The sequence below is a fragment of the Canis lupus genome, chromosome 21, assembly GCF_003254725.2.
Source record: "Canis lupus dingo isolate Sandy chromosome 21, ASM325472v2, whole genome shotgun sequence".
Classification (NCBI taxonomy): Eukaryota; Metazoa; Chordata; class Mammalia; order Carnivora; family Canidae; genus Canis; species Canis lupus.
Genome location: NC_064263.1, coordinates 30755319 through 30827407, shown reverse-complemented (window position 1 = coordinate 30827407; position 72089 = coordinate 30755319). Strand labels below are relative to the sequence as shown.

At 37.4% G+C, this 72089-nt stretch overlaps 3 protein-coding genes and 1 pseudogene across 3 annotated transcripts; 1 reads left to right on the top strand and 3 right to left on the bottom strand.

Moving 5' to 3' along the window:
* The first annotated feature begins 18283 nt into the window (after positions 1 to 18283).
* LOC112667943 (olfactory receptor 2D2-like) lies at positions 18284 to 19231 on the top strand (annotated as a pseudogene).
* Positions 19232 to 21518: 2287 nt separating this feature from the next.
* Positions 21519 to 22857, bottom strand: LOC112667947 (olfactory receptor 10A4-like). The gene is given in 4 exon segments (XM_049098964.1): positions 21519 to 22049; positions 22051 to 22209; positions 22211 to 22407; positions 22851 to 22857. Coding segments are annotated over 4 exon segments (894 nt in total).
* Positions 22858 to 32684: 9827 nt separating this feature from the next.
* Positions 32685 to 33638, bottom strand: LOC112667946 (olfactory receptor 10A2-like). The gene has a single exon (XM_025460006.3). It carries the CDS (start codon positions 33636 to 33638, stop codon positions 32685 to 32687), a length of 954 nt encoding a protein of 317 aa, XP_025315791.2.
* A 19657-nt stretch (positions 33639 to 53295) lies between these two features.
* On the bottom strand, positions 53296 to 54249 carry LOC112667940 (olfactory receptor 10A2). The gene has a single exon (XM_025459999.3). The coding sequence runs from the start codon at positions 54247 to 54249 to the stop codon at positions 53296 to 53298; it is 954 nt and encodes a 317-aa protein (XP_025315784.2).
* Between the last annotated feature and the right edge of the window lie 17840 nt (positions 54250 to 72089).

Genomic DNA, 72089 nt, shown 5'->3' with positions numbered 1-72089 from the left:
GTTCTTGGCCGAGTAGTGCTAGAAAGTTCCAGGGGAGTTGAGGGATTTACAGTATATAGAACCAGAGGGTACCCCTCCTTGTTTTCTGTTCTTGTTTTTTTTTTCTTTGTTTCTTTCTTTTTTCCAGTACAACTCGTTTTTAGCCACTCTGCACTGAGCAAAATGACTAGAAAGAACTTACCACAAAAGAAAGAATCAGAAACAGTACTGTCTGCCACAGAGTTACAGAATTTGAGGACAAAAGTGTGTACATTTAAACATCTGTGTATGTGTGTGATGACATTTTGCAAAAAGTTAAAATTGGTGGAATGATGATGGCTCTGTGGGTGTTCACTTCAGTATTATTTCAAATTTATTATATGTATTTGAAAACAAATGAAAACAAAAATATAACTAAAACAAAAACAACAAAAAAAAAGAAATGTTAAACTTTACTGTAAGGGGCCAGATGGTCAATACTTTAGGTTTTGTGGGTCATGGGATCTCAATTTAATGCTTAAAGGTTCTATCATTAGAACAAGAAGAATGACAAGTGTAAATAAGTGGGCATGCCTGCGTTCCAATAAAACTTTTCATAAGAACAGGATGGGGGCTAAATCTGCTCAACCTCTGGTTTAGATCATTTTATGGTTTTCATTATAGCAAACCTTCTGGAAATAATCCTATATGAGCATGGCTCTTTTGGACTGTAAGCCTCACAATTATTCTGCATAATAAAAAAATCCTAGTTACAAAAAAAAAGAATTTGGATTACAATTCAATGTCAGAAAACCAATTGAAAAGCATTACAAAGCTACTGGTGGCTCTGTAAAAAAGCATAAAGGAATCAAGAGACTTCATGACTGCAGAATTTAGAATTTAGAATCAGGCCAAAATTAAAAATAAATTAAATGAGATGCAATCCAAACTGGAGGTCCTAACGATGAGGGTTAATGAGGGAGAAGAAAGAGTGAGCGACATAGAAGACAAGTTGATGGCAAGGAAGGAAGCTGAGGCAAAAAGAGAAGAGAGAACAATTAAAAGACCATTAGGAAATGTTAAGGGAAATAAATGATAGCCTCAGTAGGAAAAATCTATGTTTAATTGGGGTTCCAGAGGACGCCGAATGAGACAGAGGACCAGAAAGTGTATTTGAACAAATCATAGCTGAGAATTTCCCTAACTTGGGGAGGGAAACTGGCATTCAGATCCAGGAGATAGAGAGGTCCCCCCCTAAAATCAATAAAAACCATTCAACACCTCAACATTTAGTAGTGAAACTTGCAAATTCCAAAGATAAAGAGAAAATCCTTAAAGCAGCAAGAGACAAGAGATCCCTAACCTTGATAGGGAGAAATATGAGATTAACAGCAGACCTCTACACAGAGACTTGGAAGGTCAGAAAGGGCTGGCAGGATATATTCAGAGTCCTAAATGAGAAGAACATGCAGCCAAGAATATCTATCCAGCAAAGCTCTCATTCAGAATAGAAGGAGAGATAAAGAGCTTCCAAGATAGGCAGAAACTGAAAGAATATGTGTCCACCAAACGAGCTCTGCAAGAAATATTAAGGGGGACTCTGTAAAAGAAAGAGGAAGCCCAGGGAAATAGTCCACAAAAAACAGGACCTGAATAGGTATTACTATGACACTAAATTCATATATTTCAATAGTAACTCTGAAAATGAATGGGCTTAATGACCCCATCAAAAGGCACAGGGTATCAGACTGGATAAAAAGCAAGACCCATCTATTTGCTGTCTACAAGAGACTCATTTGAGACTAAGGACACCTAAAGAGTGAAAACAAAAGGTTGGAAAACCATGTACCATTCAAATGGTCCTGGAAAGAAAGCAGGGGTAGCCATGCTTATATCAGATAAATTATAGTTTATCCCAAGGACTGTAGTAAGAGATGAAGAGGGTCACTCTATCATACTTAAAGGATCTATCCAACAAGAGGACCTAACAATCATGAATATTTATGCCACGAATGTGGGAGCTGCCAAGTATATCAATCAATTAATAACCAAAATTGAGACATACTAAGATAATAATACACTTATACTGGGAGACTTCTACAGGATGCTTTCTGCAGATGACAGATCTTCTAATCACAACATCTCCAAAGAATCAAGAGCTTTAAATGATACACTGCACTAGATGGATGTCACAGATATTTACAGAACTTTATATCAAAATGAAACTGAATGCATTCTTCTCAAGTGCACATGGAACTTTCTACAGAATAGACCACATAAAGGGTCAGAAATCAGGTCTTAACAGATACCAAAAGATTGGGATTGTCCTCTGCATATTCTTAGACCATAATGCTTTGAAACTAGAGCTAAATTACAAGAAGAAGTTTGGAAGAAATTCAAACACGTGGAGGTTAAAGACCATCCTGCTTTAGAATGAAGGGTCAACCAGGAAATTAGAGAAGAATTAAAAAGATTCATGGAAACTAATGAGAATGAAGATAAAACCTTCAAAATCTTTGGGATACAGCAAAAGCAGTCCTGAGAGGGAAATACATCACAATACAAGCATCCCTCAAAAGATTGGAAAGAACTCAAATACACAAGCTCACCTTGCACCTAAAGGAAGTGGAGAAAGGACAGCAAATAGATCCTACACTCAGCAAAAGAAGAGAGTTAATAAAGATTTGAGCAGAACTCAATGAAATAGAGACCAGAAGAACTGTATAACAGATCAACAAAACCAGGAGTTGGTTCTTTGAAAGAATTAAGAAGATAGATAAACCATTAGGCAGCCTTATTAAAAAGAAGAGAGAAAATACTCAATTAATAAAATCATGAATGAAAAAGGAGATATCACCACCAATACCAAGGAAATACAAACGATTTTAAAAATGATCAGCTATATTCCAATAAATTAAGCAATCTAGAAGAAATGGACTCATTTCTGGGAAACCACAAACTACCAATACTGGAACAGGAAGAAATAGAAAACCTGAACAGGCTGATACCCCGGGAGAAAATTGAAGCAGTCATCAAAACTTCCCAAGACACAAAAGTCCAGGGCCAGATGGCCTCCCAGGGGAATTCTATCAAATGTTTAAAGAAACAACACTATTCTACCAAAGCTGTTCCAACAGACAGAAAGGGATGGAGTACTTCCAAACTCCTTCTATGAAGCCAGCATCACCTTAATTCCAAAACCAAAGACCCCACCAAAAAGGAGAATTATAAATCAATATCCCTCATAAACATGGATGCAAAAATTCTCAACAAGATACTAGCCAATAGGATACAACAATACATTAAGAAGATTATTCACCATGACTAAGTGGGATTTATCCCCGGGATGCAAGACTGGTTCAACATTCATAAAGCAATCAATGGGATAGATCATATCAGCAAGAGAAAAAACAAGAACCATAGGATACTCTCAATAGATGCAGATAAAGCATTTGACAAAATGCAGCATTCATTCCTTATCAAAACTTTCAGAGTGTAGGGATAGAGGGAACTTTCCTCAGCATCTTAAAAGCCATCTACTAAAAGCCCACAGCAAGTATCATTCTTAATGGGGAAACACTGGGAGCCTTTCCCCTAAGATCAGGAACAAGACAGGGATGTCCACTCTCACCACTGCTATTCAACATAGTACTGGAAGTCCTAGCCACAGCAATCAGACAACAAAAAGACATTAAAGGCATTCAAATTGGCAAAGAAGAAGTCAAACTCTCCCTCTTCGCCGATGACATGATACTCTACATAGAAAACCCAAAAGACTCCACCCCAAGATTGCTAGAACTCATACAGCAATTTGGTAGCATGGCAGGATACAAAATCAATGCCCAGAAATCAGTGGCATTTCTATACACTAACAATGAGACTGAAGAAAGAGAAATTAAGGAGTCAATCCCATTTACAATTGCACCCAAAAGCATGAGATACCTAGGAATAAACCTAACCAAAGAGGTAAAGGATCTATACCCTAAAAACTATAGAACACTTCTGAAAGAAACTGAGGAAGACACAAAGAGATGGAAAAATATTCCATGCTCATGGATTGGAAGAATTAATATTGTGAAAATGTCAATGCCACCCAGGGCAATTTACACGTTTAATGCAATCCCTATCAAAATACCATGGACTTTCTTCAGAGAGTTAGAACAAATTATTTTAAAATTTGTGTGGAATCAGAAAAGACCCCGAATAGCCAGGGGAAATTTAAAAAGGAAAACCGTAGCTGGGGGCATCACAATGCCAGATTTCAGGTTGTACTACAAAGTTGTGATCATCAAGACAGTGTGGAACTGGCACAAAAACAGACACATAGATCAATGGAACAGATTAGAGAATCCAGAAGTGGACCCTCATGTCTATGACCAACTACTATTCGACAAAGCTGGAAATACTATTCACTGGATAAAGGACAGTTTCTTCAATAAATGGTTTTGGGAAAATTGGACAGCCACATGCTGGAGAATGAAACTAGACCATTCCCTGACACCATACACAAAGATAAACTCAAAATGGATGAAAGATCTAAATGTGAGACAAGATTCCATCAAAATCCTAGAAGAGAACAGGGGCAACACCCTTTTGGAACTTGGCCGCAGTAACTTCTTGCAAGATACATCCACGAAGGCAAATGAAACAAAAGCAAAAATGAACTATTGGAACTTCATCAAGATAAAAAGCTTCTGCACAGCAAAAGAAACAGTCAATAAAACTAAAAGACAACCTAGAGAATGGGAGAAGATATTTGCAAATGACCTATCAGATAAAGGGCTAGTATCCAAGATCTATAAAGAATTTATTAAACTCAACAGCAAAGAAACAATCCAATCATGAAATGGGCAAAAGACATGAACAGAAATTTCACAGAGGAAGACATAGACATGGCAGCAAGCACATGAGAAAATGCTCCGCATCACTGGCCATCAGGGAAATACAAATCAAAACCACAATGAGATACCACCTCACACCAGTGAGAATGGGGAAAATTAACAAGGCAGGATCAACAAATGTTGGAGAGGATGTGGAGAAAGGGGAACCCTCTTGCGCTGTTGGTGGGAATGTGAACTGGTGCAGCCACTCTGGAAGACTCTGTAGAGTTTCTTCAAAGAATTAAAAATAGATCTGCCCTGCTGGGGGATTTACCCCAAAGATACAGATGCAATGAAACGTCAGGACATCTGCACCCCGATGTTTATAGCAGCAATGGCCACAATAGCCAAACTGTGGAAGGAGCCTCGGTGTCCATTGAAAGATGAATGGATAAAGAATATGTGATTTATTTATACAATGAATATTACTAAGCCATTGGAAATGACAAATACCCACCATTTGCTTCAACGTGGATGGAACTGGAGGGTATTATGCTGAGTGAAGTAAGTCAATTGGAGAAGGAAAAACATTATATGGTCTCATTCATTTGGGGAATATAAAAAAGTAGTGAAAGGGAATAAAGGGGAAAGTAGAGAATGAGTGGGAAATATCAGTGAGGGTGAGAGAACATGAGAGACTCCTACTTCTGGGAAACGAACAAGGAGTGGTGGAAGGGAAAGTGGGTGGATGGTTGGGGTGACTGGGTGATGGACACTGAGGGGGGCACTTGATGGGATGAGCACGGGTGATATGTTATATGTTGACAAATTGAACTCCAATAAAAAAATATACAGTAAATAAATAAATAAATAAATAAATTTACATTCCTCAGTATATATCTTGCATGATTAGTGATTTTAAAGCCCTCCTCTTGTTTATTTATGCATTTATTTGCATGAGCTACACCCATATATTATTCCCAATGACTTCATAACCATTCTAGTTTATGTGATGTTTATTTTCATCAAAAAATGATTTTAAGTTTGTGCATATATTTTTACTCTACATAAATGATACTGTGTTATATGCCTCTTTGTTTACCTTTTTCACTTAACTCAGTCATTAAGGTCATTTGCAATGCCAGGTGTTCATCTAATCCTTGTCCTTACTGCTGTGCAATATCCTTGGTGCACATCCCTGGCATTTCCATTTCTCCCTTCTCCCAGTGAAGGATATCCAAATCACACAACACCTTGCCAACACAAATAACTGAACCACACACATTACAGGAATATGCCATATGACTGTGGGCTCTCTCTATTTAAAATAATTCTTATATCATAGAAATGCACAGGCATAAGGTGACCTAGTAATATCAGATACCTTCCCAGGATGGCTGTACTTCTCTACATTTTACCAAATGTAAATGAGTATTCCTCTCTTTTCTACTTTTTGCCAACACTTTACACTATCTGACTCTCTAATATCTGTATGCTTAACAGAGGTAAATAGATATCTCTGTTGTTTCAATTTGTATTCAATACGAATGAATTTCAGTATCACCTTCTATTCTTATAGGCCTTTAATGTTAATTTTCGTGAATTCCCTTCTATATACTCTGTGGTTTCTTTTTTCTATTGGAGGTTTCTTTCTTTTCTTATTTCTAGTGTAATGAATGCTTGATATTAAGGTCTTATTTCTTATTTCTTTCACATATTGCAAATATCTCCTCCATTTTCTCCTCTTTTTTACTTTGTTCATAATGTTCTTCATTGAAGACAAGTCTCAATTTTTGAGGAAATCAAATTCATCAATTTTTTCATTATGGTCTGTGCTTTGGAGGTTCCTTGCTCTAGGTCAGAAAGATGTTACCTTATGTTTTCGTGCATAATGTCACTGTTTTATTTTAAATTTTAGTTATTTAATCCATTTAGAGTCTACCTTCTGTGTCATATTAGGTAGAAATCCCGTTTTATTTTTCTCTAGATAGTAAGTTAGTATTTAGCAACATTTTACTACACTATTTGTCCTCTTCCCAAGGATTATTGGAATTACCTTTGTTGGACATTAAATTTCACATAAGTCTATCTATGAACTCTCAATTCTGTTCCATTTATTAGTCTTTTGTTGTTGTTGTTTTTCCCCAGAACCATCTGGTTTTTATTTTCGAGGCTTGGCAATATTGCCAATAGAAGAGGTTATTCTGTATGTTAGTAAATTGAACACCAATAAAAAATAAATAAAAAAAAAAAGAAAAGGTAGAGGTTCTATTTCTAACTGTGGTTTTAATTTGCAATTCCCGAAATGCCTGGTGATGTGCAGCATCCTTTCCTGTTCCTGTCAGCCATTTGTTTATCTTCCTTGGAGATATACCTTTTCAAGTCCTTTGTTCATTTTTCAATTGTGTTGTTCATCTTTTTTGCTTTTGAGTTGCAGTTCTTATATATTCTGGATACTAGATCCTTCTCAGATATATGATTTGCAAATATTTTCCCCCATTCTGTGAGATGTCACTTCAACTTCATGAGGAAACTAAGGTAAACACAAACATGGTTTCAGTAGTCTTTCTCTTGATTAAACATTCAATTGGTTACTGTAAACTTCTATTTTCCAAAAACATGATAAAGTTAGTACTGACAGTATTTGTCATGTTTTTTGTATTTCTTTGGAGGGAGGGCCACTTGCAGTTCCCTACTTTAGCATTTTCCCTCTTATATAGAATTTTTGATATGGTTTGACTATGTTGGTAATTATAATAAAGAAATATTTGGTATTGTGTTAAAACTATCATATTTATATTTTGGGTTTTTTATTTCATTGATTTCTACCTTTGATCTTTATTATTTACCTGTTTGTGCCTCTGGATTAGCTCTGCTTTTTCACGCTCCTGTACCCAGAAGTTTGAATTAAATGCCTAGCTTCAGTTTTTCAAAACTTTATCTCCCTCTTTTTTTTAAATTTATTTTTTATTGGTGTTCAATTTACTAACATGCAGAATAACCCCCAGTGCCCGTCACCCATTCACTCCCACCCCCCGCCCTCCTCCCCTTCTACCACCTCTAGTTCGTTTCCCAGAGTTAGCAGTCTTTACGTTCTGTCTCCCTTTCTGATATTTCCCACACATTTCTTCTCCCTTCCCTTATATTCCCTTTCACTATTATTTATATTCCCCAAATGAATGAGAACATACAATGTTTGTCCTTCTCTGACTGACTTACTTCACTCAGCATAATACCCTCCAGTTCCATCCACGTTGAAGCAAATGGTGGGTATTTGTCATTTCTAATAGCTGAGTAATATTCCATTGTATACATAAACCACATCTTCTTCATCCATTCATCTTTCGTTGGACACCGAGGCTCCTTCCACAGTTTGGCTATCGTGGCCATTGCTGCTATAAACATCGGGGTGTAGGTGTCCCGGCGTTTCATTGCATTTGTATCTTTGGGGTAAATCCCCAACAGTGCAATTGCTGGGTCGTAGGGCAGGTCTATTTTTAACTCTTTGAGGAACCTCCACACAGTTTTCCAGAGTGGCTGCACCAGTTCACATTCCCACCAACAGTGTAAGAGGGTTCCCTTTTCTCTGCATCCTCTCCAACATTTGTTGTTTCCTGCCTTGTTAATTTGCCCCATTCTCACTGGTGTGAGGTGGTATCTCATTGTGGTTTTGATTTGTATTTCCCTGATGGCAAGTGATTTCAGGTTGTACTACAAAGCTGTGGTCATCAAGACAGTGTGGTACTGGCACAAAAACAGACACATAGATCAGTGGAACAGAATAGAGAATCCAGAAGTGGACCCTGAACTTTATGGGCAACTAATATTCGATAAAGGAGGAAAGACTATCCATTGGAAGAAAGACAGTCTCTTCAATAAATGGTGCTGGGAAAATTGGACATCCACATGCAGAAGAATGAAACTAGACCACTCTCTTTCACCATACACAAAGATAAACTCAAAATGGATGAAAGATCTAAATGTGAGACAAGATTCCATCAAAATCCTAGAGAAGAACTCAGGCAACACCCTTTTTGAACTCGGCCATAGTAACTTCTTGCAAGATACATCCACGAAGGCAAAAGAAACAAAAGCAAAAATGAACTATTGGGACTTCATCAAGATAAGAAGCTTTTGCACAGCAAAGGATACAGTTAACAAAACTAAAAGACAACCTACAGAATGGGAGAAGATATTTGCAAATGACATATCAGATAAAGGGCTAGTTTCCAAGATCTATAAAGAACTTATTAAACTCAACATCAAAGAAACAATCCAATCATGAAATGGGCAAAAGACATGAACAGAAATTTCACAGAGGAAGACATAGACATGGCCAACATGCATATCTCCCTCTTTTAATGAGGTATTACTGATATACAGAATGTGCACCAATCTACAGTATAACTCAACAAAATCTTATGTATGTATATATGTGTAACTATTATATAGATCAGAATGTAGAACCCTCACAGCCACCAAAAGGCTCTCAGTCAACTCCAAATCAAAATCTCTTAAAGGTAACCATTATTTGGAATTCTAAAATTATAAATTAATTTTGTCTGTACTTTAACTTCAAAGAAATGGAATCCAAAGGATATACTTCTTAGTGGCACCTGAGTGGCTCAGTGGGTTAAGCATCTGCCTTCTGCTCAGGGTCCTGGGATGTAATTCCACATAGGGCTCCCTGCTTAGCAGGGAGAATGCTTTTCCGTCTCCCTCTGCCCCTCCCCTACTTATGCAATCTCTCAAAAAATAAATAAATATAATCTTTTTAGAAAAAGAATATACTCCTTAATGTCTGGTTTCTTTTATAAAATATCTTTATATCTACCTGGTTGCAAATAGTATCATATTCTTTGAAGAATATTCAATGGTATGGCACTACATGACTGTATTCACAATTTTACCTTCTTTTTGTCGTGGAAATTTATATTGTTTCCACATCCACCTATTATGAGTAATACGACTGTTATAAAAATCCTTGTACATACTTCTGGTGGATATAAATACTCATATCCACAAGGCATGTATATCACAGAGGAGTGAAAAAACAGGATTGTAGGACGAAAACCATATATTTAAGGTAAGTTTTTAGATGCCTGCAAATGGAATTTTTGAATTGATTGTACCAAGTTAAGTTCCCATCAGCAATGAAAATTGTTACAAATCCTCAGACATTTTAATCCATACTTATTAGGCTTAGTGGTATTTCATGATGGTTTTAATTTATGTATTCTGGTGGCTAATTCTGTTGTGTAACTTTTTATATGCCTATTAGCTATTTGTATTCAATATGCAGTAAAGACATGTTCTAGGCATTTGCCCATTTTATTTATTTATTTTTAAAAATTTTATTTATTTATTCATAAGAGACACAGATAGAGAGGCAGAGACACAGGCAGAGGGAGAAGCAGGCTCCATGCAGGGAGCCCAACGTGGGACTCGATCCCAGGTCTCCAGGATCACACCCTGGGCTGAAGGCAGCGCTAAGCCGCTGAGCCCCCCGGCTGCCCCTTTACCCATTTTAAATCTGGAATTATCTGACCATTCCTACTTGTGGCAGTTCCTTATTTATTTTGGGCAGTAAGTTTACAATTTAGCATCAAGTTATTAAAATACTACGGGTATAAGGAGAGACAAAGAAAATAGCGTTAAATGTTAATGATTGAAGAATCTATTATTATCTAGGGCACATCATATTCACATTCTACAAATTATGAAGTTCTTAAAAATCATATGTAGAATATGTAATACAAGTGAGTTGTAACGTAGAACCTAGAAACCCAATACTTAATTCCAACAATACAACACCTTTCAAAAAAGAAGACAGGTAAGCAGAACTGATAATGGGGCCCATAAATGGAGATGTGAGTGCTAACTGTATGGTATTTTATGTTCTCCTTCTAATCATTTGGGAACCTCTGAAAAGAAACAGAGCTCAAGATCCACCCTAATGATTCAGAATTCTCCTGAGCACTTCACCCACTTCAGAGACTGCTCCAGTATCCTTCTGGTGACATCATTTAAAGGGAACTATTATTGCACAGTATGCCTTGATGTCAGTAACACCTTTGGAAGCAACAGGACAGCAGAGTTGTGGGGATTCCCCTTTCTGTCTTGTCTTTGATCTTGGCTTCAGAGATTTTACAGAATTCTTTGACTGAGATGACTTGTGACAAGATGCTCACATTCTTGCACTCTCCTCCACTCTGCCCACTAACATGCTAATGTGATCTTTTTTCCTTCCTCAGATGAGAAAATGGTGGTAAGATTATTAAAGGGATGGAAAGAGAAGGCACAAGGTGAACAAAGGTAATAACCTGGCATATATTGGGAGAGAACTAGGATTTGGCCTTTAAAATTCAACTAATTTTGTCCAAACAATCAGATCCTTACAGGTAAATCTCTCTCATAGATCTAGCCAAGGTGTTTTCCACAGTGGATCTTCCTTATCAAACCACAACTACAATGCCAAATTACTTGTCAAGAGGAACCATGGTCCTCACCTAGAGTGGACATAAGCAGAACTTCCATGGAATCTGTATTGATCCTCTGAGTGGTGACATTGATGCCTTTTGGGCTGGGCTTGAAAGTGGGTATGGAGGATAGCAACTAGGTGATTTTGAGCACAAAAGATCTTGAAATCAGAACTGAAATTTAGTATTTTCTCTTGATTCCTATGGATTCCCTCAGAATCTTCTTCCTAAAAGAAACATCAGATGAGAATGTGCATTGCTCCATGACCCTATCATCTTGTTTGATCATCATCTAATGCATTTTTAGAGAAATGAACTTAAAGTTGATGTTCAAGCTAGGGTAAGGGCAGAATGATGGGAGAGAAAGGTTGGCAGTGCACATGATTTCCTTTCAGAAGCTTCCTGACTCTGGGGGCAGGTTCACAGTCACTTGGGGGAACATTTTCTCCTCCACATTTGCATTAGAGAATAATATGGTTTTAAAAACAAATCAGGAGAGGCCAGGGGTGTAGTCTTCACTATTGTGCCAGAGTTGGTGAGAGCTCCTATCATCTGACAGATCACAAGTCACACTCATCTCTGATTCACATTGATCTCTCTGTCTTCGGTATTCTGGCTCAGGTCAAATCAGCTCAAAAACTGTGTATTGTACACTTATTCTGTCTCTGTTTATTCTATTTGCTGAATTAAATTTGAGTCAGATGCAGTTCTTGCCCTTGAAAATCTTACTGTCACGGAAAAATATAATAATTTCAATGTAATGTTATCAGCTATAATAAAATTAGGTACACAATGCTGAAGGTATACTAATGTATCTAGTCTCTAGATGTGTGCAAATGTGTTGACTTGTATATGTCTATACGTATTGGAGTGGATGGGAGTGGGGAATGGGAAACATGTGGGGTCAGGAAAGAAAGTGTTCCTGGCAATATATTTCCTAAATGGAATCTTTAAAAACCTGTAGTTATTAGTCAGTTGAAGGTATAGAAATCAGCAAAATCCTCAGCTGCCCTTCATTAAGTTAGCCACTGATTATAGGCATCACTTAAAACTTTGAAACAAGTGTTCAGTTTTATATTTTTTATTTCTTGTCATCAAAACATGCATTAATTTCTACTCTGGATAGGGTGTGAACTGTGGTAGGTTAGTAGCAAAGTCTCAAGGACTTGGGGATACTCTAAGAACTAACCAGGTAATACCTTCTGCTAGATGGATGGTAATTCCCAAAGTACCTAAATTAAAATAGAATGTGGTCTCAAAATTTATTTTTATGTCAGGTTTTGAGCAATAGACTATATTTTTCTTTAGAAACTATTCTTTTTTAGTTTGATTTAAGTAATTGTTAGGTCATATGGACTCACTTGACTCAGTACATTCATTAATTTTACTATTATTTGCCTTGAATCTATGATGTTCTTGGGACCACACTGATACTGAGGATGAAACATAACTATAGTTTAGTTTTTCCTTGAGATCCTTTGGTCTCAGTAGCTGGGTCTTTTTTCTATATCTCTAGTACCAAACACATGCTTGGCCAATGACATTTGATTCACAAATAAGCCAAGTGAATATTCAAAGTGTCATGAATGTTCAAGAAATTGATACTAAATCTAGTAATGGGCACATCTCTGAATAAAGGGATTTTTCCCAGCAAAAATCAGTGGAATATAAAAATACAATGTGTCCTAGCTATGTGAAAATGGCTGGAAAGGTGACCTGCGGTCAGATAAGAGAACCATCAATGATGGTTGGCCAGAGGTATGATTGATTATATTAATATTTTATTTAGTCATGCATTCTTTCATAATGAATTGGAACCTTTCATCACTTTAACTCATAGACCTATCAGGTGACTAAGATTCCATTATCAGATTACATAGAATGTGACAATGTCTTTTGGAGAAAAGTGGGCATTTCTTTAGCCTAGGAGTTCTTTTTTTCAGATTTTATTTATTTGAGAAAGAGAGAGAAAGAGCTAGTAAGAGAGCAGGGACAGGAAAGAGAGGATAAGCAGGCTCCCTGATCTGCATGGAGCCTGATGTGGGGCTGGATCTCATGACCCTGGATCATGACATGAGCTAAGGCAGACGCTTAACTGACTGAGCCATCGAGGTCCCCCTAGCCTAGGACTTCTTAAGTTGAACTTCAGAGTGCTCTTCAATTAAGTTGTGAATGCCACTTTTTTATTTCTTCTTTACTCTAACTGGAATTCAAAATATCCTTCTTGTTTGAATGTTGGTAGCCAAGCCAAACTATCATTAGCAGTATCTATGACTTTATCATATCACCAACAGAAATCACAGGCATTTTTATATCATATTGTAGTTGTTGAAGATATCTAAAAAAATATCCCTTAAGCTAATTAATTTTCCAATCAAGGTGGTTATTAGGCCTGCCACAACATTTTGAAATTTAATGTGTTAACAAAGAATCACATGTATCATTATACATAACTGCTTCCTAAAACTATTGTAATAAACTGTATGTTAGTATGACTGGTCTCCTTGGTAATCCTATACATTCTATATGCTGCATTTAAACCATTATTTTGAGGCAACTTTACCAAGCAGATAAAAGCTCAAATGCCTAAACTTTGCATAGGTCCTTAATCTTTAGACCTTAAATTTTGTCTCCCTTCTTTTTGAACGAAATTTTATTATTACTCTCAGAGTCTTGCAAATCTCTCTAGGCATAATGACAGTCTTCCATCCTCTACCCACTCAGTTTTATTGAGAAATGATTGACATACATCACTATATAAGTTCAAGGAATATAGCATGATGGCCTGATTTACATATATTATGATATGATTACCATTACCATAATAGGCTCAACTAATATCCATCTTCTCTTACAGAAACAAGAAAAAAAGGAAAAAACAAAAAAATTTTCCTTCTGATGAGAACTTAGAATGTACTCTCTTAACAACTTTCTAATATACTATAAAGCAGTCTTAGCTATAGCCATGTTCTATATTCTATCCCTAGTATATATCTATCTTATAACTGGAAGTTGTACCTTCTGGTCCCCTTCCGCCAAATTTCCTCCCCACACCCTCTGCCTCTGGTAACAAGTTTAATCACTTTTTTAAATTATTTTTTTGTTTTGTATTTGTTGTGTTTCAGGAAACATTTAAGTCTAATCCATTGGAAGTTAATTTTTATAGTGGTATAAAAGATGAGTCTGGTTTCAGTCTATTGCATGTGACTATCCAATTACGCCAACACCATTTATTGAACAGACCATCTTTCCTCCGTTGAGCATTCTTTGTTCCTTGTCCGATATTATTTGTCTCTATATGTTCGAATTTATTTATGCTTTCTCCATTCTGTTTCATTGGTTTATTTGTATTTATGCCAATTTGATGACTATAGCTTTATAATATAGCTAGAAACCAGGAAGTGTGATGCCTCCCACTTTGTTCTTTCTCAGATTTCTTTGGCTATTTGTGGTTTTTCATGGTTCGATATAAACTTTAGGAGTGTTTCATTTACTTTTGTAAAAATACCATTGGACTCTTGATAAGGATAGTTTTGAATCTATAGCCAGCGTTTGGTGGTATTGACATTCTAACAATGTTAAAATTCTTCTAAACATGAACATAAGATAGCTTTCCATTTCTTTGTGTCTTGGATTTCTTTCATCAATGTCTTGTAGTTTTCATCGTAGAGAACTTACATCTCCTTAAATTTATTCCAAAGTATTTATTGTTTTTGATGCTACTACAAATGGGATTGATTTGTGTTTTAGAAACTGTTATGATGGTGTATAGAAATGCTACTGATTTTGTATGTTGATTTTGGATCCTGCAACTGTACTGAATCCATTAACTAGATCTAACAGGTTTTCTTCTTTTGATTGAGTCTTTAGGATTTGCTATTTATAAAAACATATCACATGTAAATACAATTTACTTCTTCCTTTCCAGTTGTGATATATTTTATTTATTTTTCTTGCCTGATTACTCCAGTTAGGACTTCAAATAGTATGTTGACTAGCAGTGGTGAAAGTGGGCACTTTTGTCTTGTTCTTGATCCTAGAGGAATAGCGTTCAACTGTTCGCCGTTAACTATGACAATAATTGTGTGCTTATCACATATGGCCTTTATTTTTTTATAACTTTTTTCTTTCTTTTTTTTTAATTTATTTATTCATGATAGAGAGCGAGAGAGGCAGAGACACAGGAGGAGGGAGAAGCAGGCTCCATGCCGGGAGCCCGACGTGGGACTCAATTCCGGGACTCCAGGATTGCACCCTGGGCCAAAGGCAGGCGCCAAACTGCTGAGCCACCCAGAGATCCCCACATATGGCCTTTATACTGAGATATGTTCCTTCTATGCATGACATGTTGAATTTTTATCACAAATGGGTGATGAATTAGGTCAAATCTTTATTTTTTTCTGTGCCTATTGAGATGATCATATGATTCTTTTCTTTCATTCTATTTATGTGATGGGAGGTGTGCCACTGGCCAAGAACAGTTGGGTAGGACATCTATCTGTCTTAGTTCCATACCGAAGTGAGGTTGTAGGATGGGCTCCGTGGCTGCCTGGATTCTCTGGTCAGGCTTATTAGAGGATCAAGACAGGGTACTATATTTAGTAATAATATATGAAACTATTATTAAAATTAAATTATTCCTCTGGCAGGACAGCAAGACAGAACACAAAGCCTGTACAGCTCTTATTTAAGGACCCCAATCCATCCTTCAGAGGGTTCACTGAATTCCCTGGCCAAGTGACGTCATCAGTTTTGCTCTGCAGATGAGGGATGCTACAGTTGTGCTCTCTGCTCTAGTGCCACCATACATAGGGCCATTGGATGGGCTAGGCAGCTTTCAGTGTTCTCTGGTTAGGTTCTTTGGTTGCACAAGCTGAAGGCTGTATTCAGTGATGAGTAGAGCTACACAAGATTTGTTGTCTGAGCACAGTGAGAAAGCAGCTCTAAAGCTGGCAATCTCTTTGTTGTTTTGTCTTGACACACTCCAAGTTTCCTGACGGAACAGAGCCACTGGCTTTGCTCTGCAAACTTTCAGTTCTGTGCACCTGCTTCTTAGCTTGAATGTCCGTGGGATGCACTGCTTCTAGGAGCTGTCACCAGCCCTTCTAATCAGATGGGGCCAGGAGACACTCCTGATAGTAGGTGGAGCTACTATGCCTTAGCTTCCTTGCCTGGGTAGGAGGGAGTTGAGTCACTTCAGGCTACTCTCAATTTCCCAGGCAGGTTATCCAGTTGGGAGGGGCTGGGATTTACCTTCAGTCTAGGTTATGAATTATTGCCTCTGCCTGTATGTAGCACAGGAATGTTCCTCTGGTACTGGCTTTGCTCTGGGTGCAATCAGCTCTGCCCACTGACCTATCAGCTAGAGCTCTGCTGGGCTCTACTGCTTCCAGGAGTTGTCCTCAGCCCTCTGGTCAGATGGGGCCAGAAGACACTCTTCACAGCATGCAGGGTTGTGATTCGCCCCCCTGCCTGAGCCTGGGAAAACCAGTCTCTGAGGTCAGCAAAACTCCTTTGAAGATCTGAATCAAGCAACTCTGCACTCCATCTGTTCCCTGGCCAGAGTACATCTGAGCTAGTCCTGCAGATGAGCAAAGCTACAGGTTGGGATTAGTCTTGGGCACAGCAGGTATGAATTTGGTCTGCCAAGATCTATGTACTGATTGTTGCAAGCCTCTCTCCCTTCTCTATCGCAACCAGATTCCAGTGGTAGAGCCCCATTATTTCCCCTGCAGTCCCTATGGTATGGGATCAGAGCAGAGGCTCCTGCAAAGCACCCACAATGTTGGGGCAGTACAGATCATCTCCCCTGGGTTTTCTTTTCCTATTAGAGGAATAGGAGGCTCAGGGCAGACCTCACCACATGGTGTTGCTCTGGTCTGGGGGAAGGACAATGCATTCAACATGTAGCTACTTCTTTTACCTTTCTAATGCCATCTCTCTTGGTCTCTGTGGTGCAGGTTGCTTCTCAGTGATGTTTTATTCTGGAATAGTTGTTGGTTGTTCTTGTGAGGGAGAACAAAGTCAGAAACAACCAATGTTGCCTCCTTAGTGACATCAGAATCTGGTAGGCTTTTTAAGCAACTCTACTAAACCATATGATCAATTGTTTTTTTAATTTGACTTAGTTAATGATAATTGATCAAATACCTTCCCGTACCATGTTTATAAAGGGTCACAAAAAGGAAAAAGATATAGATTTCAAGAGTTTTTAATCTCTGGCAATAATAGACAAATAATGCAAGGCAGTGAGAGACGATGAGCTAGAGGCGGTGGATTAGTGCTGTGTAATCTGCACACAGAAAACTAGTCAAAGTATACTGAAGAACTGACATTTTTGCTGGAGAAAATAACCTGCCAATTCTCCAAGGCCCTTTTTGATTTCTTATATCTTAGTGACTGTCTTTTCATGGAAGAGACAACAGTCATATGCCCAAAGAATAGAAAAAAACTATGCCATTATAAAATGAGGAGATGTGGCAAAAGCAACATTAAGACTCAAGAGTTTTAGTTGATAATAAAGTGAAATAAATACCATGATTTATAGATTAATTGAATCTTTTTTATTATTAGATGTTTGGTATTTGGATTAAGGAAGATGATACTTTTGATCTACTCTACACTTACAGATGACACTAAAAATGAAGGCGCCATCTTAAAAGTATGAAGTTTTACAACACTGAAAATGCTCCAACTAAAGCAGCATATCATCTTTTATATAAAGGGGAATTTTGGAATGGTTGATAGTGATTGAGAGCAATTCAAAAGCCCTCCAAGGAATCCATGGATGGCTCAGTGGTTGAGTGCCTGCCTTCAGCCCAGGGCATGATCCTGGAGTCCAGGGATCGAGTCCCACATCGGACTCCTGCATGGAGCCTGCTTCTGCCTCTGTCTATGTCTCTGCCTCTCTCTCTTTGTCTCTCATTAATAAATGAATGAAATCTTAAAAAAGAAAGAAAGCCCTCCAAATCTGAGGTTCTATGGACCTATGTTTAACATGTTGACTTCTTCCACAAACAACAAAGTATGAGAGAAGCAAATCAGACGAAGGTGACAGAGTTCCTCCTCCTGGGACTCTCTGATGACCCCCACACTCAGAAGCTCCTATTTATTTTATTCCTGGGTGTCTACCTGGTTACTGTGCTTGCAAATCTGCTTCTCATGCGCCTTGTTCAGGCTGACTCTCGGCTTCACACACCCATGTATTTTTTCCTCTGCAACTTATCTTTGGCTGACCTCTGTTTTTCTACCAACATCGTTCCTCAGGCGCTGGTTCATCTGCTATCCAGGAAAAAGATAATTTCATTCACATGATGTGCAGCTCAGCTTTTACTCTTCCTCATTTTTGGGGGTACACAGTGTGCCTTTCTGGCGGTGATGTCCTATGATCGATATGTGGCCATCTGCAACCATTTGCATTACTCTAGAATCATGACTTGGAGGGTGTGTGTTCAGCTGGCTGCAGGATCATGGACCAGTGGCATTTTGGTGTCTGTGGTAGATTCCACTTTTATACTAAGGCTACCCTATCAGAGCAGCAATAGCATTGCTCATTTCTTTTGTGAGGCCCCTGCACTGTTGATGCTGGCATCCACAGACACCCACACTTCAGAGATGGCCATTTTCCTCATGGGTGTTGTGATTCTCCTCATACCTGTATCCCTAATTCTGGTATCCTATGGCCACATCATAGTGACTGTGTTCAGGATGAAGTCAGCCATTGGTAGGTGCAAGGAATTCTCTACCTGTGGTTCCCACCTCATGGTGGTCATCCTCTTTTACGGGTCAGCAATTTTCACTTACATGATACCAAAGTCTTCCAAAGAACAGGAAAAACTGGTGTCTGTGTTCTATGCAATGATGACACCCATGCTCAATCCCTCTATCTATAGCTTGAGGAACAAGGATGTGAAGGGAGCTCTGAGGAAAGTGGCCACAAGGAATTTCCCATGCAGGCTTGAAATCTGCCACTGACTGTGAGACTTTAGCTCCTTGCATATAAGATTTGCTGAGTAGTTTTCCTCAGCAAGGTTGGAATATGGCAAGATCCTCATCCTGGGACCTTGTTGAGACCTACCCTCCATCCTTCATCCAACACTTCCTTTGTAAAAGAAGAAGGATAATAATTCATGGACCAATAGAAGGAGGGTCTGCTTCCTTCTTGTTGGTTTTTGGCACCTAAGAGTTTGGAAATCCTGAAAAAACATTTACATTTCAAAAACCCTGGAGTCTGTAAATCTATCTTTTTTTTTTACCATGTTATGTATTATTATCAATCTATCCCAGATCCTACTCTAATTCTTTTATCTTTTTGTATTTCTGAATCTCTTTGCAACATTAAATAATCAATAAATTAACAAACATTACTTAATCACTTAGGTGAGCAAGGTGCTACATGCGTGTTTACTGGCACATGCATTCTGTATATGTATTTGAAGTGGGTAGTTAAGGGCGTGGGTACAATGAAGATGTACATATGGTTTCTGCTGTCCTTCTCACACTCTTATTAGGGACATGGATATTTTATCTGTCAGATAAGAGTAAAAACTGTATTTTGGAAACTAAGAACAAATAGTGACATTCCAGGGCTAGCAAGAGTGAGGAAAATGCTGATACTAAGCCTGGGCCTGAAGGACAACTAGGACTTGGAGAGGGTAGGTCTATATAGAAAGCAGAAGACAGTAGTTGTGGACTTAGGTGTGTAGAGGCAAGAAAGCTACAGAAATAAATATTTCAGGTTCATTCTGTACCTACTTTCTGATTACCTATTACTATATTAAAAAACAATCAAGGATAACCTCCCCATCTGAAGATACTTATTTTAATTCTGTCTACAAAGTCCTCTTTCCTGTGTAAGGTAACATATTTATAGGTCCTGTGGTTAGGACATGGACATATTTAGGGAACCATTATTCTGCCTACCACATAAGGACAAGTAAAATGAATGTGAAGGAGTGATTAAAGTTTGGCTAAAATTGGAGATTATAAATGTTTAATGGTGCCAATACAGTTAGTTGTGTGATTGCCTTCATTGAAACAGAACCTCATGATCTATCTTTTAATATGCAAATTCTTATAGTGATAATTAGAATGTGCTGCCTTTCTAGGTCCTTGGTACAGGAGAGCTGAAGGATACACAGTGTGGGAGACTGAACTGGCTTGATACCTCTATGGTACACAGAGAGTTATTTATAGAGTTTGTGGAGAAAACATGCCTATGCAGTAGATGTGATTTTACTCTGTTAATTATCAATAAATTCTTATGAATAGTTTACACAAAGCTATGGTGCCCACATCCCAAGTCTGCTATTTTTTCAAGAGTCCAGAGTTGGTCTATATTCACTGGACAAAATTCTAAAGATGGGCTACTACACTGGTTGAGTAATAGACAAAATTATAAGAACAGTTGATATCATCTAGTCACAATATGATTACATAAAAATCTAGTAAACAAAGAATCTTGGATTATTTACAGCCATTTCCTATATTTTTGTCCACTTAACTTAGGACACTCCTTCTGTCAAACAACTCTCAGATCCAACGTGACTAATTTGAGATTGAGGCAGTCTCCATGTGGAGTAGTCATTCTCCATATGAGGTACAGACCAATTATAGTAGCAGAGGAAGAAGTTATCGTTTGCCAACCTAATAGTACATGGGTACTTTATAAGCCAGTGAAAGTTTTTAAGTATTGCTTTATTATTTCTCTTCTTCACTAGAATATATATTCTACAGGGAAAGAAATCACCTATTATATTCAGCACTGTGTCAAAATGTGTTGAAATTTTGAGTTCCAAAAAAATGAGTGAAGAATGAAACAAAACTCTGCTATTTATTTTCGCCATCATCAAAACTTTACTTTGAAAGGAGAAAGATCCTGGAAAGTTGCAGCCACAGATTTTGGACAAGTAGAAAGTATAAAGGAGGAGATCATAAAAAGATATGGATGAAGAAGTTCAAGAAAAGTTAAAATAAAGTAAAGAATGGTGAGCTGTAGTGTTGTTACTACAACAATTGTAAACTTTCCCAATCTGTGTAATCTAGCAGCATCCTCAGATACATCGGTCCCACAGAATCCTGGGCCTACAGAAGTTCTCCTTTATCACTCATGTTCTTTCATTCAGAAACAGACCCTACTAAGTCCAAAATCCTAGTGGGTATATCATGCTCTTAGAATAAGTAGGGACCAAAACCCATGGGAGGAGTTATTTTTTCTTTCCTTTGTCCTTGCATTTCATCCCTTAGGTTTGCATCTCACTCATCAGATTTTCTGAGGGCCCAGGGTCCTGTGGAGGACTCGCCTCAGTGCAGCCTTCACTTCACTATTCCTTAAGCTGTAAATGATGGGGTTCAACATGGGAGTCACCACGGTGTAGGAGAGGGATAGCAGTTTCTTGCTCTCAGGAGAGGTACTCGATCGGGGTCGGAAGTATGTGAGGATGGCGGTGCTGTAGAAGAGGGAGACAACCAGGAGGTGGGAGGAACAGGTAGAGAAGGCCTTACGTTTTCCCTCAGCTGAGGGCATCCTGAAGATAGTGGAGAGGATGCGGACATAGGACCCCAGGATCAGCAAGAATGGGAAGAGGATAAATAGGACAGTGGCTGTCAGAGCCTCCAGTTCAAACAGAGAGGTATCAGCACAGACCAGTGCAATGACAGGGGGGCTGTCACAGAAAAAGTGGTTCACTCTGTTGGGGCCACAAAAAGGGAAGCTAAAAATCCATGTGGTTTGCACAGTGGCCACTGGAAATCCTGAGAACCAAGAGGCAGCTGCTAGCTGGGCACAGGCTCTGCTGATTCATAATGACTGGGTAACGCAAAGGGTCACAGATGGCCACATAGCGGTCATATGCCATAGTGGCCAGGAGACAGCACTCAGCAGCCCCAACGAAGAAGAAGAAATACATCTGAGTGGCACAGCCAAGGAAGGAGATGGTTGCAGTCCTGGATGATCAGAGTATCCAGCATCTTGGGCACAATGACTAAGTTGAAGCCTATCTCCAAGAAGGACAAGTTCCTGAGGAAGCAGTACATAGGATTTTGTAGAGCGGAGTCAGCTGTAGTGACCAGGATGATAACATTGCCCATTAGAGTAACCAAGTAAATAGTCAAAAAAAAAAAAAAAAAAAGAGAAAGAGCAGAGCGTGGAGCTCAAAGGACAAAGTTAAAAAGCTCACAGGAACAAACTCACTGACAATCGTCCAGTTTCTCCCACGTCATTCTTCTGCCCAGGATTTCACTGGACATTCATGTTCCAGGAAGGCAGAAGGCTCCATATGATATTTAGACCTCTAATACACAATGGGAAAGAAAAGCCCCTATGGACTCATTCTCCACCTTTTTATTCTAGTTGTTGCAAATCAGAAGCTGTACCTTCCAAAATGTAAAACAAAAAACAAGAACAAAACAAACAAACAAAAACCCGCTGGTCTATGGTATTCACAATTTTTGGGAAGAATACTAACCTATTTTTTTTCAGACTGAAATGAGGCACATCATATATATCTATACATCATCCCTTGACTTTTCTTTGCTCTATAGATAATGTTCAGTATCACATCTTCATTTATGGACTCCTACTCTCTTTCTTCACCAGTCATTGGTACTAAAAAAGAAGCCAGGTCAAACATTTCTGAAGAGAGGGTTCTCAATGCACAATGAAAGGTGGTGAGGTCAGCCATCATATGATTTCTGCAAAATGAAAGGGCAGGAAAGGGAAAATCAAGGAAAGTGAACCAGCAGTTACCAATGATCCCTGAGGAAGAGACCTGAATATGTCCTAACCTCAAGCAGCCCACATTCACGATGATTTTAGTAGATGCCAGGAAGAAAACCTATTCAGTCATTATTGTATCTTTTGCAACTAGCAGAATGCTTAACTCCAAGTGCTTGGTAATTGATGTAGCCTAAGGTTTTATTTTTACAGCAGTTTGATGATGCTAAACGGTCTATATAGTTAAGCTTACAGTTAAGTAAAACCTCTAATGTATGTGTGTTTGCGTTTGTGCATATTATAGGTGGTACATTCAGTTTTGTCTTCCAATATATATTTATTTTAAGTGTTTTGCTATGTTCTGAGAAGATATTTTAAAAGCTTTGTTATAAAAGCTCTGTCACTCACTATGCCACAGATGTCCATTCCCCTCAAATATTTAATCAATGTTTCCTAGGACAGAGCCTCAACTCTGGGGCAGATCACTTAAGTCATATCCCAAAATGAGTTGGCATCAATTTTTTAATCTCTAATTTGTTGAGCTATTTAGCAAAGTGATCTATTTTTTTTATCTGTGACTTTAAATCATTTGAGACCTGGGTTGTGTATCAATAAACAGTTATATGTACTATTACATGGAATATACCTTAATGTAATAACAAATATCTCAGGAAAGTGTTCATTAAATGCCTTAGTGAAAGGCCGATAAACCATATCAAATGCTCATTCTTTTATCTAAGATCTAATGTCAACTTCCTTGTGAAGCTTTTTCTATCTCCAACCCCAATCAGGTTAGGTTACTTTCTCCATTGTGTTCCCCATAGCATATTTTTTAAGAGAGAGAGAGAAAGTGCATGCTAGTGGGTGAGGGATAGAGGGGAAGAGAGAAAGAGAATCTTAAGCCATCTCCATTCCATGCTCAGCAAGGAGCTCAATGCCAGGCTTAACACAAGCATTGTCTCAGAACCCTGACATCATGACCTGGGACACAATCGAGTCAGAAGCTTAACTGACTGAGCCTCCCACGTGCCCTATTCCTCATAGCATTTTAAAATATCCTTATTGTAATAATGGTTTTATCATAGTTATTTTTATATTTGTCCTCTCCTACAAATTGTGTATTCCTTGAAGACACAAACCAAATGATATACATCATTCTATCCATATTATATTGCCTGCTGCTTATGAAGTAACAATAAATGTTTGTTGAATTACTAACATTTATCTTAACAACATCAGTTAATTGACTTAACATGCTAATATTTATCTTTAAAAAGTAATGAAGTTCTTATTCATGAAATTCTTAGTGAATCCATGATGGAGTCATCACTATTATTTTTTAAGTGTTTGTTAAAAAAGTTAAACATTGTCTCTACCAACAAACAAATGTTTTAAATTATCATCTGCTAAGAGATGTGGAAATAAATGTACAATTGTAAAACATGGCACAAATTTAAATTCTTGTGATTGTCATTATCATCAATATTATTATAGTTTTTATAGTTTCAAAAAGACTCTAAACCAAACCTTTTGGTAAAGCAGTAGATAGAAAAGAATCCAATAAAGTGTAGCTGAGACCCATGATAGTTGAAACTAGAGGAACGCCATGTAACAAAAGTCTAGGACAGAAAAGATTCTTTTTTTTTAAATAAATTTATTTTTTGTGGTGTTCAATTTGCCAACATATATAATAACACCCAGTGCTCACCTCGTCAAGTGCCCATCTCAGTGCCGGTCACCAAGTCACCACCGCCTCCCCCCGCCCACTTCCCTTCCACCACCCCTAGTTCGTTTCCCAGAGTTAGGAGTCTTTCATGTTATGTCTCCGTTTCTGATGTTTCCCACTTATTTTTTCTCCTTTCCCCTTTATTCCCTTTCACTATTTTTTATATTCCCCAAATGAATGAAACCATATAATGTTTGTCCTTCTCCGATTGACTTATTTCACTCAGCATAATACCCTCCAGTTCCATCCATGTCGAAGGGACAGAAAAGATTCTTGGGCAGAAAGTTCAGATGTTATCAAAGTCATCTCAGCTAAGGAAGCAGAGATGACTTTCCCTTTTCTTTCAAACCACATCCTGCAGAGAGTCTCCACACTAAGTCCAATGAAGATGAATAAAGGGATGGGCAGAGGCTCAGATTCCCACTTATTTGGCTTCACTTTTCTCCTGTCCCCTGAAACTGCCCCTTCATGCTTCTTAGGGTCCTAGGGCTACACAAAAAACAACTTGCCCCCCTCCCACAGTTGTAATTCCATATTTTCCATCATCTGTCTTGATCCTTCTCCAACCATCCCTTTATATTGCCATCTTTGTTCTAGCCTTTCTTGTTTTTTTCTTCCATCTTTCACCTTTCCCTTTGGTTTTTTAATTTTGTCTTTTTAATAATAAATTTATTTTTTATTGGTGTTCAATTTGCCAACATACAGAATAACACACAGTGTTCATCCCGTCAAGTGCCCCCCTGAGTGCCCATCACCCATTCACCCCCACCCCCCGCCCTCCTCCCCTTCCACCACCCCTAGTTCGTTTCCCAGAGTTAGGAGTCTTCATGTTCTGTCTCCCTTTCTGATATTTCCTATCCATTTCTTCTCCCTTCTCTTCTATTCCCTTTCACTATTATTACTAAGCCATTAGAAATGACAAATACCCACCATTTGCTTCAATGTGGATGAAACTGGAGGGTATTATGCTGAGTGAAAAAAGTCAATCGGAGAAGGACAAACATTATAAGGTCTCATTCATTTGGGGAATATAAATATAAATAATGTTTTTTTAATTTTGATATGTTTTCCTCTCCTAAGCAAGGAAAAGATGGTGGAGGGGATGTTGCTAGGATGATATTCTGAAGAACTGATCTTCCTGTAGCTGCATGCATGCAATTGTAGTTATCAGGATGTTATAGATGAATATAATCCAGCTGCTTTTTTACTACTGGTCTTGCAAGCACAGAGCCTCAGATAAATGGAGTTGTGTTTGCAGCCATCAGAGTAGGAGAGAATCCTATGGAAAGGGAACTTATGCAGAAACTTAGCTGAGGTAGTCTGGTCAGCTACACTACTACCCAGAGTATCTCCTTTCTGAGGTAACATCTTAGAGATTCCATGCACTGTTTGAACAAGAAAGAACTAGGTAACATACTTAATAAAACTTTGTGAAACTGGGGGGAGGCGGGCGGGGGGTGTCTAGGTGGCACAATGTGTTGAGCTTCTAACTCTTTGATTTCAGCTCTAGTGGTGATTTCAGGATTGTGGGATGGAGTTTGGTCTTGGGCTCCCTGCTCAGTAGTCAGTCTGCTTAAGATTGTCCCCTTCTCCGTCTGCCCCTCCTCATTCTTCTCTCGCTCTCTCTCTCTTAAATAAATAAATAAATAAATAAATAAATAAATAAATAAATAAATAGAAAACTTTGTTATACTCTCAGATAAATAATAGTTTCAGGCCACATAGTTATAAGGCAAAGACTTCAGTCATAAAATCAGAGTTAAAAGTACTGATTATTTTTTAGCTGTGAGAAACAGAGCTACTGACATATTTTCTGAATTACGGTTTTTCTCAACTATAAAATGACTACTATATGGTGCCCAAATCATGTGAAATGAGATAATACATATGTAAATGCTTCAAATATTCTAAAGCCCAGTACATACATTACCATTGTTTTCATCCTTTCCCAGATTAGTTAATTTGTCAAGTCTTATAAAACTACATGTTTTTTTTTTGTTTGAGACCTCTGATATCCCTTCTTATTTCCTAGAAATGTGTCAGAGAAAACATGTTTTCATGGTAATAAGCCATCATCCTCTTTACAAATGAGTTCACATCTGTGCTCTGTCCACTTTGCTCTTTACTTACCTCCTGTGAGTGATATTTGTATCACATTCCAGAGAATCCCTGGTCTGTGTTAGCTGCTCTAGAGTACCCTGACACTCTGTCCAAATGAGCGAAACCAGGGGAGTTCTAAAATATGACTATTTCTGTGCAAATCCTTTCATAAAAGCCCTGAATGTATCTGTGCCAGTCATTTCAAAGGTACTCTCAGTCCTCATTGCTGGTGAACTCTGGGTTTCCACCTTGTCACATTCTCAAAGAAGCTTTGTCCAGGGTTGTGCCAGACACTCCGGGTAAAACCTAAACTGTGGCTGAGTCAGTCCCTGTAAAGGAGCTCTGAGCTGGGCAATCACTCTAGAGGAGTGTCAATCACTCTAGAGGATTCCAGGCTGAGTCTCAGGACTATTTCTGGTCCCTGCTGTTTACTGTAAGGGAATGATTCTCCCAATGCTTCCTCTTCCTCAAGTCAAGTCGTAAGTTCACTTTCTGACAGGTGTGAGTTTTGAGGAATTCCTAAAAGTGCAGAAATTCATAAAGATTCTGCAGTCTCATAAATGGAGGAGATCTTTGCTGCAGCTCCAACTTTTCCTGCACTCATGAGGCTACAAGAGCAAAGGGAAAAAAAAAAAAAACCTTAGCAGTCTGTCTATTCTCCAAGGTTTGCACCAGAGAGGGATTAGAAGAACATGCTAGCATTCTTTTTTCCCTCAGCTTTATTGAGACAAAATTGACATCTAACATTGTGTAAATTTAAGGTGTGTAATGTGATGATTCGATACATGTATTTATATTCAACTAATTAGCACAATAGTTAACATGTCTATTACTGCACATAATTACCTTTTTGTATATGTGTGTGGTGAAAACACTTAAAATCTACTCTTTTAGCAATTTTAAAGTATATAATACAATATTGTTAATGATAGTCACTATGTTGTACATTTGATCCTCAGAACTTATTCATCTTATAACTGAGTTTGTACCCTCTGACGAATATTACTCTACCCCAGCCCGCAATATCCACTATTCCACTCTCCTTTTCTTTGATTCCACATATGAAGTGAGAGTCCACAAATAAGTGAGATCAAACAGTATTTGTCTTTCTGACAAATAACTGTCTGACTTATTTCACTTAGCATAATGCCTTGAGGTCCATCCATGTCGTCAAAATGGCAGTATTTCCTTCTTTGTTATGGCTGATTAATATCTCATTGTATGTATCTATACAAATGCCACATTTTCTTTATCTATTCATCTATAAATGGACACTTAGGTTGTTCCCATGTCTTGGCTGTTGTGAAAAATGCTACAATGAACTTGGAAGTGCAAGCATCTCTTTAAGTCAGTGATTTCACTTGTATCATGTCAGTATCCTTTTACATCTCCCCTCCCTTTTGATTCTCATTGGGTTGGTTCTTTGGGAGTGTTTCTAGCCTGGGCTCAGAAGTTTTCAGGCATGGAGAGGAGAACTCATTAATTATTGTCTAAGCCAACTGAAGAATATTAATGAAAACCACAAGCAATTGGTTGGGGATGCTGTTGGTTGGGGAACTAATAACTCCTGGTTATGATGAAAAGAAGAAAATCTGACTAACAGTCTCAGAATGCTAACCCTTCTGGAATAAGAATTGATGTTGAGGGAGTAAGATGATGTCTATGCTTGTCTATGCTTTGAGATAAAATTTCTCCAAGCTGATTCTAATGTACATCTGAACATTTCTTATAGAGCTTCTGAAACAGGAATTTTATTGCATGTTTATTTTTTTAATAATAAATTTATTTTTTATTGGTGTTCAATTTGCCAACATACAGAATAACACCCAGTGCTCATCCCGTCAAGTGCCACCCTCAGTGCCCATCACCCATTCACCCCCACCCCCCGCCCTCCTCCCCTTCCACCATCCCTAGTTCATTTCCCAGAGTTAGGAGTCTTCATGTTCTGTCTCCCTTTCTGATATTTCCTACCCATTTCTTCTCCCTTCCTATTCTTCCCATTGAGAATAATTCTTCAAACTTTTCTCTTTGTTTAGTATATAATATAAATTCCTGTTCCCATATTTACTTGGGATTATAACCAAAAGTAGTGAGAGAATAGAAATAGCTACATGACCTCTGTCTGCTATTCTTCCTCTCACCCTTTCTCTTCTCAAATGCTGCATACTTGCATTTGGAAGAGGAACAATTGTATTACGGGCTCCAATGGCCAATGAGCAAATGCACAAGATCCACTTGAATGTCCATTCATTCATTTAACAAATAATTCTTGGATACCTAACATGATCCAGGCACTAAAGTTTCAGTAGGAAATTTTATAAACATTGTTCCTGGCCTTGTAGAACATACAGTTTAAGTGGGAAGACAAATATTAAAGAATTATATAAAAATGTGAAATTACAACTGTAATGGATATGTAATTGGAAGAAAATGATGTAGCTGCTAAAACAGTACCACCATTTCCCATTTGTGTGGACGTAATTGACTTGGATTACAATTTAATAAACTTAAATAGAGCAGCAATCCCAAAGTTTCAGCCATGTCTTTGCCTAAAACAAAAGCCTTTCAAATATAAATTAATCATCTCGAGCTATTTTCTCAGTCCCGGCAATCTCAAAGGGGCCCCTGTATAAATGGGAGATGAAGTAAAGGTACTATCATTGCCCTATATAATGATTTGTGGTTCTGAGTCCATTGTGAAAAACAAAGATGCCTTTATGCATTAAAAAGAAAGTATTTATTTCATACTTCTGTGTTTAACTCCTTTGTTGTTTCTGATGATCAATGCTTTTGGATTTGTGTGTTTGATTCAAATACTCCTCTGGAAAAATAAATTATCAGAACTCACACTGCTGGGTAGATGTTGAACTTGGAGAGATTGCTGTATGTTGAACTGAGCTCTAGATTTAGAGTTTCAGCAGTTATTTTTTTCAATGTCCACTTTTTAATGTTCTGATTAAAGACTTGGAGGTTTTCCTTGACTCAAACACTCCAATGATGAAAAGCACTTCTGAAGGGCAGACTGTAGTTGAGACTACTGAAGTTTTTCCTCAATCCTCCTCAGTCATTTTGACTAGCTCTGAGCATCCTTTGTCAGTTTCTGCAAGGTTTACTTCTAATAGCTTGGACCTGAGAACTTCAGAAGAATGGCCTAGGGCACTGGGAGACAGTGGTGCCTGGGAGTTTTAATTCCCCTTCTTCTCTACCCCACAGTCTGCCAATAGCCAGTGGATGAGTGAAAGGGAAATACAAAAGCCTACTTCTTATGAATTAAGCAGAACAAACTAAGCTTTATTTATGCTCTGGAGTTTCCTGCTGGATCAAGCTGAATTAATTGTATTGTTGCTTAGCTTCTCCTCCATTCCAACTCTACTTTGGTCATTCATTTAATGGTTTCTCCTTAATAATTAGCTTGCACTTGAGTCCTTGGCTCTATATCCAGTTCTGGGATAACCTGATGAAAGTGGCTGGCCCCAAGGCAAGGTTAGTTAGTCCAACTTTGGGAAGATGTTTCCCCAAATGATAAAAAGAGATTCATAACAGGGATGTGAAGGAAAAGGCTTGACCTTTCTAAAAAAAAGTCTCTTTCATACCTCTTTTATGGATCTCCTCCAGACTTTCAGAACACCTACACTCTACTACAGGAATTGGTTTTGCTCTAGAATCAAGTCCTCTCTCTTGAGCACATGCAATCTACCATCAAGTCCTATCAATTCTTCCTCTAAAAATTATTTAAAATTAATTTCTACTGATATTTGATAAGTTACTCTCTATTCCAAGTCACCAGCATTTCTCAATTGGATTATCCATTCATTTATTCATCTTTCATACACTATTGAAAAATTGGAGAATAATTTCATTAAAATATAAAGTTTGTATTAGGCAAAGCAAACGAGAATAGATAAAGTGATAACTTTCAACACGGAAGTAAATATCATAAGACCTTGGCACTTCTTAGCTGTTTTAAAGAAATTTCAGAAGTATGCCTGTACTTGAGGTTCCATTCACAAAGAGAAGCATCCCTTGTTTTGTGCAGCTTTTGGCTCCAGTAAAGTGTCACTGACTCTCATGACCAGATAAAGGCTGCTCCATCTGGTTCAGAGCATCACATCCTCTGCATTATCTCAGCACCACATACCCATTTACTAAATAAGCCATTATTAACATTTTCATTCTACTGTTACTATGCATGTTTAATACTTACTCTGGCAACCTCTGCTATCTCCAGACTGCATGTCTGAGCCGTCTATGTTGTCTCTCTAAGTACCATCTGTGTTTCTGTTAATTCTCTGGCTTCAGATTTGCATATATTCGGGGTGGTCTGCCCTAACCCTATTTTCCCATAGTATTTTCAGTACAGAGTTTTTCAGAATATGTTTTTCAGGAATGCTCATGTCATATAAAACAGAAATACTTGTGCAGCTTCCATTTTCAAAGAGTTACAGGTACATTGGGGGAAGAAAACATGTAAAAGCAAGTACAGCATAGTATATACAAAAATTAACTTATCTGTTGATAAAATTGGAATAGATACATATAGGAAATAATAATTTATGCTGCTTGAGGGATCATAGTGGGACCTTGAAAGATGAGATGGATCTGTCTAAAATAAAGATGGAAAGAACCTCTCAAGTAGAGAAAACAAAGTATCAAACATCGCCAGCTGCTAATAATCTAAACTATTAACTCCAAAGCCTCAATGAAACTTACAATTTTCTCTAATTTACTCAATTATTTTTCCATATTCTTCAAAATTTATTTCCTTAAAGTTAAAATTTAAGTTATTTTTCTACCTATTAGTTAAGCAAAATTTCAAACGTTTGATAACAAATCTTATTGATGTAGCTGTGAGGAAACAAGAACCCTTGTAAACTGCTGGTGGGAATGTAAAATGGTACAATCAATTTGGAGGGAAGTTTGCCAATATATAACAACATGTTACACATATTTACCCTTTGCCCAATTTCTAGATTTCCATTTGTCAGATATCCTGGCAAAAATATGAAAATGATGATATATAAAGCTATTTTTATAGCATGATTTGTAATTATAAAGACTTGTTAAGTAAGCTATGGTATACCTAGAAAAGGAGTACTAAGAAATTATAAAAAGAATAAGAAATATTTTTGTGGTTAAAGAAGAGCTATGCTGAAGTTAGCTAGATCCTTTTTAAATTTTGATGAAAACAGAATCACAATAGAAATTTATAATATTATCCCAATGAAGTTTAAGAACCTGAATATGGGATAGAGAGGGAGCCCATGAAACCTCATCTCATTCTTCCTGGAAAACATTGAGTAAGGAATAAAATAATTGTAGGGGTTATAAAGGTGTAAGTATGGGAATTATCAATACACTTTTCTATATTCATACCACACACCAGTGAGCTTCCAAGAACTGCTTTAAGGCCATGTAAACAGAAATAAGACAGTAATGAGAGTTGTGCATTGGGAGAGGTCATAGGATTTTCTATCTGATAAATAGAGTTAGACTTGCTCAAAGGAAGAAAAAGTGACATGAGGATTTTTGCTGATTTTGCTCTGTTATTAAATGTATAATTTAGGATTAGGATTATAAGCAGTTTCATACTGTTCATAATGTGGACACAGGAATGCAAATATCTGGAATTACTTGGCACAAAATTGTGAAATACTAATAAAAATTATTTTATTTTTCATAAAATAAGCCTACAATGAGCACAGGAGTTTTTCAGGTGGTATCAATAGTTCTAATCTACTTCTGTGCTCTATTCCCACCACTGAGTTTTTCCAGTAGTCATTTCAGCAGCTGGGTTTCATCCCATCAGAGATGGGAAGAGAATCAGAGGAAGCCCAGATAGGAAACTGATTGCTCCCCATTCAGTACACTTTATTCTCATTTCTCAATGCCTATGGAATGCAGTTTCTAAGGCCTAAAGCCTTGTGGAAGGTCCGGCCAAGGGCATTCTTCACTTCATTATTTCTCAGGCTATAAATGATGGGGTTCAACATGGGAGTCACAACAGTGTAGGACAATGACAGCAGCTTTTTGCTTTCAGGAGAATTATTGGATTTAGGCCGGAAGTAGGTGAGGCTTAAAGATACATAGAACAGGGACACAACAAGGAGGTGAGAGGAGCATGTAGAGAAGGCTTTATGCTTCCCTTTAGCTGATGGAATTTTGAGAATGGCAGCAGCAATGCGAGTATAGGAGCACAGGATCAGCAAGCAGGGTGTCATGACGACCAGAATAGTTCCAACAATTGCATAGATTTCAAACAGTGTTGTGTCTGCACAGACCAGCCTCAGCACAGGTGGACTGTCACAGAAGAAGTGGTTCACCTCGTTGGTGCCACAGAATGGAAAACTGAAGAGCCATGTAGTCTGCACAGTAGCAACAGGAAAGCCTGGAAACCAAGAAGCGACAGCCAATTTGGCACGTGTCCTTTGGTTCATGATGACTGGGTAGTGCAAGGGACTGCAGATGGCTACATAGCGGTCATATGCCATGGTGGCCAGGAGGAAGCATTCATCAACTCCAAAGAAGAAGGAGAAATACATCTGCGTGGCACAGCCAAGAAAGGAGATGGTTGTGTCCCAGGCAAGCAGGGTCCCCAGCATCTTGGGCACAATGACTAGGTTGAAGCCAATCTCCAAGAAGGACAAGTTCCTGAGGAAGAAGTACATGGGACTGTGCAGCATGGGGTCAGCCAAAGTAACCAGAATGATGAGGGTGTTCCCCATCAGGGTGGCCAGGTAGATGATTAGGAATGTCAGGAAGAGTAACAATTGTATTTCAGTAGGTAGAGAAGAGAAGCTTATGAGGATAAACTCCTCAACTTTTGTCCAGTTTCCTCCAGCCATAGATATAGAATGAATCCCAGCTGTGGTCATGGAGAGAGATTTTTGTTTGGAAGAGTCAGAATCTGGGTTTGTTTTTCAGACTCCTTTTTAGTGTCAGGGAAAAAGGCAAGGTCAGGATCTCAGTTGGAAGAGGAAGGGCCTGTGTTGTCTAAAAGTAAAGACACAAGGAAGAATGGTCAGAGATTAAACTCAGAGATTGGGCGTGGGCCAGCTTCTAGATGATTTGATATTTCTCTATTTGTACATTAACATATCTGGAAAAGTCATACCAAATCAGAACCATAAGTCCCTGAAGGGGCCACCAAATGTCACATTTTGGGAGGGAGAAATAATATTCATGAAAACACCTAAACTTTTGAGAAACAAGCCAAATGTTCATGATTTCATTAAATACACATACATGTGAATTTATCAAAGTTTTAGAAATATACAGATTATAATGCAGAATGATGCATCTAATAATTTTTCTACTCATCATGAATCTTTCTTACTCATTAAAATTTGGGAGGTGAGTATATACTGAGGACAGTTAACACATGCCTGTGTTTTGTCCTTTTATAATGCATTTTATAGGTGAGGAAACTGATCTTTAAGAAGTAAAAGAACATGAGTTAAAGTGGTAAATCTCAAAAGCAAACAAATTTGTTGGATTCCAGAGTTCCCAGATTTCCACTGGACCATGCTTCATCAGACTAGTCTGCCTTGATCTGAGGACTAACTCAATGCTTAAGAAAATTAAAACATGAATTTCTGCAAAATCATGTTTTGTATTATTTGTTTCTAATTTGCAACTTACTTTCATATGTACTTCTTTTCTTGTTATCTTGGTAATCAGAATATTGAATTCTAATGGAAGAATTATTAGATAAAATTGGAAAATAAATTAAAAAGGAATTGGATGTGGATAGGGAATTACTGTACAAAAAATGCAAACTTTACAACAGAAATAAAAACATTTATTAAGAGCAGTAGAAACCAGAATTAAAACAAAGTAGAAGAGAAACAAACATGTCCTTGTTTTGGATACATTCCATCAATAGACTTTTATTCTATACTGAGGAATTTGGACCTTATCCTATAAAGACAGCCACTTGAATATTGGAAGAACAGGAGTGAGATTGTTATATATGTCATGTAGAAAGATTACTCTGACATTGAGAATGGATGGTATATCAAAATGCTAGAGGAGAACACAGGCAACACCCTTTTTGAACTTGGCCACAGTAACTTCTTGCAAGATACATCCATAAAGGCAAGGGAAACAAAAGCAAAAATGAACTATTGAGACTTCATCAAGATAAGTAGATTCTGTACAGCAAAGAAACAGTCAACAAAACCAAAAGACAACCTATAGAATGGGAGAAGATATTTGCAAAAATCAGATAAAGGGCTAGTTTCCAAGATCTATAAATAACTTATTAAACTCCACAGCAAAGAAACAAACAATCCAATCATGAAATGGGCAAAAGACAGGAACAGAAATCTCACAGAGGAAGACATAGACGTGGCCAACAAGCACATGAGAAAATGCTCTGCATGACTTGCCATCAGGGAAATACAAATCGAAACCACAATGAGATACCACCTAATACCAGTGAGAATGGGGAAAATTAACAAGGCAGGAAACCACAAATGTTAGAGAGGATGTGGAGAAAGGGGAACCCTCATGCACTGTTGGTGGGAATGCGATCTGGTACAGCCACTCTGGAAAACTGTGTGGAAGTTCCTCAAAGAGTTAAAATAGAACTGCCCTATGACCTAGCAATTGCACTTCTGGGGATTTACCCCAAATATATTGATGCAGTGAAATGCCGGGACACCTGCACCCCGATGTTTATAGCAGCAATGGCCACAATAGCCAAACTGTGGAAGGAGCCTCTGTGTCCATCGAAAGATGAATGGATAAAGAAGATGTGGTGTATGTATACAATGGAATATTACTCAGCCATTATAAATGATAAATACCCACCATTTGCTTCGACGTGGATGAAACTGGAGGGTATTATGCTGGTGAAATAAGTCAATCGGAGAAGGACAAACATTATATGGTCTCATTCATTTGGGGAATATAAAAATTAATGAAGGGAAATAAAGGGAAAGGACAGAAAATGAGTGAAAATATCAGTGAGGGTGACAAAACATGAGAGATACCTAACTCTGGGAAACAAACAAGGGGTAATGGAAGGGGAGGTGGGCAGAGGGTTGGGGTGACTGGGTGATGGGCGTTGAGGGGGAAACGTCAGAAACGGAGACATAACATGGAAGACTCCTAACTCTGGGAAACGAACTGGGGTGGTGGAAGGGGAGGAGGGCGGAAGGTGGGGGTGAATGGGTGATGGGCACTGAGGGGGACACTTGGCGGTATGAGCACTGGGTGTTATGCTATATGTTGGCAAATTGAACTCCAATAAAAAAAAGGACAAAAAACAAAGAGAGTGGATGGTATAGGGTATAATTAGTGGAGCTATCAAATCTGTATACTTGGGATAAAAAAAACAGGTGGTATGCTCATCTTTGTATTGCATATACAATCTGTTTTAAGCAGTAGACAAACTAATGAAGAGAGGCTCAATATTAGTCAGGTCATGGTGAGTAATTTGGATTTCAAGGATGTATTTAAAACCCCAAAGTATCTATTTAAGAAGAGAAAATCATTCTTGACAAAGAATAATGATCAGACCAATCTAAGATTTCTTTGAAACACTAAAAATTAAATGAAGCAATGTCTACAGTTTTGAGCTCAATTTCAGAAAACCAAATACACGTTTCAAAAAAAAAAAAAAAGCCAACGTGAAAGGATCATCGATGCAGCGAACATAGAATCTTAAGTAGAAACACCTACTGTCATTTAATACAACCCAGCCCTGTGCTTTTAGAAAAAGTAAATTGAGAAAGTCATTAGAGCTATGAAGACAATTCAAATTAATGGGATAAATCCAAGATATCAGAACAGTTGTTTCCTTTCTTTAAAAAGAATCTGAAACAAATGGAAGACACATTGAATTGTTTTTAATATGTACTCTCAAAAAGGCTCTATGAAAAATTAAACAGTGAACAAGTAGTTATAAAAATGACAGTCTTAGGTCAGAAAAGACCATGGTGGCTGGGGTGGGGTGTGAGTGAGTATAGCGACCATGATTATCAAATTAAAAGGCAGTGGAGCGTAGTGTTAGAAACTTAAGAAAATTGATTTGGTGAATTAGAGTACAAGTTTGAGAATTATACTCACATTTGAGACAAATTTTGAAAATATGAAAATAATAATAAGAATAATAAAGTACAGGAAATAAAATCAATTTGTTAGGCATTCCAGAATGACATGACAAAGAAAAGAGGGACAATCCTCAAAGAATTACCAGGGAAAGAACAAACATCTCTGAGCTAAAGGAAGGCAAAGCTTTTTTAACTGAAAGAATCTCCACGTACAAAGCAAAATAAATTTTAAAAGTTTACACAAACCTTTCTTTATATTAGTGAAAGTTTTTTTAAGAAAAAAATGCTGTTAATTGGACTGGAAAATGATGAAAATAAAACAAAATGAATCTTAAACACCCCTATAAACCACAACCAAACAAAAACTTTAGCCCAATTGCAAAGGAAAAAAATACATCAGAGCACTCTATTTCTATGAAGATGGGAGAGATGTACTTTTCCTTATTCCTTCCTCTAAGTATAACTAAAACCCCTAGATATTATATGTAAAGAAGCACAAGAATATTCTGGAAGATGAACAGAAGTTAGAGGAGCTAGGTATCTCAGAACCCTAGGAGGGTCATGGTAGTAAGTCCCTTGGGATTTCATTTTGCTTCATATAACTCAGACTACTTTCTCAGTACAACCTGAATATCTATGTAAAAATAACAGCCAATACTACACTTACAAGTAAAACATTAGAGCAGAGATTCTTAAATTTGGGGGATCATGCAATCTTTTGAGAATCTGACAAAAACTATGAATTCTTTGTCCTTTAAAAATTATATAATATTGATGAACCACCTGTGGATCCCTCACACAAGGAGCTCATGTCTAGAGCAGGATGAACAGTTGACTATTCACATGACGATATATACTGCAGTAAAACTGGACCTGAATGGGCACACTCCAAGCCAGGAAGTGACAGAGAAGTCACCGTGCTTGGCAGCAGGAGGATGGAGGTTTGGGTCTCAGAAAGAAGGAAGGATCTGGGGAGGCGCCTGAACCCACAGCTGGCATGGCTGCAATGAGCTGCACCTGTATGTTTAGGTCTGCAATGAACATGATAGAGGTGAGAGAGATTGGGGATCTCTCGGTAAAGGAGTTGCCCATAAGCTAGAGAAGGAGAACAATCTATGTTCTTTCTATACTGTGTCTCTCATATAACCCTAAATTTCCTTTCCTCAGATGATCCTTCTCAGCACTCACCCTTGATGGCCCCAGTTTCATGGGGGCTCAGGAGGCTCATCAAGGTGTAGAGTCCCAGGACCAGCCCCCTACTGAGGACCATTGCCCTGGTACTTTAACCAAATAAGTCTCTCACTGTGGGGCCAAGGCAGAAGGTAAAGAAAAGAGGAAGGAAACAGACTCTAGGATGGGGAAGACCCCTGCTGCAGAGTAGGAGTGATGAGGGGGTGAGGTTTTGGGGAGGTGGGCAATCAAAGATAGGATCCCAGCATTGTGAACTTGATCATATGCTTTTTACCACTTTAGGTAATGAGCCTTCGAGAAAGGATTGTGGGAGATGCTCTATGGATTCCTTGCAAGTTTCTGACAGCCTTTGCATACTCAGTGCCTCAGTCTACTAGCCTCAGTCTACTGTGCTGACTTTGGATGGGATCAAATATGTGCTATAGGTCTCCTCTCTTAGACCTGGTACTCACTGCAGGACTGGTGGGGCAGCAGCTAGCTCCCCTTCCCACCCCCAACACATACACACACTTACACACACACCTCTTTCTTGCTCTACCCAAAGCTCTGGTTAGTGGCAATAAATTTTTAAATGGTGAAAAAAATTATATAATATTATGCGTATTTTGGAGGAAGTCACAGATTCTCTGAAGTCCTTCTGGAGATTCCAATCTTAGTTTCATAGTAAGTTTTGGAGATTTTGGCCAATGTAATAAGAAGCAAATGATGTAAAGGAAAATATAACATTTTATTAGAAGAAGATGAGAAACTATCAACATTAAGAAATTAAATTGGTTGGCTAGTTCTAGGATTGATATATCAAATAAGTGGTTTTCCAATATTCATTTTAAAAGAGCTAACAAGGGGAAAGTTTCATTAAAATATAAAGTACTTTAGAATAAGCATGTTAAAAATAGGCCTTTAGGGAATATAATGCACTTAAATAATGTTAGAATAATGCCTTGGACAAATTGAGTGCCATATTGTATTTACAAAGAAAACAATAGTATTGTAAAGATGTCGATAACCAACAAATTAAAAAGTAAATTTAATGTAATTCCAAAAACATTAAGAAAAGTAGAACAAGAAGTATATACACCATCAGATTTTTAAACATGTTATAATTCTACTTTATAATGCTTTATTATATTGTCTCAATATTAAAATGTGTTATTATATTTATTTGTATTTTCTTTGAAGTATTGTACTTTAGGCAAATAATTGAAACTGAATCCTAGCAGCAGTGCATATATAAGACAAATTCAATAATCAGCTCTGGAGCAACTTGAGGGGAAAATAAATGTTATATTCTCACCTTAAATAATACAACAAAATACATCAAATATGGATGATTTAAATGTAAATAGGGAGTGGTAATTGAGTTTGAAAAAATGTATGTTAATATTTACATTAGCTTTCAGAAGGTCTTTCTCAGCATAAACTCTAAAACAGAATCTAAAAAAGATTCATTGATTTTGAACATATGAAATTAAATGTTTTAACATTAAAAGCCTAACATAGAAATTATAAATTTCTTTTTTTGTTGTTTTTTTGTTTTGTTTTCAATTGATTGTTGCAGTTTATACATGAAAAAACTAGGTAAAGCTATAATCATTCAATTCATATCAGAAATCAAATGCCAAAAAAACCATGAAAAGTTTTCAAAGTCATCAGAAATCAAATACAATTTTTTTAAAAAAGATTATTTTTCTTAAAAATTTAAATTATTATGTATTTATTTTGGGAAAAGTGAAAGAATATAAACATTTGAACACTGTAGGTCCAAATGATAGGTGGATTTCACAGTATGTATCAGAGACTCTTTGAACTAGGAATTCAATGTCTACAACTATAGATGAGGATTATGTGTAAATTTTATCTACTCAACTGAGATGCTCCTCTCAGTTCTATTTACAATAGAGTAATTGAAATAAACAATAAAAGTTAGTCTAACAGTATAGAAATATATCAGTGAAATAAATTGTACTACATCTGTACTATGGAATGATATGAAGTATTTTTTTTTCATTAGTTTCAGAGGTAGAATTTAGTGACTCATTAGTTGCATATAACCCCCAGCACAAGTGCCCTCCTTAAAGCCCACCTCATAATACCTTCCTGATCTCCGCCACCATCTTCCCCTCTATCAACCCTCAGTTTGTTTCCTAGAGTTCAGCATCTCTTATGGTTTGCTCCCCTCTCAATTTTCATTTTATTTTGCTTTTCCTTCCCTTCCTCTATGCTCATTTGTTTTGTTTTTAAATTCCACATATGAGTGAAATCATATGATATGAAGTAATTTTAAAGTATGTTGTAAGAATATCAAATGGCATAGGAATATATTCAATATGTTTTGCTAAGGTGATAAATTAGGCTACAAAATAGTATGCTAAATGTAAGATATTTATTTCAAAATGAAAATTTATATATATACATACATACATGCATAAATATACATATAGAAACCTTCAGTCTTATTCCTCTGTTAATATCTTAGTGGTACAATTACAAGTGCTTCAAATTTCTTCTTTGTATTTATGTTTTTTATACTCTCTACAGTGAAATATATATATTTTTTAAAATTTTAATTTATTTATTCATGAGAGATGCAAAGAGAGAGAGAGAGAGAGAGAGAGGCAGAGACATAGGAAGAGAGAGAAGCAGGCTCCCCTGCAGGAAGCCTGATGTGGAACTTGATCCCAAGATCTTGAGATCACGACCTGAGCCAAAGGCAGACGCTCAAGCACTGAGCCACCCAGGTGCCCCCAAAATATATTGGCTTTTATTTGCAGAACAAATACTTAGACATAATAAAGAATAAAATACTTATAATACAAAATAACCCATAAACAAAAGGGAAAGATAAGTGAAAAATAGGAAAATATTTGTAATAATGGCAACAAATAAAATGCATTTGACTACTTAATAAATAAATGAGTCATATAAATAATTTTTTAAAAGACATGATCTCCCCAAAAGATAAATAGAAGACACAAAAATTTATTTCACCAAAAGGTGTCAATGGCCAATAAACATATAAAAATTGTCCTATTTTGTTTGTGATAAAATTAAAAATTAACATTGAAATTCAATTTTTTCATCAAATTTGAAAAACTGAAAAATATTCAGTGCTAAAAAAAAAATATTCAGTGCTAGTCAGGGGTGATGTAGTAAGCAATATCTTATTTTGTTTAGGGCTGTGTAAATTTGTATAATGTCTCTAAAAATCAACCTGGCTCAATTGTGTGAGAATCCTTTACTATTCATACATTTTGATGCAAGAACTCCTCTGCTAGAAGAGATGGAGGCACAGATTTTACATGTAAGTTTGTTGAGTGCCAATCATTATAGTGATAACTTGAAAATAAATTTAAGGAAACATCATACAATCATTTAAGTAATTTTGAAGACTAATGCTGTCATGCAATAATCACCATATAATATTAAACGAAAAAAAGTCAGTGCTGCACACATATGATTAATTTCTAATTTTGTAAATATAGGCCTATAGAAAGAGGCTGAAAGGGTATATGCAAAATTTAAAAGTTATCTACTTCAACTGGTAAGAAGTGAGCATTTATTTTATTTTTATTTCTTGTATTTCTAAATTTTCTACAGTGATTTACATTTGTCATATAATAGCAATAAAAACATTACAAATGAAAGTGTTGATAATCATACTGATAACCAATTCGGAAATGTTGACTGAGCATCTAATAGATTCATACTTTGTGCTTTACATTCATTCTCTCATTTACTTTTTACAACTATGATTTAAATACCATCATTATCCATCTTATATCAGAGATGAGAAAATGTAAATTTAAAAACAGATTAATAATTTTGTAGTTAGGAAACTTTGTAATTGGGTGGAAATTAAGCAACAGAGCCACAATCAGAAAAATTTACAATGGAGCAATGATGGGGTTTTCAACAAAGCATACAGAATGAACATAACCTGAACTTTAAGTGTCACTTCTGGTCCCTCATATCCATCTATCCTTCCTCTGCTTCGCTGTTGAGCTTCTTACCACTTATTTGACAAGTCAATTCCCTCTGTCTCTGTGCCTTTGCATGTGACATCATTTCTGCCCACACACAGTCCCTTCTCCACCTGGATGAACTTCCTTCTGATCCTCAAAATTCAGCTCTGTCTTTTGTGTGATGCTTACAAAGGAACTAGTCATCTTCTCTACTTCCCTATGCCCTCTAAAAAATTTCAATTATTCAGATATTATAATTACCTATTTACATCTCTATCTGTAAACTCCTTCAGAAAATTAACTGTCTTAGTCATCGATACAGGAAGAAGTCCAGTATCTAGCCAGGTACACTATTAATATGTGCTTTGGGATGACTGAATGAAAACCTGAATCTGACACAGTTCATTCTCCCCAGAGTTTCCATTCATCATTGGAATTCCTACTTTTCTCGATGACTCTTCTCCCTTTAGTCAGAACTCTACTTTCGTTAGAAGCTCTATTTCAGGACAAAGTGTAGTGTTTGGTGCTGGTAAAGAGGTTTGGAAAGGTAGAGGGAGGAGAGATGAAAAGGCCATTAGGTTCCCATAGAAATTCTGGAAACTACTAAAGAAAAAGAGATGGCACCCTGGCTCAAGAGTAGGAGACATCAGAGAACCTGGTGGCTCATGGTTGGCCCACAGCTCTGTCCCATCCAGTGCCTCCAGAACTTGTGCAGGTACATCACCCTGTTAATCATTTGACTGAGTGCAGAAGAATAGAAACCCACTCTTCCAGGCCTTCTGCACCCATAAAATTGCCCTAAATAAGTAGTGTACTGTGATGTGCTCTGCCTCATGTATGTTCCATTAAGACAAGTCTTCCTTGAGTTAGTCAGAGGAAAGTCAAACTTGGAGGTGTATATGTCCTGTAGAGGCTGCAGGGCTGGGTCAGAAAGCTTTAGAGGATAGAACTAGGGGGAAAAAACTAGTAACTTCAATCTTTTTTGTGGTCTCAGATCTCATTTATGACATAGCAAGAGAGGAACTGATGAGATCTTCCCAATGTGGACACAGGAATAGAATGAGGTGTCCCCTCAACCCTGCTATATACATGGTCCAGTTGAGCACCGGTTGGAGAGGGGTCCTTGGCTAATCTGACCCTTGGTAGAAACCTTACCTGTGTCCAGTAGGGAGATCTGCCTTGTTCAGCTCTGCCTGACACCCATACTTCATGCCTGCCCTTGAGTTTTGGAAAGCTCTGGCTCTGTTGTTACAAGAAACAGAAGAGGAACCAGGGAAGTCTTATTCTCTATCTTGGATGAACCATTAGTGGCTGGACTCAACTGCCAGATCCCTACTACTTTCTTTGTCGGACACAAGTGAGCCCACTACATGGGTTGGCCATATACCCAGTCCTGATTTAGGAGAATTATTCCCAGCTATGCCTCTTTTGTCCTCAGAGCCAGGTAAAGGGCTGGCACTTGTATTTTCCCCTAGGTGTTATTGGGCTCACCTTAGTTCCTCTTTCTTCCCTTCCTCAGCGGTGCCTGACCTTTCTTGAATCTATTGTCCTTTGAGACCACAATGAATTTTAGATGACAACAGGATGAATTTCAAGAAAGAAAAAAAAACCAAAAGCCCAAAATCTCTTGGTTAGAGGAAGCAGCATTTTGTAGAATAAAGCACTAAATCTGAAGTCAGAATGACCTAAATTTAATCCTAGCACTGGAGCTCTCTGGTTTATGATGCTTAGCAATTTTTATTTATTTATTTATTTTTAAAAGATTTTATTTTTAAGCAATCTCTGCACCCAACTTGGGGCTCAAACCCACAACCCCAAGATCAAGAGTTGTAAGCTCCACAGAGTGAGCTGGCCAGGCTCCCTGATACTAAGCAGTTTTTAAAGTGTATTTTAAAAATTAACATGAAGAATATAATATACACATGAAACTGCATGTATTTTATAAAAAGAAAATCTCAAATTTATAAATAAAATTTATCATAGAAATTTTCTATAAAGATATACAGAAAATTGATAGTAGTTGCCTCTTAGCAGGGAAATAGGGTACCAGAGGTCAGTATTGAGACAAATATCTCTTCTGATTGTATATAATTTTATACTGGTTGAATTTTTTACTTAAAGGGTTGGAAAGATAGTAAGAATTCTTTTTTATACTCCATACAGACTTCTTTAGTTTTAACATCTTAAATGACCATGGATCATTTCTCAGAACTTAAAAAATTACATTGGTACAGTACTATTTAGTGGACTACAGCCCTTATTTGAATTTGATCAGTTTCCCACAAATGTTTCTTTTCTTTACCAGGATTCATTCTGGGATACTACGTTGCATTTATTTGTCATATCTGTGTTATCCTCCTGTTTTTTCATGTTTATATATATATATTTTTTTGTTTGTTTGTTTGTTGTTTGTTTTTTGGTTTCATTGGGTTGGGTCAGGTTGGGTTTGGAGAGGTGGGAATAATACACAGAGTTAACTGCCTTTCTCATTACATCACATTGGAATGTGCATGATATAAACATGACTTATCACTACTGCTTTTCCACAGTCTACTCCTTAGAAGTGAGTTGCTAAGTCTGAGCCGCATGCAAGAAAGGGAAATTTATCTCCACCTATAAAAGGAAGAAATTTGGTTGACTTTTTATTATGTTCAAGTATTGGGGTTTTTTTAATAGAAAAGAGATATCTGAAACAAAGCAAAACTGTTTCCTCCACTGATTCCTAACCTTGTGACCTGGAGAAATTTATTCTATGTCTCAGTTTCATATGTATAAGATGCCCAGTAACTGTTGTGAGAAGGAAATGAGATAAAGTATACAAAATATGGTAAGCCCTGACAAATGTCATATTATGGTAAGATTCCATTAAGATGCTATTGGACCTGGGACTTGAAAGTTGCCATCAAAGACGGGAAGGAGCATTCCAATTGACTATATGATGAACGTCACTACTAATATTGCCACTAACACCATTTCTGCAATTACTGACTTAGATTTTGTAAATACAAACCATTTTGCTTTGCGTATTAGTCCTCTTTATTTTTACTTGGTTAACTCTTATACACCCTCTTGGTACCAGTTTAAATGGTACCAAGAGGGTGTGCAATAACATGGATGGAAATAGAGAATATTCTTCTAATTGAAAATCTAATCTTAAAGCAAACCCAAACTGTTAACCACTGATGGCTAGCCACTAACCCTTAACCCTGATCATAACCCTTGCCCTAAATGTATCCCTCTGGAGAGGTTCTGAACTGTAGGATAACAGGCCTATTATCCTACTGGCAATAACCCTAACCCTAACCCTATTCTAGCCATAAATTGAACTCTAATCCTAGATCTGAAGGGGGAAATATATATATATATATATATATATATATATATATATATATATACAATGGAATATTACTTAGCTATAAAAAAAGAATGAAATCTTGCCATTTACAATGACAGAGATAGAGCAAAAGAATATTATTCTAAGTAGAATAGGTCTGTCAGAGAAAGACAAATACCATATGATTTCACTTACATGTGGGATTTAAGAAACAAACCAGCAAAAGGGGGAAAAAGGGAAAAAGGGGAAAAAATCAAGAAACAGACTCTTAACTATAGAGAACACATCGATGATTACCAGAGGGAGGGAGAGGGAGGATCAATTAAATAGGTGATAGAGACTAAGAAATACACTTGTGAGGAGCACTGGGCATTGTATGGAGGTGCTGAATTACTATATTGCACACCAGAATCTAATATTACTATATATTAACTAACTGGAATTAAAATAAAAACCTAAGAAAAAGTCACTTTCTTGCCACAGTCTCTAATCCAAATGCAAATTAGGACTCCCTCCTTTTATTCTTTCTCAGAGCACTGTGTTCTTTTCCTTCATAGCAATGATATCAATTTGTAATTATATACTTATTTGTGCATTGCTTTGTTTGATATCTCTCCTCTCCATTGGACTATAATGTCCCCAAAGGCAAGGATTCTGGTTTGCTCATCTTTGTAAATCCTGTACTTAGAAAAAAAAAATCCTGTACTTAGCAGTGGATGTAAAGGAGGATTAGGAAGTGAGGATGGGAGCAATGAGAGCAATGATAAGACTCATAATAATAGTTTAGAATTAAGGGCCTGGCTTATGATATGTAATGGCAAGGACAATGAACATGGAAATTGAGCTAAGGTTTGATTAAGAATTTTGCCAAGAAAGAGTGAGCATGATTAGGAGACCAGTTGAACATTTCTATGATAGCATTTATCAAAGTGAAGAATTATGACATAATGCACTTTTCATTTCATTTTATTTTTGTTCTACAGCTGTTTGTATATTTGTCTACTTCTATATAGCTGTGTTATGTAGTTGTCAAGAGCTCTGTGAGGGAAGCACCTTGTTCATTCTTATATTTTCAAGATTCAGCAGGTAAAAATTCACTGATTAAATGAAAGAATGTCAACGAATAGTGGGGTTAAAAGGAAGAAGAAGTAACAAGAATTTTTTTTCAAGATTTGAAGATTGAGAGAATAAGCTTGTCTAGAATCATAATGCTAGACATATGCCTTGATACCCAGGCATAAGTGTCTCAGAAGAAGCAGTTGGAAATATGGAACTCATATTTCAGTGAGAGGAGAGGGTTATAGAAATCATTTAGGGATTGTGCATTCATGTGTTCATTTATTTTGCACTTACTGTACACCAGGCACTGAATTAGGCCTCAGAAATACAAACATGAATGATAAATCGTCCTTACTGTGGAAAATACAACTTCACTGCCTTTAATGCTAAACGGTGATATATGCAAGACACCATATGTGTACAAAGGGGAATGAACTTGGATTTGCCTGGAGGAATCAGGGAGAGACTCATAGAAGAGAAAATGTCCAAGCTGAATCTTAAATGTACATAGAAGTTAACTTAGTATGAGAAGTAGGGGGTGAGGGGCAAGAATTGTAGACAGAGAAAGTGAGTAGAGATATAAAGATATAATAATAATGTCTACCTTTACCTGAAGACTTACTTCCAAGTAGCTTTCTTTAGAGAATAAAAATAACTTCATTAGTGCTTTCAGTGAGTTCAAAGAAATAGTTCACCATATACACAGTAGATCCTCTATTTATATATATTGGACTCAAAGGTTTTTTTCTGTTATTCTCTTGGAACCTCTTGGCTTTCCATGTTACATATTATTCTTTTCTTTCCTACTAACTTCTGTATAGTTTCTGCCTTTATATTTTGGAGAAGGCATACGCTATACTGAAAAGAACATGACATTTTGGGTACAGGTAGACCTGGATTCACACATATGCTCCAACACTTATCAGTTGTTCCTTTGTGCTATTCTATACATCCTGATAATACCTGTGAAGAGTAAATGATATTTTATTTATAAATAGGTAACTCATATTTGATAGTAAATACATGGTAATTCCTTTCTTTGCTTTCTGGGAAAAGGAGGGAACCTAACAATTTACCTATGTTACAATTAGTAGCAAACTAATTGAGAATTCTGCATGATTGATATCCTACTTTAAACTGCAAGAAATACTAAGGAATAAACTCATAAACTTATACAAGTAGATGTGGTTGCCTGCATGGTACCTCTGCTGCCACAGGATGATTGGTTTTAACACCTTCACAGTAGGTTTCATTGTTCTCATTGTCATCTTTGTATCAAATCCATGTCTTAGGTATTATCACATCATTCACAAATGAGGAAGCAATGGGCTAGAAATTTAGAGTGATTTGCATAAACAGACAGCTGGTAAATAGCAGACAAGAAATTTGAACTGAGGTTTTTCAAAATGCAAACTCTTGGGAATAGACTAAATTTAGAGAAAGTAGAAACACATTGTGTAGGGGGAAGAGGAAATATTTCAAGAGGGCAGTAGTTGACTATCCATGCAACTATGTGGTTGAGTTATGGAAAGAACCAAAATGGAAAAATAAGCTAGAGCTGAACTACGTAAAGATGAAATATAAGGGGGCTTGTATGATAAAAATTAATTTAATTCTAACGATGAGGGTGAATTGTTGGGATTTTAAGCATGAAAATGACAGATTTTCACATGTATACTTAGAACTCTAGAGACAGTAAGAAGGATGAATTAGAATGAGGTGCATGTGAGTCTGCAGTATAACTAGAGGCTGGTGATCAGTTAGGAGGCTCCAGCAATAATCCCAGTGGGAGATGTAAGCCACTACCCAAGCTTCATCTCCACAAGGAGGCTTCATCTCCACAGGATTTGTTGAAACCCCGGCAATGGAAGGGATGTCTAAGATAGTACACAAGGAAGACAAAAGAAGAGGGCCAACCTCTGAACTCCCAAAGTATAGTTCAAAAGGACTTGAGAAATAATAGGAAAGAATCTGCACTTGGATATGGGGGGGCGGGGGTTGGGGGGATAGCAAGGAAATTCATGGTTATGGAAAGCAAGAGGACAAAAAGTTCCAAGAACAATATTCCATTTACACAAGCATCAAAGAAAACCTGAAGAGCATTTGATTTCCTCAAGAATCTCTGGCCTGAGTCTGGGATCACTGGACTCTGTTGTCATTCTTCCTCTCTAAGGCCTGGGTCCCTCTGGACCTCTATCTGCAGAATCAGTCTCTGAGGGCCAGAGGAGACCCTGGGGACCTGAGAGTGAAAGCCTAGGAGTCTCTGCTAAAAGGGGGTTAGCTCTCTCTCCCTCTGATGCAGCTCTGATGCAGGCTGAGCTCTGTTCTCCCTGGCTTCCATCCTCACTCTCCCCCACCCCTGGGGTTGCAGACTAACCAGCCTATTAATGAGCAGTCACAGCCTGTGACTCATTAAAAAGTTGTTAATGAGGCACACTGCTGCTCAGGGAGCACAACTGACTGAGGCTCCCAGTGGCCTGCTCTGGGGCCTGGAGGGAAAGCTTAGGTGAATAGGTAGCATCAGATCCAGGGAGAGGGCTAATGAACTCAGGCTGCAGAGCCACACCTCCTAATGAACTTCTCTGGGCAAGCAGGTCAGCTTTGAAGCTCAATGCCTGTTGGCCTGCCAGCTAACAGGAGTGGATGCAGTCCAGAGCAGCAGTGATTTCATTCCTATCTTTCAGCTCTGCTGCATGCGTGCTCTGCGAACCATTGATGGAGGACTTCTAGTTCTTAGATGAAGTGGTTTTCCTTGTGCTGAATTTTGGTTTTATAATCTCTTTACTCCCCAATTACAGAGGTCTTTTGACTGGTGTCTCTTTTATAGGTTGTGTTCCTTTACTACCCATTTTCCTCACCACTGCCAAGTAATATTTTCCAAGTACAGAGTTGACTATTTCTTCATGCTGAGAACCATTCAACAGGTCTATATTGTGCATAAAATAGTGTTCAAACTCTTTGGCATGGAAGAATTTTCAAGGTTTGACTCTTACTAACACCTCCACCCTCATCTTCCTCCAGTTTTTCCTACATGTCATAATTTCTATTATTCTCATCATCATCATCACTACCCAGACCAATAATCAGATCATTATAATGGCTAACCTTTCTATAGAAACTACTATGTGCCCAGGACTCTTCCACAGTAATTTACATATGTTAACTCATTTAATCCTCTCAACTAAAATGAAAAAGGAGAAATAGGTGTTATGATGATCTTCACTTTATGGAAGAGGCAAGTAAAGCATACAGGTGAACAATAACCTGACCAATATTATCAAGCTATCAAGTGACAGAACCAGAATAAAATGTAGGCATTTTAGCTTCAGAGTTTATGCTTTTACCCACATGTCAGCAAACCATAACCTATGGGCCAAATCCCTCTCCACTGATCTTTATATAGTTCATGAGTTAAGAATGGTTTTTATATTTTAAAATGGTTAGAAAAAAAAACAGAAGAATATTCCTTGACACATGAAAAGTATATGAAATTCAAATTCCGATATCCAGAATTGTTTTATCAAAACACAGCCATGCAAATTCATTTACGCATTATGGCTGTTTTCATACTACAACAGCAAAGCTAAGAAGCTGTGTAGAACCGTACATTAGTTGTACTTTCATCTGCTGCTTGGGGGTATTAAAAATCACAGTGATGCCCAAGAAGAAAACATTGTAACAATGTGAAGTAATGGGTGGTAACTGAACTTATTGTGGTAATTATTTTGAAATCTATATAGAGAGGGAGTCATTACATTGTACACTTGAAATATATAATGTTCTGTGCCAATTACAAACCAATAAAACTGAAAAAAGACATTTCCAGGAGTCAGGATTAGTGAATATCGGAGAGAAATGGTCACAATCTTATCAGCCAGTCTTGTGGTAGCTTTCTTCAGGTTATGAGTGTAGACATGGCCCTGCCTCCTGCTAAGAATAGGTATTAAATTTAAAAATGTTACAATAATGCAGTTATTACTTGACAGCAATTAGAGTGTCATGGTTATCTCTGCACTTCAATATTTTATTCATTTATTTTATTACCAGTGCATGTCCATCATATTAAAATGGGAAAAGGAACTAAACTTCAAACATCACATTTTGGAATATTTTCAAAAGATTTTATTATTTATTTTGAGAGACAGCGTGCAAGTGGAGGCAGGGGGCAGAGACAGAGGGAGAGAGATAATCTCCAACAGACTCCTTGCTGAGCATAGAGCCTGACTGGGGGCTTGATCTCACGACCCTGAGATCATGACCTGAAGCAAAATCAAGAGTGGATACCCAACCAACTGAGCCACCCAGGTGCTTCACATTGTATTTTATTTTTTTAATTTAAAAAAACTTTTATCTGTATCTTTGCTTCGACGTGGATGGAACTGGAGGGTATTATGCTGAGTGAAATAAGTCAATCAGAGAAGGACAAACATACATGGTCTCATTCATTTGGGGAATATAAAAAAAATTGAAAGTGAATAAAGGGGAAAGGAGAAAAAAGGAGTGCGAAATATCAGAAAGGGAGACAGAACATGAAAGACTCCTAACTCTGGGAAATGAACTAGGAGTGGTGGAAGGGGAGGTGGGCAGGGGGTGGTGGTGACTGGGTGACGGGCACTGAGGTGGGCCTTGAAGGGATGAGCACTGGGTGTTATTCTATATGTTGGCAAATTGAACACCAATAAAAAATAAATTTATAAAAAAATTTTAAGAGAGAGAGAGCTAGCACATGATAAGAGGGCAGGGTGGAGGGAGAGGGAGAGGGAAAGAGAGAATCTCTTTTTTTGTTAAAGATTTTATTTATTTATTTATTTATTTATTTATTTATTTATTTAGAGTGCACAAAAGTTGGGGGAGGGACAAAGGGAGCTGGAGAAAGGAAATCTCAAGCTGACCCTGTGCTAAGCATGGAGCCTGATGTGGGTCTCCATCACACGACCCTAAGGCCATGACCTGAGCTAAATCAAGATTTGGACGTTTAACCTACTGAGTCACTAGGAGGCTCTCAAATGTCACATTTTAAAGAAGACTGGAGTGTTACTAAGTATTTATTCAAAGAATACAAAAAAATAGTTTATAGGGATTTGTACCCCTATGTTTACAGCAGCATTTTTTACAATAGCCAAATTATAGAAGCAGCCCAAGTGTTCACAACTGATGAATGAATAAAGAAGTTATATAAATATATATATACACACACATCTTCACACACATAAAATATATAGATAATTATTATAATTATTAATAATATATTATATATTATTATATGTAATATATTATACAATAATCTTTCATTTTCACCATATCAGTGAGAGCTTTTCAATATATTTTTCTTCATTTTCAGCATCCAGCACTGAAAATTTGCTTGACTCCGATTCTGTCATTCCACAATGATGTCTGTGATGTTCTTCAGAAATATGGTCACGTTCTTCATGGCAATGGTTGCAGTGGTAGAAGATAAATGTCAGCAAACAAATGAGGCAAAATTTTGTGTGCATATATGTACCTTCATTTCTATTTTTCCTCACACTCGAGTGCCATGTGCATCTTCTCTCTGCTCGGTACCAAACCCATGTATTCACCAAAGCTGCATAAATATATATGTAATTCAGCCACAAAAAAAGAACTAAATCATCTTGTTATTTGCAATGACATGGATGGAGCAAGAGAATATAATGCTAAGTGAAATAAGTTAGTCAGAGAGACAAATACCATATGGTTTAACCATATATGAAATTTAAGAAACAAAACAAATGTGCAAAGGGGAAAAAAGAGAGACACATAATTAAGTACCAGAATTTTAATTATAGAGAACCATTTGATGGTTACTGAAGGGGAGGAGCGGGGGACGGAGATGGGTTAAACGGTGATGGGGATTAGGAAGCTCACTTGTGATGAGCACCAAAGGATCTATAGAATTGTTGAATCATTATATTGTACACCTGCAATTAATATAACACTATATGTTAACTAAATGAAATTAAAATGAAAAACTTTAAAAAAGTGCAGTGGAGTGTAGCTCACTCTATTATCAAATTAGATGGTAAATCATTGTGTTTATTATTTTATGATACTCCATGCTAAAGAATACAATATATGTAGACATCTCTAGGTTAAATACTTATCAAAATTATCTCCAACTCACAAAAAAGCAACAGAAAAATCTGAAAATATTAAATGGAATATCTCAAGTAGAATTTCTTCACAAAAATAAAAAATGACTATGAGGCTTCAAGCAAAGTACGTTTCTAAGTAGATTATTTGTCAGCCAAATAAGGAAAGTCTTTACTGGTGATGAGTTGATAATATTGAGTATAATTTTTTGTAATACAATATTACCTGGGAAAAATAGCCTGAGGAAGGGACTGATTAAGGTTCTTGGGGTTATAAAGGAATATGCATGGAGATTACTGTTCCACTTTCCACTATGCATGTTAAATACCAACTAACTTAAGAGCCAGTACGACCTCAGAAGTGCACAAAATGAAATGAATAAATTAGGTAAACAGGATTATAGGCTTTTTTCCCAAAGGATTAAAATTGAACTGATCCAAAAGAAGATAAAGAGCCAAGATGACTTTACTGTCTCCAAGTTCATACCATAAGCAGTTTCATTTTATCCCAGTGTATGTCACATTGGCACATATTAACAAGGTAAAAATACGTAGAATGGATTGCTGATAGAAGTGTCAAAATTGTCACTGTACCAATAAGAAAACTAATGCACAGGAGTTTTTCAAGTGGTAGCAATAGTTCTAATCTACTTCTATGCTCTCTTCCCCCCCACTGAGATTCAGCAGTTGAGTTTCATCCCAACAGAGATGGAAGAGGAGGCAAAGGAAGCCCAGATAGGAAACTGATTGCTCCCCATTCAGTACACTTTATTCTCATTTCTTAATGCCTATGGGATGCAGTTTCTAAGGCCTAAAGCCTTACGGAAGGTCCGGCTAAAGGCATTCTTCACTTCATTATTTCTCAGGCTATAAATGATGGGGTTCAACATGGGAGTCACAACAGTGTAGGACAATGACAGCAGCTTTTTGCTTTCAGGAGAATTATTGGATTTAGGCCGGAAGTAGGTGAGGCTTAAAGATACATAGAACAGGGACACAACAAGGAGGTGAGAGGAGCATGTAGAGAAGGCTTTATGCTTCCCTTTAGCTGATGGAATTTTGAGGATGGCAGCAGCAATGCGAGTATAGGAGCACAGGATCAGCAAGCAGGGTGTCATGACGACCAGAATGGTTCCAACAATTGCATAGATTTCAAACAGTGCTGTGTCTGCACAGACCAGCCTCAGCACAGGTGGGCTGTCACAGAAGAAGTGGTTCACCTTGTTGGTGCCACAGAATGGAAAACTGAAGAGCCACGTGGTCTGCACAGTAGCAACAGGAAAGCCTGGAAACCAAGAAGCGACAGCCAATTTGGCACGTGTCCTTTGGTTCATGATGACTGGGTAGTGCAAGGGACTGCAGATGGCTACATAGCGGTCATATGCCATGGTGGCCAGGAGGAAGCATTCATCACCTCCAAAGAAGAAGAAGAAATACATCTGTGTGGCACAGCCAAGAAAGGAGATGGTTGTGTCCCAGGCAAGCAGGGTCCCCAGCATCTTGGGCACAATGACTAGGTTGAAGCCAATCTCCAAGAAGGACAGGTTCCTGAGGAAGAAGTACATGGGACTGTGCAGCATGGGGTCAGCCAAAGTAACTAGAATGATGAGGGTGTTTCCCATCAGGGTGACCAGGTAGATTATTAGGAATGTCAGGAAGAGTAACGACTGTATTTCAGTAGGTAGAGAAGAGAAGCTCATGAGGATAAATTCCTCAACTCTTGTCCAGTTTCCTCCAGCCATAGAAATGAATCCCAGCTGTGGTCTTGGAGAGAGATTCTTGATTGTAAGTGTCAGAATCTGGGTTTGTTTTTCAGACTCCCTTTTGGAAAGGAAAAGAGGCAAGGTCAGGATCTTAGCTGGAAGGTGAAGGGCCTTGCGTTGTCTAAGAATAAAGACACTAGGAAGAATGGCCAGAGCCTGAGTCTGGAATGTGTAATGGTTCATCACTTCCTATTGTTACTCTTTTTATGACATATTTCCTGTTTTTTTTTTTTTTACCATATTTGCTGAAACAAATCAGACTATATCTACTCACACTCATTTACTACTGCACACTTAATAACTTTGCGGTGTGGTTGATATCTACTCTCCCATGTTCATTGTGGCATTATTCACCATAGCTAAGTCATGGAAACAACTTAAATGTATCAGTGGATGAATGGATAAAGAAAATGTCACAAACACACACACACGCGCGTGCACGCACACACACACACACAGAGGAATATCATTCACCACAACAAAGGAGATAATCCTGCCATTTGCAGCAAACAACATGGATAGATCTTGAAGGCATTATGCTAAGTAAAATAAGTGAGACAAAGAAAGATACTATATGATCTCACTATATGTAGAGTCTAAGAGCCAAACTAATGGAAACAGAGAATGGATTCATGGTGGTCAGGGGCTAGGAGTTGGGGGAAATGGTGATTATTATTAAAAGGCACAAATTTCCAGTTATAAAACAAATAAGGGGATATATGTACACCATGGTGACAGTAGTTAGCAATATTGCAGTAAATACTTGAAAGTTGCCAAGAGTAGATTTTAAATGTCTTTACACACACACATACGCACTCAGAAGGTAATTATGTGAAGCGAAGGATATGTGAATTAATCTTAATGTGGTAATCATTTCACAATACGTTCATATATCAAATCATCACATTGTATACCTTACACAATGTTAAGTATCAGTTATATCCTGATGAAGCAATAAATACAGGAATTTGGAAAAACAGCAGATTCCTGCTGATGACAAACATGACAAAACACAGTATATGCAGTTTAAAAATTTTTGGAAGGGAAAATTAAGACTTATTATTATACCATAATAAATAACTAAAATAAATTAACTGGGTTTTCAAATAAGCTAGAAAACAAAATAGATACAGAAGGGAGGAAATCAAATTAAAAGCAGAAATTTATTTAGAGATTGTAAATTAGTAAATAGACCAAAGTTTGTCCTTTGAAAAGTTAAAAAGTGGAGATAAACTGTTGAAAAATCTAATAAAGAGAGGAGACAGAAATATGCAATCTTAAGATTATGAAAAATACCCTTAGAAACAGAACAGCAATGTTTAGAATATAAGAACACAATTATATTTTTAGAATATAAGAACACAGGGGACCCCTGGGTGGCTCAGCAGTTTAGCACCTGCCTTTGGCCCAGAGCCCGAGTCCCAGGATCGAGTCCCACCTAGGGCTCCCAGCATGGAGCCTGATTTTCCCTCTACCTGTGTCTCTGCCTCTCTCTCTCTCTCTCTATCATTAATAAATAAATAAAATATTTTAAAAAAAGAATATAAGAACACAAAAATGCAGATTTTAAAGATGAAATTAGTGGTTTTCTACTAATAGGTAAAGTTCACTTTGATTTTTAAAAAAAGAGATAAAATGTGAGTGGGTTAAGTAATTTTATCAAAACTTTACCAAATAGGCCATGAACTGGGATAGTTTAATGCACATAGTAATTGAGTCCTCAAGGACAGTAAGTCTTGTGATTTATCAGAACGAAGAAAAAGATGCAGTGTTTCCAACTAACATTATGACAATTACATATACCTGTTTTCAAATGTTGCAAGTATAATACACACTCAAAAAAGCCCAAAGATCAATCTTACTTAATTACTTACAGTGCAAAAATATCAAATAAATTGAGATATTTGTTAATCAAAAATTATCTGTAGGGCCAAGTAGCATTTATTCTAGGAATGCAAGTTGGTTTGTAATTTTAAAATAATCAAATATAATTAATCCCATCAACATTCAAGTGAGAGGGATGCCCAGGTGGCTCAGTGGTTGAACATCTGCCTTCTGCTCAGTGCGTGTTCCCAGAGTCCAGGCACTGGGCTCCTGGTGAGGAGCCTGCTTCTCCCTCTGCCTGTGTCTCAGCCTCTCTTTTTGTGTCTCTCATGAATAAATGAATAAAATCTCTTTTAAAAATTCAATTAAGAAAAATATATTAATCTCAGTAGATCCTGAAAATATTTGATGAATTCATTTCTTAGTATATTTTACTAATCATAGATAGAAGACTACTTTTTTTTAGATTTTATTTATTTATTCATGAGAGACACAGAGAAGTCAGAGACATAGGCAGAGGGAGAAGCAGGCTCCCAACGGGGAGCCTGATACAGGACTTGATCCAGGACCCCAGGATCACGACCTGAGCCAAAGGCAGATACTCAACCACTGAGCCACCGAGGTCCCCCAGAAGGCTACTTTCTTAATGCAACCTGAATATTTATTTAAAATAATAGGTGACAAAACATGAGAGACTCCTAACTCTGGGAAGCGAACAAAGGGTAGTGGAAGGGAAGGCGGGCAGGGGAATGGGATAACCGGGTGACAGGCGCTGAGGAGGACACTTGATGGGATGAGCACTAGGTGTTATACTATATGTGTGAAATTGAACTCCAAAAAAAAAAAAAAAGAAAGAAATTGAACTCCAATAAAAAAATAATTATAAGGACAAAAAAATTAATAAATAAATTAATAAAAATAATTCTTCAGTTAATAAATATAATAGCCAATTCTGAGCATAAGGATATATTAGAGTGATATTCTAGACATCTGCTTTACCATGTGTGCTTGTAGTTACTAATACTGTACTGTGTAAATAAAAAATAAAGGTATATCTCATATTAAGTGTTTTTATCATGATAAAAAGTGTTTTTAATACATGGGGGGGAAAGTAGGCAAAGGATATAATTATTCCTTTAAAATCAGAGTGTCTATAAACATGGTAAAAATGTTAGAAGTTACCAGAAAGTGAATGGAAATTAAAAACAGGATTTTTAGTCAGACTGAGAAAGACAAATACCATATGATTCCACTCATAAATGGAATCTAAAAAAGTGAATAAACAAAAAGTAGAATCAGAACTATAAATTCAGAGAACAAATTGATGGTTGTCAGAGGGTAGGGGATGGGGTGTTGGGCAAAATGGGTGAAGGGGGAGTGGGAAATATAGGCCTCCAATGACGGAATGAGTAAATCATGGGGATAACAGGCAGAGCATGAGTAATACAGTTAATGAAATGATAATAGTGATATAATGGGACAGATGTAGCTACACTTGTGTTGAAGATAGCATAATGTATACTATGTACTTGTCAAGTCACTAACTTGTAGCCCTCAACCTAACATAGCATTGTGTGTCAACTATACTCAAACTTAAAAACATAAGATTTTATGGGTGTCTGGGTGGCTCAGTGGGTTAAGCATCTGCCTTCAGCTCAGGTCATCATCCTGGGATCCTGAGATTGAGCCCCATGTCCTGGAGGGGGGTCTCCTCTGCAGTGGGGAGCTTGCTTCTTCCTCTGCCCCACCCTACCTGCCCAGTTTGTGCCCCTCTTGCCCTCTCTCTCTCAGAGAAGAAATAAATTTAAAACTTTCTAAAAAAATAAGATTCTAGGTTCATCCATGTCATATAATTCTTTGATAACTCATTTCTCTTTATCATTGAATAGATGTACCACATTAATTTACCTCTTCATCTTGTAACTTGTACTTTCTTCTAGTTTGGGGTGATTATAAATATAACTTCTATAAACATTTGAGTCCAGGATTTGTGTAGACATATGTTTTTAATCAATTAGGCAAATGATAGGGATGTGATTGCTGAATCATATGGTAACATTATGTTTATTTCTGTAGAAAAACTGCTAAACCATGTCCCAAAGTGGTTAATTTTGCACTTTCACTATCAATGAATGAGAGTTCCTGCTGCTTCATACTTTGTCAGGTTTTTTGTTTGTTTGGCTGGTTGGTTTTTGGCTTTTGGTTTTGGATTTTGGCCATTCTTATCAATGTATCTCATTCTGGTTTTAATTTGAAATTTTCTAGTGACAAGTGAGGTTGATCATCTTTTCATATGTTACTTGCCATTGATACATCATCTTTGTTTGAGATGTCTATACAGATGTTCCGCCATTTTTTTACTGAGTTCATTTGTTATTGTTGAATTCTAAGGTGTTCTTTGCATATTTTGGATACAAATCCTTTGTCACATATGTGTTTTGCAAATATTTCTCCCAGTCTGTATCTTGTATTTTCATCACATTAACAGTGTCTCACAGAGTAGAAGTTTTAAATTTATTAACTAATCTAGTTTTTTATAAAGTAAATAAATCAGATTTTTAAAAATTATGGTACTCATTTATGTTAAAAGTGAAGGAAGGGGCACATGGGTAGCTGAGTTGGTTAAGTGTATGCCTTCTGCTCGGGTCATGATCCCAGAGTCCCTGGATGGAAACACAAGTCAGGCTCCCTACTTAGCAGGGAGTCTGCCTCTCCCTCTTTGTCTCCCTTTGCCTCTCCTCCCCACTCATGCTCTTTCTCACTCTCTCTCTCAAAAAGATAAATAAAATCTTTTTTAAAAAGTGAAGGGAAATATACATGATAAGCCAAAACGACACATAGACTTCACAAAATATATCAAAGATATTTGCACAATACCAAATCTATAATTTTATATTAAGTTTGAGTGCAAATTGTATTTAACAGAATGCTCCTCTCAACTTTATGGTAATGTAGCAGGAAACAAATGAACAAAAAGAATGAAAATTAAAACTTAGTTAAATAGTGTTCTATCTCTGCTATGGAGTTCTGCAGTGAGAATGAGAAATATTCAATATACTTAGCTAGGTAGATGGTGTAATTTACAAAATAGTATGTTCAGTGGGAAGATATTTACTTTAAAATATTACATTATATCCATACATAGAAAAACTGAAGCAGTATTCATATAAATGTCACAATCTTAGTCTGTGATAAGTGTATCAAATTTCTTCTTTTTATTTCATGTATTCCACATTATTCATCTTGATGATGTATTATTTTGTATGGAGATAAACACATATATGATTGAGAATACAATACTTTTGTGACTCAAACAACTCTTTCTTTAGGTTTCTTTCTTTCTTTCTTTTTTTTTTGAAGTACACTCTATGCCCAACATGGGGTTTGAAATTATGAACCCAAGATCAAGAGTCACATGGTCTCCCAAATGAACCACCCAAGTGCCCCTGTAACTCAAAATGAACTCTTAAAATGTTTAAATACAATACCCACCATTTGCTTCAATGTGGATGGAACTGGAGGGTATTATGCTGAGTGAAGTAAGTCAATCTGAGAAGGACAGTGTATGTTCTCATTCATTTGGGGAATATAAATAATAGTGAAAGGGAATATAAGGGAAGGGAGAAGAAATGTGTGGGAAATATCAGAAAGGGAGACAGAATATAAAGACTCCTAACCCTGGGAAACTAACTAGGGGTGGTGGAAGGGGAGGAGGGTGGGGGGTGGGGGTGAATGGGTGACGGGCACTGAGGGGGACACTGGAAGGGATGAGCACTGGGTGTTATTCTGTATGTTGGTAAATTGAACACCAATAAAAAATTAATTTATTAAAAAAATTTTAAAAATAAAAAAATAAAAAAACAAATGATAAACTTGGAATGCTATTTGTAGTTATTCAACAACAAATTAAAAACTTCTAGTGATTTGTAAAGATGTCATACACCTCATTAAAGAAAAACATTATCTCAGGATGCCTGGGTGGCTCAGTGGTTAAACGTCTGCCTTCAGCTCAGGGCGTGATCCTAGAGTCCCAGGATTTAGTCCCACCTCCAGCTCCCTGCATGGAGCCTGCTTCTCCCTCTGCCTATGTCTCTGCTTCTCTCTCTCTCTCTGTTATCTCTCATGAATAAATAAATAAAATCTTAAAAAAAAACATTATTGCTGGCCACAAAAACTAGAGGCCACAAAGATTCAGTTTGCCAATAATGCCAATAAGGAAGAAGCATATAGGGATGCCTGGGTGGCTCAGTGGTTAAGACTGCCTTAGGCTCAGGGCATGACCCTGGAGTTCCAGGATTGAGTCCCACATCGGGCTCCCTACATAGAGCCTGCTTCTATCACTGCCTGTGTCTCTGCCTCTCTTTTTCTGTGTCTCTCATGAATAAATAAATAAAATCTTTTTTAACTCTGGGAAATGAACTAGGGGTGGTGGAAGAGGAGGAGGGCAGGGGGTGGGGGTGAATGGGTGACGGGCACTGAGGGGGGCACTTAACAGGATGAGCACTGGGTGTTATTCTGTATCTTGGCAAATTGAACACCAATAAAAAATAAATTTATTATTAAAAAGTAAAAAATAAAAAAGGAAGAAGCATATAAAGTAATTCAATTTTCCCAGTAGTAGAAAGAAATAAAAATTAAACAATTCTGTGAATAACAAAGAAATTCAGTTTTTCCCATCAAACTTAGAAAAGTGAAAATAATCATAAAGCTCAATGCTAAGGAGAGGGATAGTATAGATTTGGCTGTAAATCAACATATTTTTTTCTAAAAAGCAACAGTTGGATTTTCAGCAAGACACACAATACAAATACAGAACAGTTCTTAGGTCTTACCTTTTACCTCCTCATCATCCAGGTACCTTGATCTCCACCAATGCTGAGTCTCTTATCATTTATTGATAACTACTTTGCTTCATGGTTCTACACCAGAGGTCAACAAAGTTTTTCTGTAAAGGGCCAGATATAAAATATTTTAGGCTTTGTGGATCATGCGTTCTCTGTGGCAGCTGCTCAATATCTAAACAAATGCACGCGCACCCACACACACACACACACACATGCCTAAAATATCTAATCTGCAAGTAAACAAAAAAGCATTGGGCATACTAATATTTGCAATACCCAAACAAATGAACATACCTGAGTTCTAATAAAATAGATTTATAGTCATCAAAATTTGAATTTCATGTAATTTTCAGATGTTATACGCTATTCTTTGTTTATTTCACCACTTAATAAATGTAAATGTCTAGGGGCATCTGAGTGGCTTAGGGGGTTAAGAGTCTGCCTTGAATGTAGGTCATGATTCCAGGGTCCTGGGACCAAGCCCCACATAGACTCCCTGCTCTGCAGGGAACTTGCTTCTCCCTCTCCCTCTGCCTACAACTCCCCCTGCTTATGCTCTATCTCTGTCAAATAAATAAATGAAATGTTTAAAAACAATGTAAAAGTCAAAAAAAAAAAACAATGTAAAAGTCCATTTTAGCTCTGTGCCATGTAAAACAGGGGACTAGTTGGATTTCGCCCATGGGTTGTAGTTGGCCAATCTCTGCTCTAATGTCTCTGCATATAACATCATCTGGGTTTATTCATGCCACCTCTTCTACCTAGCAAACTTCTTCCTTCCCATTGTCAAAACTCAGATACGTTTCCTCTGTGATGTTTCCAAATAGGCTTATCCCTGGGTACTTTTTAAAATACTGGTTATTCAGTATGTTTTAATTAGCTATTGATACCAGAATTTCCCAGTTTAATCTGCAAGGTCCTTCTGGCCAGAAACTGCTCACTATGTACAGGCATAAGCCCAATGCATATCCAGATTTAGCTATTCACCTGTACTTTTGGATAATTGGATGGAAATATGAATACAAGAATATCAGAAAGTTTATTACTCCTGGAGTTTCCATTGGATTCCACATCTACTCACACTCTACACTAAAACCGCTTTCATTAGAAACTCCATTTCAGGACAAAGTGGAGTGTTTGGTGCTGGTGAAGAGGATTTGAAAGAAGAGGGAGGAGAGGTGGAATGGCCCGTTGGATTCCCATAGAACTTTTGGAAACTACTGAGGAAGAAGAGATGGCACACTGGCTCTTGACTGCAAGGCATCAGAGAACCTGGTGGCTCATGATCAGCCCACAGGCTCCATCCCAACCATTCCCTCTAGGACTTCGTCAGGTACATCACCCTGCTAATCATTTGAGTGCCCAAGAATAGGAATCCACTCCTCCAGGCCTTTTGCACCCATAAAGTTGCCCTAAGTAAGTAGTATACACTGATGTGCTCTGCTTAATGAATGTTCCATTGAGGCAAGTCTTCCCTGAGTTAATCAGAGGAGAGTCCAATTTGGAGGAATTATCTGTCCTGTGGAGGCTGCAGGGTTTGGAACCTTTCTGACACAGAAAGTTTTAGAGGGAAGATTTGGAAAACTGGTAATCTCAATCTTTTTGTGGTCTCCCATCTCACTTATGATGTAGAAAAAGGAAATTGAGGCTAGGGAAGAGAGAAACTGATGAGATATTACCAGTGTGGATGCAGGAATACAATGAGGTGTCCCTCCAAACCTTGCCAAACTTGGTCTAGGAGAACATCTGAACTCCAAGAAGAGCCCTTGACCGACCTGGTCCTTGAAGGAAGGCTTACCTGTACCCACCCATCTCTAGGGAGATCTGCTGTGTTCAGCTCTGCCTGACACCCATACTTCATGCTTGACCTTGACTATTTGAAGAGCTCTGGTACTGCTGTCAGAAGAACCAGAAGGAAAATCATATTCTCTATCCTGGAGGAGCCATTAATGGCTGGACCTGAAGCCAGGTCTTTACTGACTTCTTTGTCAGGCCCAAGTGAGCCAATTACTTGGGTTGGCCATACTCCCAGTCCTGACTTCAGGGAGTTATTCTCAACTGTATATTTTTTGTACTCAGGATCAGCTGAAGGGCTGGCATCTGTATTTCCCCCCAGGTATAATTGGGCTCACCTTGGCTTCTCTTCCTTCCCTTCCTCAAGGGTACATGACCTTTCTTGGATCCACTGTCCTTTGGGGCCCTAAGGAATATCAGATGCCAATAGGATAAAGTGCAGGGAATAAAATCTATACTCTGGGAATGCAGCATTGTGTAGAGAAAAGCAGAAAAGTTTTGGATTCTGAGCGACTTCAGTTTAATTCAGGCACTACATCTCTCTGATTTGTGATGCTTACCAATTTTGTTAAGCTCTCTAAATTTCACTTTCTATATTGATAAGACAAAGATAATATGTTATTTTATAGCATTGATATGATTAGATGGATATATTATTAGCTTTAATGCTAGTAAATTATACTACAGCATGTGTATTCATATCTTCTATGAATATAATGTTACAACAGCCTATCATATAGCCAATAATTGTTCATCAGCAAATATTTATTGAATGGTTACTACATGCTGGAATTGTTCTAGACACTGAGAAAGATAAATGAACAAAACAAAATCTCTATGCTCATAAAGTTTTCATTGGAATGGGGAAAGCCAGGCATTGAACAAATAAACAAGTAAGCATATAAGAATAAGTAGTTGCAAAAAACAAGATCCAGGTGGGAAGAAATAAGAAACTGCTGAGAAAAAGGACTCAGTCAAGTAGACTGCCTTTATTATTTTTTTAGACCTCCTGTAATATAACATGTTTTTTTGTATATTTTTGTTTTGCTTTTGTTGTTTTTGCTAATACAAGGCTTGGTAAGGAAGATGAAAAAACTGAGGATGTATCCCTTGTCCAAAGACTGATCAAGTGAATTGAAGCTATTTGTTTTGAAAGGGCCAGTGAGCAAAATAAGATAGACATAGTAGTCCAAACAGTTTTAGGCACGAGAAAGTTTATAGCTTTTATTGTAGCACAAGTTTTACCATTAAAATTATGAGAAAATTATCTTAATTCTACCAATAGGGGGTTGATCAAAAATAAAAAATCTAGCTTGGTAATGGTGAATAATCTTCTTAATGTACTTTTGGATCCTATTGGCTAGTATCTTGGTGAGAACTTTTGCACCTGTGCTCATCAGGAATATTGGTCTATAATTCCCCTTTTTGGTGAGATCTTTGTCCGGTTTTGGAAGAAAGGTGATGCTGGCCTCATAGAACGAGTTTGGAAGTATTCCATCCTTTTCTATCTGTTGGAACAGCTTTAGTAGAATAGGTATTGTTTCTTCTTTAAACGTATGATAGATTTCCTCTGTGAAGCCATCTGGCCCTGGAGTTTTGTGTTTTGGGAGGTTTTTCATGACTGCTTTAATTTCCTCCCTGCTTATTGGCCTGTTCAGGTTTTCTATTTCTTCCTGTTCCAGTTTTGGTAGTTTGTGGTTTTCCAGAAATGCACCCATTTCTTCTAGATTGCCTAATTGATTGGCGTATAGCTGCTCATAATATGTCTTAAAAATCATTGATAGCTCCTTGGTATTGGTTGCGATCTCTCCTTTTTTCACTCGTGATTTTATTAATTATAGTCTTTTTTGCTTTTAATAAGGCTGGCTAATAGTTTATCTATCTTATTAATTATTTCAAAGAACCAACTCCTGGTTTTGTTGATCTGTTCCACAGTTCTTCTGGTCTCTATTTCATTGAGTTCTGCTGGAATCTTTATTAATTCTCTTCTTCTGCTGGGTGTAGGATCTATTTGCTGTTCTTTCTCCAGTTCCTTTAGGTGCAAGATTAGCTTGTGCATTTGAGTTATTTCCAATTTTTTGAGGGATGCTTGTATTGTGATGTATTTCCCTCTCAGGGCTGTTTTTGCTGTATCCCAAAGATTTTGAATGGTTGTATCTTCATTCTCATGAGTTTCCATGAATCTTTTTAATTCCTCTCCAATTACCTGGTTGACCTTTCATCTTTTGGCAGGATGGTCTTTAATCTCCACGTGTTTGAATTTCTTCTAAATTTCTTCTTGTGATTGAGTTCAAATTTCAAAGCATCTGAAAATATGCAGGGGACAATCCCAATCTTTTGGTATTGGTTAAGACCTGATTTGTGACCCAGTATGTGGTCTATTCCAGAGAAAGTTTCATGTGCACTTGAGAAGAATGTGTATTCAGTAGTATTTGGATGTAAAGTTCTGTAAATATCTGTGACATCCATCTGGTCCAATGTATCCTCTAAAGTTCTTGTTTCTTTGGAGATGTTGTACTTAGAAGATCTGTCATTTGCAGAAAGCACTGTGAAGTCTCCCAGTATAAGTGTATTATTATCTAAGTATAGTCTTTACTTTGATTATTAATTGATTGATATACTTGGCAGCTCCCACATTTGGGGCATAAATAATCATGATTGTTAGGTCCTCTTGTTGGATAGACCCTTTAAATATGATAGAGTGTCCCTCTTATCCCTTACTACAGTCTTTGGGATAAACTTTAAGTTATCTGATATGAGGATTGCTACCCCTGCTTTATTTGAGGACCGTTTGAATGGTAAATGGTTCTCCAACCTTTTGTTTTCAGCCTGTAGGTATCCTTAGGCCTAAAATGAGTTTCTTGTAGACAGCAAGTAGATGGGTCTTGCTTTTTTATCCAATCTGAAACCCTGCGCCTTTTGATGGGATCATTAAGCCCATTCACATTCAGAGTTACTATTGAAAGATATGAATTTAGTGTCATCATAATACCTATTCATTCCCTGTTTTTGTGGATTATTTCTTGGACTTCGTCTTTCTTTTAGGGAGACTCCCTTAATATTTCTTACAGAGCTGGTTTGGTGGTCACATATTCTTTCAGTTTCTGCCTATCTTCTGCCTATCTCTCCTTCTATTCTGAATGAGAGCCTTGCTGGATAGAGTATTCTTGGCTGCATGTTCTTCTCATTTAGGACCCTGAATATACCCTGCCAGCCCTTTCTGGCCTGCCAGCCAGGTCTGCTATTAATCTCATATTTCTCCCCATATACATCAGGGATTTCTTGTCTCTTGCTGCTCTAAGGATTTTCTCTTTATCTTTAGAATTTGCAAGTTTCACTATTAAATGTCAGGGTGTAGAGCGGTTTTTATTGATTTTTGGGGGGGATCTCTCTATCTCCGGGATCTGAATGCCTGTTTCCTTCCCCAGGTTAGGGAAGTTGTCAGCTATGATTTGTTCAAATATGCTTTCTGGTCCTCTGTCCTTTTAGCACCTTCTGGAACCCCAATTAAACATAGATTTTTCCTTCTGAGGCTTCCTTTATTTCCCTTAAGCTCTACTAATGGTCTTTTAATTGTTTTTCTCTTTTTTCCTCAGCTTCCTTCCTTGCCATCAACTTGTCTTCTATGTCTCTCAGTCTTTCATCTACCTCATTAACTTCATTGTTAGGACCTCCAGGTTGGACTGCATCTCATTTAATTGATTTTTAATTTTGGCCTGATTTGATCTAAAGTCTGCAGTCATGATGTCTCTTGAATCCTTTATGTTTTTTCTAGAGCCACCAGTAGCTTTATAATTATGCTTTTGAACTGCCTTTCGGACATCAAATTGTAAATCAAATTTTGTAATTCTGTCACAAAGAGTTATTATTCTCAGTGCAGAGTGGCTAAAAACAAGTTGTACTGGAAAAATGAAGAAAAAAAAAGAAAAATAACAAGTAGGGTATCCTCTGATTTCATATACTGTAAATTCCTCGACTTCCCCTCGAGCTTTCCAGCACTGCTCGACCAAGACTTGCTCTTCCCCTGTCCTTCCAGCTGGTCTTCTGGGATAGAGGCTGCTGTGTTGATTTTCAGGTGTGTGCTCAGCTCAGTGGGAGCTGTTTTCCCTTGAGGCCCCTGTTCCCTGGCTGCCGAGCTCCATCCCAGGTACAGGGTGACACCAGGAGGAACAACACCACCGGCGGCGGCCTGCTCTCCAGCCCTGGATTCAGCTCCCACAGTAACTAACACAGTGTCACAGTCCACATGCGGCCAGGATGCCCTGGGGGTGGAGGGTGCCTATCTGCACAGCTTCGGGCCTCCACTGGATTCTTTTTTATTTTATTATTTTTTGCTTCCGTCTTCCTACCTTGATAGAAGCACAAACTCTTTTCTCTGTAGCATTCCAGCTGCTCTCTCTTTAAATCTCAGGTCTAATTTGTAGGTTTTCAGGATGATTTGAATGTTATCTAGGTAAGTTGGTGGGGACAGGTGACTTGGGGACCCTACCCCTCTGCCATCTTGCCCCGCCCCCAAGACGCAAGAAATTGATAGTAATCCTTGCCTTTGGGGAAGAAAACTGGTGAAGTACATTGGTGAGGATTGAGAGGGAAATCTTTTGATTGTATTTTACTTTATACTTGACTAATTTTACCCTGTATATTTATTAAATTTTTAATAAAAATTAAAGACACTGAAACAAAATAACACTTTCATTCTGGTTTCTCCCCTATGAATTTCTAGCCTTATGATCTAGAGAAAGATATGTAAATTACTCCAAGTTCCAATACTCTTGTGAGAAGGAAATGAAATTAAGTGTAGAAAACATGCCAAGTCCTGGTAAATGTCATATAAGGCAAACTTTCATCAAGATACTATTCGGCCTGAGACTGGAAGGTGGGCAGCAAGGAGGGAAAGAGGCATTCTAGTTGACTATATCATGGCAAACATCGCTGCTATTACTGCTACCAACACTGTTTCCACATTACACTTAACTGTTCAGATTGGCTGCTTTCTTTATCATGCAGGAAATGCGCCAAAATCTTTCCTGCAGTAGGATCTTTGCATGGATTAATCCATTTGTTTCTAATGTTTTCCTCCGAATCTCCACCTGGTTGATTCCTACTCCATTACCTGGTACCATTTTCTGATTTCCTGATGTTACTTATTCAGAAAGGAGTTCTCTAAGTCCCTTGTATCATTCCTCAAAGAATCTTGTCTTTTGCTTCACAGCAATAATAGCATTATACGATTTAACATTTATCTATGAATTCTTTGTTAATTCACTTTTAATTGGACTGTAGTGTCTTTGAGGGCAGGGACTGTGTAAATCCAGTACTTAATAGTGAGTGTAAAAAGGGGGATTGGGAAATAAGCATGGAAACTGTGAGAACAGTGAGAAGCTTTATATACTAATAATTCAGGAATAAAGGCCTGGCCAGGCCAATAGAAGTGGCAAATGAGAACATGGGAGCGGAAACAAAGAATGAGGAAGAATTCTGCCAGGTACGAATTAGCATGTAGAGACTAATTGAAAACCAATTCTGTTGGCAGAATTAAATGTAGAATTGTAACGTAGTTAAGCAGTTTGAATTGCACTTTTTGTTCTGTAGCTGTTTATTTACTTGTCTGTCTCACTTAAGGAGCTAAGAGCTCCTATAGGGCAACACCTTGTTCATTGTTGTAGGATCAGAATTCAGCACATAAATGTTTGCTTATTAAGTGAAAGAATATGTCAATGAAGGTGGAACCAAAAATAGGAATAAGTAACAAGGCCAATGGCAATGACAACAGAAATGGGAATTAACACTAAGGGATGAGGAAAAAGTTTATTGCCAAGAAACAATGTACAGGAGTCCAAGACTGGTTAAATGCTTCTATTACAACAATTATCAAGGTGTGGTATTATAACATGTTAAAGCACACTATTTTTTATATTCCTCAAATGAATGAGATCATATAATGTTTGTCCTCCTCTGATTGACTTATTTCTTCAGCATAATACCCTCCAATTCCATCCACGTCGAAGCAAATGGTGGGTATTTATCATTTATGATGGCTGAGGAACATTCCATTGTATACATATACCACAGCGTCTTTATCCATTCATCTTTTAATGGACACCAAGTCTCCTTCCACAGTTTGGCTATTGTGGACATTGCTGCTATAAACATCGGGGTGCAGGTGTCCCGGTGTTTCATTGCATCTGTATCTTTGGGGTAAATCCCCAGCAGTGCAATTGCTGGGTCATAGGGCAGATCTATTTTTAACTCTTTGAGGAACCTCCACACAGTTTTCTAGAGTGGCTGCACCAGTTCACATTCCCACCAACAGTGCAAGAGGGTTCCCCTTTCTCCACATCCTCTCCAACATTTGTGGTTTCTTGCCTTGTTAATTTTCCCCATTCTCACTGGTGTGAGGTAGTATATCATTGTGGTTTTGATTTGTATTTCCCTGATGGCCGGTGATGCGGAGCCTTTTCTCATGTGCTTGTTGGCCATGTCTATGTCTTCCTTTGTCAGATCTCTGTTCATGTCTTTTGCCCATTTCAAGATTGGATTGTTTGTTTCTTTGCTGTTGAGTTTAATAAGTTATTTACAGATCTTGGAAACTAGCCCTTATCTGATAGGCCATTTGCAAATATCTTCTCCCATTCTGTAGGTTGTCTTTTAGTTTTGTTGACTGTTTCTATTGCTGTGCAGAAGTTTCTTATCTTGATGAAGTCCCAATAATTCATTTTTGCTTTTGTTTCTCTTGCCTTCATGGATGTTTCTTGTTTGAAGTTGCTGTGGCCAAGTTCAAAAAGGGTGTTGCCTGTGTTCTCTAGAATTTTGATGGAATCTTGTCTCACATTTAGATCTTTCATCCATTTTGAGTTTATCTTTGTGTGTGGTGTAAAAGAATGGTCTAGTTTCATTCTTCTGCATGTGTATGTCCAATTTTCCCAGCACCATTTATTGAAGAGACTGTCTTTTTCCAGTGTATAGTCTTTCTTTCTTTGTCGAATATTAGTTGACCATAAAGTTTAGGGTCCACTTCTGGATTCTCTATTCTGTTCCATTGATCTACGTGTCTGTTTTTGTGCCAGTACCACACTGTCTTGATGACCACAGCTTTGTAGTACAACCTGAAATCTGGCATTGTGATTCCCCCAGCTATGGTTTTCTAACATTACAGTTTATAATTACTTCTCTGACCCATTTACTGAAAGAGCACCAACTAAATAGCAGCACCTCATTCCCATTATTCTCTCAGAATTCGACATGTTCCTTGATGGAAGGTAAAAATAATTCAATGAAGAATCAAAAAGAAAGGTTATTTTTGTGTTCAGGTTTGGTGATTGGAAGAACACATTTGTGCTTAATATAGACTGCTATATGCAGAAATGGTTATATAGAAGCCTAATGTAACCATATATCAAGAAACACTAATAAAAATGCAAAGAATAAAGAGAAAGAAATCCAAATATATGACTAAATAAAATCAGCGAAACATGAAAGAGAGAGGGACAAGAAAGGATTAGAGAAAATCTTCAGAAACAACAAAAAAAGAAGTAATAAAATGGCAACAAGTACATTTCTATCAGTAATCACTTTGAATGTAAATGGAGTAAATGCTCCAATCAGAAGATATAGGGTGACAGAATGGAAAAACAAACTAGACCCATGTAGGGTCACCCAGTTGGCTCAATTGGTTAAGCATTCTACTCTTGATCTCATTTTGGGTCGTGAGTTCAAGTCTTACATTGGGCTCCACCAGAATGGAGTCTACTTAAACAAAACCAAACCAAACAAAAACAAAAACAAAATTAGACCCATCTAATTTTGCTGCCTTTCGGAAACTCATTTTAACCCTAAGGAAATCTGCAAATGAGAGAAGAGAAATAACAAACAACCTCAGAAATATAATTATAAGAGAATACTTCAAAAAACTATATGATTTAAAAATTAGACAACCTAGAAGAAATGGATAATTACTAGAATTATATAAACTACCAAAACTTAAACAGGAAGAAAGAGATACTTGAAAAGACCAATAACTGGCAAAGAATTTGAATCAGTAATCAAAAAGCTCCCAAAAAATAAAAGGCCAGGACCACATGGTTTTCCAGGGGGTAATTCTTTCAAACATTTAAAGAAGAGTTAATATCTATTCTTCTCAAACTATTCCCAAAAATAGAAAAGAAATGAATTTCCAAATTCATTCTATGAGGTCAGTGTTACTCTGATACCCAGATCCAAAAGACACATGACCATAAAAGACAACTACTGGCCAATATCTCTAGTAAACAGAGATGCAAAAATCCTCAATAAGACACTAGAAAATGAATCCAAAAATATATTTTAAAAATCACTCACCATCATCAAGTGGGATTTACCCTTGGTTGCAAGGTGATTCATTATTCTCAAATCAATCCATGTGATACATCACATCAGTAAGAGAAAGGGTAAGAACAATTTGATCATGTTGATTGATCCTGAAAAGCATCAAAATACATTCATTCACAATTAAAAAAAAAACCCTTGACATGGTAGGTTTACAGGGAGCATCTCAACATAATAAAGGTCATATATGAAAAATACGTAGCTAATATACTCAGTGGGGAAAAACAGAGCTTTTCCTCTATGGTCAAGAACAAGGCAAGAAAGTCCACTCTCACTAAATCTATACAATGTAGTGCTGGGACTCCTAGCCACAGTGATCAGACAACAAAAAGAAACAAAAGGAATCCATATCAGCAAGGAAGAAGCCAAACTTTCACTATTTGCAGATAACATGATAGTATATATAGAAAATCCAGAAGACCTCTTAAAAAAATTGCTAGAACTAATAAATGAATTCATAAAGTCACATGATACAAAAATGAATGTAGAGAAATCTGTTGCATTTCTTTTTTTTAAGATTTCATTTATTTATTCATGAGAGACACACAGAGAGAGGCAGAGACACAGACAGAGGGAGAAGCAGGCTCCATGCAGGGAGCCAGATGCAGGACTCAATCCCAGAACTCCAGGGTCATGCCCTGAGCCGAAGGCAGGCACTCAACCGCTGAGCCACCCAGGCATTCATGTTGCATTTCTATACACCAATAATGCAGCAGCAAAAAGAGAAATCGAGGACTCAATCCCATGTACAATTGCTCCCCAAATAATATGATATTTAGGAATAAACCTAACCAAAGGAGTGAAAGATCTGTACTTTGAAAACTATAAAATACGGATGAAAGAAATTGAAGATGACACAAAGAAAAGGAAGGATATTCCATGCTTATGGATTGGAAAAACAAATTTTTCACAGAACTAGAACAACCAATCCTAAAATATGTATAGAACTACAAAAGATCCTGAATAGCCAAAGTAATCTTGAAAAAGAAAAGC

What these genes read in the sequence shown, in the direction of transcription:
- LOC112667946 (XM_025460006.3), bottom strand. Translation starts at nt 33,638, where the DNA reads ATGGCTGGAGGAAACTGGACAAAAGTTGAGGAGTTTATCCTCATAAGC.
- LOC112667940 (XM_025459999.3), bottom strand. Translation starts at nt 54,249, where the DNA reads ATGGCTGGAGGAAACTGGACAAGAGTTGAGGAATTTATCCTCATGAGC.